We start from the raw sequence: 72,089 nt of genomic DNA, 5'->3' as shown, positions 1-72,089 counted from the left end.
TTCCAGACCAAAGACTCTTTGTCCCCAGTGCTATAGCAGTCCAGCTGGTGAAGCAGCACCATGAGACAACTCACTTAGGGAAAACTGCACTAGAAAGTCTACTGAGCTGCTCCCAATTCGTCCCTAAGCTTCCAACCCTGTGTGCCCAGATCAGTGCTAGGTGTGTGACTTGGGCATGAAACCAGCCAAAGACCAAGACCCAGACCAGGGGTGCAGACATTTGGGACATTGCCCTTTGAAGATTTAGAAGTGGACTGCACTGAAGTCAAGCCTTACCTAAGCTATAAGTATTTGCTTGTGATAGTGTGCACCTACTCGGGATGGGCTGAGGCTTACCCCATGTACACTGAACAGGCATGAGAGGTGGCCGAGGCTCTACTATAAGACATAACCCCAAGATATGGGCTACCTCTCTCCATAGGGTCTGACAATGGGCCAGCCTTTGTGTCTGAGATAGTTCAGATTTTGTCCAACACAATGGGAGTCAAATGGAAGCTCCACACCACTTACAGACCACGAAGCTCAGGGAATGTGGAGTGCATGAATCGGACCCTCAAGACTATGTTTGCTAATCTCTGTCAGGAGACCCAATTACCTTGGGTTGACATGCTACCCCTAACCTTACTGTGAGCCTGATGCACCAAGAGGTCCTCAGGCTATTCTCCCTTTGAGATCTTATACGGGAGACCTCCTCCAGTGATAGGGAAGGCCCTGGGGAAGGTCTTCTGCTACATTACTTGAGAAATCTTAGAAAGAACTCCCATTCCCTTGGGCAATTGGGTTCATCCCTATCAGCCAGGAGATGAGGTATGGGTAAAAGATTGGAGGAAGGAACCACTTCAGCCAGTTTGGGCTGGCCCTCATATGGTCGTCCTGGCAACCCCTACTGCTGTTAAAGTCACAGGAGTCACCCCTTGGATCCACCACACCCGGGTGAAGAGAGCAGCACCTCTAGAAGGGTGAGGGACCTGGACAGACAAATCTCACCCGAACCAGCTGCCTTGGGTCTTCCTATGGAGACAATCGAGTCCTGTCTGTAATCTCCAGCCCTGCTCCAGTCACTCCAGGACTGACTGGTCGAGGCACGGTAAAAGCTTGAGGAATTCAACAAGGGACATCTGAGAGTCAGAGTTATGATGACACCCTGCCTTGAAGGGACTGGTTGCACCACTGGCCTTGATGTTTTCTATAGGCTAAACACAAGGGGTCATGTTGGCTATAATCTACCCAAAGGGAATGGAATCCCAGAGAACTATTTGGGGGTTGGTTTTCTTACCTAGGGGGATTCAGAACACTTGTGGGAATGGTCCTACTCCTCCTTGGGATCTGTCTCCTTTTACCTTGCCTTTTGCCCTTATTCATGAGGGTAGTTTCCAGCCTAGCTGAGGCCACTGCGGATAGGAGGGCCACCGCACATCTCCTAGCCCTAAAAGGTTATCATTCCCTGGGCTTAGAAGATCAAGAAATTGATGCCTTATAAGATTTCAGGGGCATCAAGAGGGGGGATTGAAGAGGAAAGTTAGAAACTTACACTCAGCTAAAAACAACTCCATGCTTCTTTTGCTTTTGTGAAATATGCTTGCTATGCAGAGAAAAACAGAAAAACAGTATGACATAACAATTCAATGTAACTTTAAGATGTTTTGCTGAAAAATGGAATGTTCTGCACCTGCTCTTGTAAGTTTCTGTATGGAAACGTCCATACTCTGTAAACATGTGCACTAGAAAAGTATAACTCACCCTGATTTCGGGGCCCAGAACTTTGGAGCGTTAGCTCATCTGGTGCCACCGGCTTAATAAAGCTGAGTTCTCCAACCCTCCGAGTGTGGTGCTTGGTTTCTTGATGGACCGACTTCTGCAACACCTAGATGTGGGCTAAATATAAAGCCTGGTCCACAGGCAGCAGTTTTTGATGTATGAAAATAGGCCTATTTGGGGGAAAGACCGGGAGATGAGCATTCTGCTTGCTCCTTCTGTGCTGTGTCTTGGGATGTTAGCTGATTAAACAGTGCTTCTTTGCCACAATCTTATGGGACCTGAAACTCAAAGTTCTGCTAAGCACCAGACTTAGGTTAATAAGCTGTGCATCCCCTGGGTGGCGGCTGCACAATAAGGGTAACAGATATGCACATAAGCTCCTTTCAGGGAGACAACAGCAACCTGGAGTGGAGTGTGAAGATGGCCACTGCCAGCCTCCCTGGTTTCTGGAGAGGATTTCAGCTGGGCTTTAGATACTTGCTAAATTAGAAGCCTGAGCCTCAGGCTGCAGCTTCATAGGAGATACAAACTAAACCACTGGCAAGCTAGTTTCTCAGAGAAAAACACAGCCAAGAAGGTCCTTACTGGGGTCAGAACAAGCCAGAAACACTGACTTCAAAAAGTATTCCTGCAAAACAGCCCGAATTTTATTGTGGAGCAATTTATGCCCATGCACACCATCTTGGACTGGAACATGTCTTTCTCCAGACTCTCTTATTTCTTAAGATATAAGTTTAGGTTATTGATTTGAAATATTTATTTTTTAATGTAGGCATTTAGAGTTGTAAATGTCCCTCTTAATAGTGCATTCTGTTAAATTTTTATGTGTTGTTTTTCTTTCCATTTTCTTAAATCATTGTTTTTTCTTTTTAAGCTCTTTATTGGAATATAATTGTTTTACACTCTTGTACCAGCTTATGTGATACACCAAAGTGAATCAGCTATATTTATACATATATCCCCATAACCCCTCCCATCCATGAATCCCTTCCCCCCTCCCTGTCCTGGCCCTCTAAGGCATCACCCATCATCGAGTTGATCTCCCTTTGTTACACAGCAACTTCCCACTAGCTATCTATTTTACAGTTGGTAGTGTATCTATGTCTATGCTACTCTCTCACTTCATCCCAGGTTCCCTTTCGCACGACCCCCGCCCCAACATGGTGTCCTCCAGTCCATTCTCTGCATCTGCATCCTTATTCTTGCCCTGCCAGTGGGTCCATTAGGACCATTCTTTTAGATTCCATATATATGAGACAGCATATGGTAATTGTTTTTCTCCTTCTGGCTTACTTTGCTCTGTATGACTGTTTACAGGTCTATCTACCTCATTACAGGTAGCTCAATTGCATTCCTTTTTATGGTTGAATAATATTCCATTGTATATATGTGCCACATCTTCTTTATCCATTCATCTGTTGATGGGCATTTAGGTTGCTTTCATGTCTTGGCTATTGTAAATAGTGCTGCAGTAAACATTATGGTACATGTTTCTTTTTGGATTATGGTTTTCTCTGGGTATGTGCCCATAGTAGGATTACTGGATCATATGGTAGTTCTATTTTCAGTTTTTTAAGGAGCCTCCAAGCTGTTTTCCATTGTGGCTGTACCAATTTACATTCCCAACAACAGTGCACGAGAGTTCCTTTTTCTCCACACCTTCTCCAGCATTTATTGCTTCTAGATGTTTTAGTGATGGCCATTCTGACTGGTGTGAGGTTATACCTCATTGTGGCTTTGATTTGCATTTCTCTGAGGATTAGTGATGTTGAGCATCTTTTCATGTGTTTGTTGGCCATCTGTATGTCTTTTTTGGAGAAATGTCTATTTAGGTCCTCTGCCCATTTGTGGAATTATTTTCTAATTTTTCTTTTATTATCACCTGTGATCCCTTTCTTTTGGAATATAACGTACAATCTGCATATATTTGTGAATTTCTCAATTTCCTTGGTTATTCTTTATTGTTATTCTATTGTGGCCAGAGACCATATGTTCCATGATTTGAATTTTTTTAATTTATTAAGACTTTTAAAGTTCCCTAGTGATAGTCTATCTTGGGAATCTATGTGCACTTGAATAGACTGCACATTTTGCTGTTTTGGAATGCAGTAGTCTATAGATGTCTCTTAGATCTAGTTAGTTTATAGTGTTACTGAAGTGTTCCACTTCCATGTGGTTTTTTCTGCCTAGTTTTTCAATATTATTAAATGTAAGGTAATAAAGTGTCCAACTACTAATGTTGGGTTGTCTATTTCTCCTTTAATTTCTGCCTACTTTTATCTCATGTGTTCTGGTCTCTGATAGTAGATGCATATATCTTTATATTGATGCATATTCCTGATAGATTGATGCTTCTATAATTATAAAATGTGCTGCTTCATTTCTAGTAACATTTTTGGTTTTAAAGTTTATGTGGCTGACACTATTATAGTCAATTAAGCTTTCTTATGGATGCTCTTTAAGCAGCATAGGTGAATATTTTTATACAGTCTCTAATATATATCGTTTGGTTGAATTTTTACCTTGGAAGTTAAGCTGCAACATTTGTGAGACAGCAACAAGACTTACTAAAGTTCAAGAGAGATGAAATTACTTGATGGGAGAGCTGTCAAAGTATTTGTAGTCACGTCTCAAAAACACTACAAATGTAAGTATTAATACTTGAAATAAGTCAGCAGAGGTCCCCAAGGTATTGTACAATTCATTACATATTGACATGAAAGCCACAGTAAAGTCAAAATTTTGTGAGTTAAGATTCTTAAAGCTATTGAAATTACAGATACATATTATATTTATTTATAATATTTAAAACATGAAGTAGGTGTCCTAGGAAAAGGCCCTAATTTGATATATAGCATAGGATGCCTGATTTCCAGTCAACTCAAGTGTTCTGAATGAAACTAATACATTGATTACATGGTATGAAAATCTTTGAACTTAATATCTTGAATCAATAAGTTTATTTCATTATTTTGAAGCCACATAATAAATAAATGAAAACACTGTTGTGAAATGTCAAATAAGTAAGATATATATAGACAAAAAATTTAAATTCTCTTCATTGGAAATTCAATTTATTCTTTAAGATCGTTTCTTCTGTGGTGTATAAATTTACATATATTTACATACTTTAAATTTTATTTCCATAGAAGAGAGTCATGCTTATTTTTTGCAGTTTCTGCAACTTGTTCTTAATTTAGTAATATGACATGGAAAGTATTCAACAATAGTGTCCATAATCAATTTGTCTTTTCTCAAGGCTGTATGACACATACCTATGTTGTAGGTAGTTTATTCACAAACTGAGAGTCATTTTAAGTGTTAGTGGAAATATTTAGAATATAATTATGAACATGTGCGAGTCTTCCTGCATGAAAGATAACTAGATGTAGAGTTGTGATTTCAAAAAGTATTTAAATTTTATTTTAAAAGGGTATTTCCACATTTTGCATCCAGAAAAAGACTCCTACCAGAGTGTTTGCTCTGCAAATCTTTATAAGAAAATAATTTATTGACCTAATTTCCATTTCCCAAAACGTCAGTGACCTTTGTCACTTTTTATATGTCATTGGCCATTTCACGTCTGGGAATTTCCTGTTCATATCCTTCATCTATTTTCATATTGGACTGTTTGACTTTTTTGTCAGAGATTATTGTAGTTCTCACTGAACAATAACGACCAATCCTTTTTCTGTTATCAATCTTGCAGGATAGATTTGTGGGTAATTATTTAGGACTATATTCATGTTTAACAATATTATCTACCATGACACCACATTAGTTCCATTTTTCTTTAAACATGTTTCAATTATGTAGAGAGGTTGTATGGAAAATTTATGGTAAATTTTTCCTGTAATTCCTTGTGTCAATTTATTTTTAAAATAAATTGTGCCTCAGACTCATAAATGTTTTTCATAAGATTTAGTTCTTTCCTGATGTGCAGTTTTCAAAAGTGACTTCAGATTTCTTTCATTTGATTTACCACATTCTGCTCACTGTTACTGATTATGACAGTCAGAGTGGGCCTAAGTTTAAAGAAAATAATGTTTTTATTATTTTATGTCCTGAGAAAGGATTGAATATTTACATAAAAGTATTGTGGAGGGATGAGGCAACAGTCTCTGAGGAAAGAGACAAAAGAACGAGAAATACTCATCTCAAGTGTGGTTATATTGAATAATAGTCATTATTTCAATCTGTTTTCAATAACCACTTGGAACTTCACACCGTATCTGCAAGTAGTTAAGTGATGGTGCACCTTGTTTTCAGAGAAGGAGATAGAGATAGAGATGATAGAGATAGAGATAGACATATATTCAGGTACATTTGAAGAGAATGAAAATTCAGTAAGTCTCTTTAGGGTACATGTTATATATTTCCTTAATATACAATTGAGAATGTACATCCATTATCAAAGGCTGATGGTAGTGGAAGTGATCAGGTGAATATTTTTAAAGGTGATGAGAAAAAGAGAGTTAGGTCATGAAATAAAATGTTTTCACAAATAGTTAATTTTGTAATAGGAAGCAGGTAGCTGTTGCTATATTTCTAATTCCACAAACGTTCCACTGGGAAATGAGTTAATCTGGATGAAGGGAAATGATTTGCCATGGTTTTAGGTAAGAAGTGATGCTGAGGCAGGATGCACAGTAAAGACCAAGAAGTGTGAAGGGTCTCACAAATGAGAAGGAAGGGTGAAACTTTTAACACAATTCCGATTATTGAACAGTTTCTATAGCAAGATAAAGCTACAAAATTCTGCACCTAAATGAAGTTAAATTATTCTGAATATCTGCAGAGTAATATGGATATTATTAATAGATTTCTTATTATTCTTGTATTTATGCACAACATATGAAACACTGTTATACTCAATTTTATTATAACTTTTGAATTAAAATAACAATGTCTAATATATATGCATATAGTTTTATTTATATTTAACTTTCACCAGTTCCCCTCTTGGCATAACATAGTTCTAACCCTTAAACAGTTAGAACATCCCTTGAAAACACATTTTGATCTGAGGTGCTGAATTGTGTAAAGTCATTTTGTCACAGAAAGATGGGAGCCTTTTCATAACTCCTTCCTACCTGATGGAAGAATTCCATCTATGGGGCCTTCCTGCTTCAGAACCTAGATACAGCTACTCCCTTTTCCCCTTCTTTCCTGTTTTAGCAAACTTCTGGCAACAAAACAGACAACTTTAACCTTGCAGACTACATTGTGTAACACATTCTTCAAAAGTATAATTTCACCCTGATATCAGTCTCAATATTAAGGTCACTGAACTTTCCTGTGATTCACATGGTGTATCCAGGTATTGTGTGTATTTTCAGTAACGTGTAGCAGCATCTAAAGTTACCAGTCTTCAGCATTTGTCTCATTGCCTAGCTACTCAAAGCTGAGTCATCCCTGCTGTGGAAGATGTATCCCTTTCGTATTATGGTAATACATACTTTCTTTAATAATTAATCACTAATGTGGATTGGTTACTCTCATTCCCTGACACCTTTATGAAAATGATGTGACCTCATGGCAAAAATGTATGCAAAATATGAAAAATTTTAAAACTGAAATGATACACTCTCTGTCTAGGGATTTCCTTAGTTTAAATCCATATACTTTTTTGAAGAATGAAATATTAATACATTTGACATAAAACATTATGTAATTTAAGGCCTATAAAGTATTTATTTGATACACTTAAATATTGTAATTGGATTGCCATTTTAATGATCGTTTGAACCTCTATTATGTCACATAATTATCATTTCTTTTTTGTGGTTGGAATAATTAAGATCTAGTCTTATATAAGACTAGAATAATTAAGATCTAGTCTAATATAATATTATTATCTATATTCACTATTCTGTACGTTAGATCTCTAAGACTTCTTACTATGAGATGCAGGTTTGTACTCTTAGAAAGCATCTCTTTTATTTTCCCAGGTCTCAGCCTCTGGTAAGCAACATATTTTTATTTTTACAAGTTTGACTTTTTTGGATTCCACATACAAAGGATATCACACAGTATTTGTCTTCTTTGTCTTTTCAAAAATTTAAACAAAAGTGACACACTTTAGCTAGACTAGCTAAGGAAAGAAAACTCATATAAATAAAATTAGAAATGAAAGGGAGACATTACAACTGATACACTAGAAATACACAGCGTGATAAGAAACTACTGTGCAGAATTAAATGCCAACAAATGACATGCCGAGAGGAATAGATAAAGTCCAAGAAACACACAATCTCTCAAGACTGAATCAGGAAGAATTAGAAAATCTGAACGGTCATAATTAGTACAGATATTGAATCAGTAATCAAAAATCTCCCAACTCAGAAAATCCCAGGATCAGAAGTCTTCACTGACAAATTCAGTGAAATATTTAAATAATAATTAATGCCAATCCTTCAGGAAGTATTCCAACAAATTATAGAGGAGAGAGGAAACACTTCCAAACCCATTCTGCAAGGTTGGTATTACCTTGATATCAAATAGATAAGGACATTACAAGTAAAGAAAGCTATAAACCAATAACCAGGATGAATATAGAGGGAAAAATTCTCTTCCAAATATCAGGAAGCCAAATTCAACAACACATTAAAAGAATTATATACCATGACAAAGTGGAATTTATCCTTGGGATGCAAGGATGGTTCAACGTACCCAAATCAATAAATGTAATACATTGCATTAATAGAATGAAAGATAAAATAACTTGACCATCTCAATAGCTGTAGAATAACATTTGACAAAACATAACACCCTTTCCTGATAAAAACCCTCAACATGCTGGGTATAGAAAGAACATACTTCAACCTAATAAAGACTACATATGATGAGCCTAAAGCTAACATGCTCAACAGTAAAGATTTGAAAGTTTTTTCTCTAAGACCAGGAACAAGACAAGGATGCCCACTCTCACACTCTTTCAACATAGTACTAGAGGTCCTAGCTAGAGCAGCTAGGCAAAGACAAAGAAATTAATGGCCTTCTAATCAGAAAGGAAGAAATAAAATTGTTTCTTTTTACAGATGACATGATTTTCTATACAGATAATTGCAGAGATTCAACCAAAAGCCTGAACCAATCAACAAATTCAATAAAGTTGTATGATACAGAATTAATTTACAGAAATTAGTTGCATTTCTCTATACTAATAATAAAACATCTCAAAAAATTGTCACATTTACAATAGTATCAAAAGTAAATTGACTACAACTATAAAACTCCTAGAGGAAAACATAGGCAGAACTCTCTATGACACACATCAAAGCAAGATCCTTTTTGACCCACCTCCTAGAATCATGGAAATAAAATCAAGAATAAACAAAAGGGACCTAATGAAACTTAAAAGGTTTTGCATAGAGAAAGAAACCATAAATAAGACAAGAAGGCAATGTTCAGAACGGGAGAAAATACTTGCCAACAAAGCAACGGACAAAGGATTAATCTCCAAAATATACAAGCAGCTCATGCAGCTGAATACCAAAAAAGCAAATAACCCAATCCACAAATGGGCAGAAGACCTAAATAGACATTTCTCCAAAGAAGACATACAGATGGCCAACAAACACATGAAAAAATGCTCAACATCACTCATCATTAGAGAAACAGAAGTCAAAGCCGCAATGAGGTATCACCTCACACCAATCAGAATGGCCATCATCACAAAATCTAGAAACAACAAATGTTGGAGAGGACGTAGAGACAAGGGAACTCTCCTGCACTGTTGGTGGGAATGTAAGTTGGTACAGCCACAATGGAAAACAGTTTGGAGGTTCCTTAAAAAACTGAAAATAGAACTACCATATGATCCTGTAATCCCACTATGGGCACATACCCAGAGAACACCATAATCCCAAAAGCAACATGTACCATAATGTTTATTGCAGCACTATTTACAATAGCCAGGACATGGAAGCAACCTAAATGCCCATCAACAAATGAATGGATACAGAAGATGTGGCATATATATACAATGGAATATTACTCAGCTATAAAAAGGGATGAGATGGAGCTATATGTAATGAGGTGGATAGAACTACCATCTGTCATACAGAGTGAAGTAAGTCAGAAAGAGAAGGACAAATATTGTATGCTAACTCACGTATACGGAATCTAAAAATGGTACTGATGAACTCAGTGAAAAGAATAAGGATGCAGATACAGAGAATGGACTGGAGAACTCCAGGTATGGGAGGGGGTGGGGGGTGAAGGGGAAGCTGAGATGAAGCGAGAGAGTAGCACAGACATATATATACTACCAACTGTAAAATAGTCAGTGGGAAGTTGTTGTATAACAAAGGGAGTCCAACTCGAGGATGGAAGATGCCTTAGAGGACTGGGGCAGGGAGGGTGGTGGGGACTCGAGGGGGGGCAGTCAAGGAAGGGAGGGAATACAGGGATATATGTATAAAAACAGATGATTGAACCTGATGTACCCCCCCAAAAAAAATAAAATAAAATAAAATTAAAAAAAAAAAAACTGAAAATAGAACTACCATATGATCCAGTAATCCACTATGGGCACATACCCAGAGAACACCATAATCCCAAAAGCAACATGTACCATAATGTTTATTGCAGCACTATTTACAATAGCCAAGACATGGAAGCAACCTAAATGCCCATCAACAGATGAATGGATACAGAAGATGTGGCACAAATATACAATGGAATATTACTCAGCCATAAAAAGGAATGAAATGGAGCTATATGTAATGAAGTGGATAGAGCTCATGTCTTTCATACAGAGTGAAGTAAGCCAGAAAGAGAAAAACAAATATTGTCTGCTATCACATATATATGGAATCTAAAAAGGAAAAAAAAAGGTACTGATGAACCCAGTGAGAAGAGAAAAAATAAGCATGCAGATGCAGAGAACGGACTGGAGATCATGAGATTGGGGAGGCAGGGGGCAAAGGGGAAGCTCAGACGAAGTGAGAGAGTAGCATAGACATATATATACTACCAGCTGTAAAATAGATAGCCAGTGAGAAACTGCAGTATAACAAAGGGAGATCAACTCGATGATGGATGATGTCTTAGAAGCCCGGGACGGGGAGGGTGGGGGGGAGTCACAGGAGGGAGGGAATATGGGGATATATGTATAAATACAGCTGATAGACTTTGGTGTACCTCAAAAACTGATACAAGAGTGTAAAACAGTTATATTCCAATAAAGAGCTAACAAAATAAAATAAAATTAAATGACTACAAATAAATTTAACCAATGAAGTGAAAAATCTATACAGTTATAACTACAAGATGTTGTTGAAAGAAACAGAAGAAGACACAAATAAAATGGGAAAATATCCTGTGTTCAGGGATCACAAGAGTTAATATTGTTAAGATATCCATAGTAGCCAAAGCCAACCTCAAATTATAATACAAAGCTATAGTATTTAAAACAATATGGCATTGGCCTAACTATAGACAAATAGAACAGTAGAACAGAATGCAGGATCCAGAATTAAAACCCTGCATTTATAGTCAACCAATATTCGACAATGAAGGCAAAACACCCAATGTGGAAATGTTACTTTGTTCTTTCTCTTCTGAGAAAACTAGTTACACACACGCAAAAAAGTGAAATGAGACCCATATCCTACGCCTTTCACAAAAATTAACTCAAAATGTATCCAAGACTTAAGCATAAGACCAGATACCATAACACTCTTAAGAAAAAAAAGTGGGGAGAAGCTCCTTGACATTGGTCTTGAAAATAAGTTTCTTAGATATAAGGCACAAATCACAGCAGAAGAAAAACTCAACAGTAGGACCACATTAAACTTAAAAGCTTCTGCACAGCAAGAGAAACAATAAACAAGATGAAAATAAAATCTACAGAATGGGAGACAAGTTTTGCAAACGACATATTAAATGAGGTGTTGCTATCCAAAATATTGAGGCATTTTGTAAAAAGTCTTAATTCTTCAAAAAGTACTGAAATTTTCTAGAAACCTAATAATTAATGGAAAAGTTAATTGTTTGAAAGAATGGTTTCTTTATATAATGAAATCTTCACAATCATTGACTTGGATTCAATTCTTGTTCTGCAATGCAGTAACAGCATTTACTATTATGAATTATTATAATTATACTACTATTCATCTGTTCTTTGTCATTCTCCCTCTCCTCCTAACTTCCCCTCCTACCAACACTCTCACTTTCCTGAAACGAGAATGGGGAAATCTTTCAAAATATAGTTAGATAGCAAAGAACTTTCACTAATTTTATTTCAGCCTTTGGACACTGTGAAAATTACCATAGATAACCCAAACAATTTGCAATCCAATGAGATATTGAGTTTTACTCGTGAAAAAGATATCAGTTATATTTTTCCACCAATAAAGGAGGCGACAAAAGGATCTCCTAAGAGATCACAAAATAGTTCACTAAAGATTGTTTACTTCCTATTTATGTCTTACGTAAATGTAAAACAGATCATATTAGTTTAAAACAGATTACATTCTAGCATCCTGTAAACTGAAGAGAATTCTTTACAATTTTAAACAATGAGCAGTTTTCAGATTCCAGTGGTACAAATTATTTGGTCTTTAGTATATGCGCAGAATTGATGATTCTTATATATTTAGCGTACATTTTCTCTGTGCTCATTGTGTTTGGCAGCTATGCTGTTGAGACCTATGTTCCTTAAGGGAGCTTTCTCTACTGAGGTTTTTGTATAGGGTTGGTGTAGGCAGAAAACATCTGTTCTAATACACTAAGTTCTCTCTTTCATGCTGTAAGATGTAAAACCTTGGGATTTCAAATGAGGTCTGATTTAAATGCTGATGGGAAAGCAAGGAAATGTTGAATTAGGCTGCAGAACTTGTTAGGGGATACGCTTGTATTATTGAAGAATGGTCTTTTTTTTAGCTGGAGCACTGGTGAAGAGTTTCAATCTTCAGAAAATAATTTTAGCATTTTATCTTGTTCATCTGATTGCTAAAACCTTAAAAAATTCTTAACATTAAAAAATTTTAATTGTGTATTAAGTTATATTTTATTTGCATTAAACTTTATTAAGTTACTTTTATTAACTTAAAGTTTTAATTAAAAATTTTCTAAATTTACCTATAAATCATTCCATGCAATATCAACTCTCTAGGACTTTGCTAGAGGATATAATCTTGATGTGTTGGAAAGCCAGTTCAAATTCAAGTAGGAATTTAATCCAGGTGGTTGGCACATATTGTGTCATTGATAGTATGTAATAGCAACAAAATGACAGTAATGACAATAGTTAACATACCTTCTGGATCACCAAGTCTGTGCCAAGGACATTTTGGATGTTTCATATGTACTAATAATTTTTTCCCCACAAGAACAAAATGAGGTTGATACTAATATAACATTATGAGTTAATGCTGTCATATAAATTGTGTTGGTATAGAAGTATATGTTTCTAAGGTTACTTTATCTAATTTCTCACATCTCTCTCACTGTAGCTAAACATTCTAAATAAGGAACGCAGGATTATTCCTAATGAAAATGCAAAGTAAACAAAGCAAAATAAGCAGGAATAGGTTACCTAAGGCAGGGCTTTGGCGGGTTTGCAATGGAAGCCTCCAAAAAATTCAAAAGTTGGTAGCAGTAGGTGAGGAAATTCAAACTCCCGATAGGTTCGAATGAACCACATTTCAGCTTTCCCCATTGTCTCTAATAATTTAGTGTGTCTTGCTGAAAGCTAAAACAAAAGCAACAGCAACAAAAGTTAGATCAAAAGAGAATATTGCCATGTGTATATACTAGGTAAATTTTGGAATGTAGTTTGGAATGACGTAGTCAAAGATGTTTAAATGTTTCTGCCTTTTGTTAAACAAACATATATGTATGTGTGTTAAATATAATATTATATAATGCAATATAAGATGGAAACTGAGCTACACTAGTAGAAACAATTTCTAAATGCTACCCAGATACTTATGCTACAAATATGTGTGTCACTCTTCAATCTATATGTTCATTTATTAAGACATTTTATGAAGTTTCTAGTGACATTTTTTAAGTTAAAAAAAGAAGATTAGTCAGATGGATATACAATTGCTTGGAAAAGTCCTAAGTGTTTCAATGTGTGGTTTATGACTTCCTGGAGTGTCCTGTACTAGCAGTGGGCCACAGGATTATATCGTACACCATAATTTAATGTTTCCATAATATTTATGGGATTGATGGAACATTTTATATTTTCATTTCATCATTTCATTTATAAGAGATGAATTATTGTGACTTTATACAAACACACCTTCCAAGGCACTAGGATAGTTAGGACATCATGCTACCAACTGAAGACATGATTTACCTAGTACTTCGCTGTAAAACTGAATCCAGTTTTCATTATATGCCTGGAACCAAAAGTGAAAATAAAGTACATATATCATATTTTTTACCCTTTCCATGAATGTCATGTGATCTCTTAATTCTGACCAGAAAACAGGTACGTAGGATGGTGGGAATGGAAGTCTTCCACTGTACTTTTCAAGTGAATAGCCAGGGAAGAAGCAAAGACTGTACAGTAAAGGCACTTTAAGTATCTCAGGCAGCAGCTCACCACAGGGTCCAATGGCATCTGTAAGAATGACATCAAACCTTGATTCCTGCAGTTTTATCAGAAGTTTCTTGCTCGAAACAACATCTTTACAGTTCTTCATAAGAACAACAGAATATTCCCATAATAAATTATTCACTGTTGAAAAATATGTCCAGAAAGAATCTTCTGCCAGATTAGTCCATTTCTCAATAAAATGCTTGACAAAATTCTCAAAATCATCTTTAGTTAAAGATGAAGGGAAAGTCTCCATGTCATAGCAGATGGTTTGTTGGAATCAATAATGGCAGCTGGAACATGTTAGAACAGTCACCTCAGAACCCCTCGTGACAAGTTCTTCCAGAATTGTCTTCATATTCATCCAATGACTATATTCCACTGGCCACACCAGCACCTTCTCACAACTCCCAGAGCTAAAGTAGCAAGTCAGCTGTAGTAGCGGCAGAAGTGAGAGCCATTTCATACACATCTTGCTCACATGTAATATTTAAAAAAAATACTCTGTCCTTTTGCTATTGCTCATGCTTATATTTAAGGAGAAATCAATCAGGAAGTTAAAATTTAACTCCTACACCTCAAATAACTAAATTTTATGAATAGTCAGCAGCTGTGGACATCAAATGAAAGGGCAAGGTGATTATACAGTGTGTTTAATATTGTTTTGTCAATGTTATCACTGATCTAAAAGTCAATGAGCTTGCACGTGCATGTCAACTATATATTACATGACAGTAGACTAGCGTAACAACACTGGCAAGTGAGAGGCTCTTGTGTCTGCAGTCTCCTTGACACAGAGTTAGAGATAAGGTGACATCAGAAAGATGGAGGGTTGGGAGCTCCAAACACTTTTATCCCCCATAAAAACAATAAAAAGAATAAACAAGCAAGTACAAACCCATGTAAATTACATTGGGAAAGCGCTGGACTACAACACAGAAGGAGCAGAAACCCTGCAGAATGCCAAAACTGAGGATGGCCACGTAGGAAGGCTTGGGAAAGATTTTACCTCGATTACTGCATCCTCCAGTTCAGAGCAGCCTGGCACCAGCAGGGATCCCCTCAGAGGGATTTCATCCCATGGGGAAAAGGAGAACAGAACTCCAGCAAGCCTTACCACCACCTCACCACCTCACCTCCTTGCAGACTTTGCTACTGAGGACTTGCACAGTCTTCACCGGCACTGATTCCATTTGACAGAGCTGCCCAGAGTCCCTGCTTCTGTGTCTTTCCTGAGGCTGGGCGTGTCTCTGTGGTGAGCCCTGATGCTTGGGGCCCCATCACTCCTGTACCTTGCATTCCCTGGTTAAGTTGCCACAATGCCTTAGCATCTATGAGACTAGAGCTGCTGCTCTGTGCCCTTCCCCCAGACTCTAAGTGAGTGCTTTGTCTTGCCATAATGGGGGCAATGCTGCTATGCCTTTGGATCTCATCCTGTATCCCTAGTTGTGGCTTTGATGGCCATTACCTAGGCTGAGCTGCTGCTGTTCTACACACCATCGCTGTGCCCTAAGCCACGGTTTTAACCTATCATTGTTGGGGCTATAATCCTGCTACTTTGTACCTTACCCTGGGTCCCAGTTCAGCACTCGGACCCATCGTTACCAGGGCCACACCAGTGCTGCTCTGCTTCACCCCACCATGACTTCTGGCTTTAATAGGTCCTCAGTAGGAGCATGCTGCTGCTACTCTGATTTCCCCTGGGGCCTGATTTGAAACCTGACCCACCATCCCCAGGCTGTACTGCTTCAGAACCCTTCACCTCTAGGCCCAGGCCATTGGTGGACCCTGTCATCTCAGGGCCTATACCACTGCTGCAACACCCCCCACCCCACTTAACATATTAATTGTATGTTGTGTCTAACAACTATATACATGTTTTACATGCTTGCTTTTTTTATTTGTTAAGGGAAGAAAGAAGAAGAAATATGTGTTTATGCAGTCTTCTATAATTAATTATCTTCACCAGTGTTCTTTGGTTTACCATGGTGATTAGAATTGTAGTCTGGGTTTACTTTCTTCAGCCTGAAGACCTCCCTTCAGGTTTTCCTGCAAGGCAGATTTGCTAGCAATGAATTCTTAGTGGGGGTTGAGGGAATGAGGAATATCTGTACCTTGCCCTAATTTTTTGTGCCCATGAAGGTGGAGTTTTTCCAGCACAACGTTTAAATTAATCCAATAACTAAAATCTGCAGGCCATACACGTACTTTCCCAGTCATTTCAGGGTCAAAGTGATGTAGATGCAACATGAAAAGGACACAGAGACTTGCACAGTCTTCATGATTAACTCTTGCTCAAACTATACCAGGGCTTAAGCTAAGTGCATGAAACTCACAATCCAAGGATCTGTCATGGACATTCCTAATCAATTTATAGTAGGTTGGGCTGAACTTTGAATTGTCTACTTTGTATTAAAGTTTAAAATGAAATGCAACTGCAGTGATGGGGGAAAAAAGATTAATAATGTCAATAAAATAAGTTAGGGAAAAAACTCAGAAAAAGAGTTTCCAAACTTCTTTTAGAGGATATCAAAGCAAAGGGACAAAGTTAAACACACATCCATAACAACGTTTAATAAAGTTAAGAAAATCCATCATCATGTTATGCATATTCAATTAAGACTAGATTCTTTAGATATTTTCTCTCGTTTTATTTAAATATTCATTTCAACAGGATGGTCTCTCTAGTATTTTTCTTTCTTTTTTTTTATTTATGTATTGTTTATTTTATTGGCTGTGTTGGGTCTCCTTTTTGATGTGCGCAGGCTTTCTTTAGATGCAGTGAGTAGGAGCTACTCTTTATTGTGGTGTGCTGGCTCCTCGTTGCCGGGGCTTCTGTTGTTGCGGAGTATGGGCTCTAGGCACATGGGCTTCAATAGTTGCAGCACATGGGCTCGGTAGTTGTAGCTCAAGGCTCTAAAGCACAGGTTCAAAAGCTATGGCACACGGGCTTAGTTGCTCCATGGCATGTGGGATCTTCCTGGAGCAGGGATCGAACCCATGTCTCCCGCATTGGCAGGTGGATTCTCAACCACTGCGCCACCTAGGTAGCCCTCTCTAGTATTTTTCTAAATGATAATTATTGTAGATATTCTATATAGGAAAGAGACCATTACTTACCAACAGAAGGAGAGAATTTGTCCACAAAAAGAAGTGTTAAGGTAGGGAGATTTAAATATAAATATTCTGATGCTAAAGTGCCCTTTTTGCTAAAGCACATCTATCTTTTAGAAAAAAGGAAAATATACCTTTTTACTATTACTGCAGACGAGTTCAAGTTTGGATTTGAGGTCAGATCATTATGTTGTGAGGAGATATCTTAGAATGGAAAAGGTTAGTCATGAAGAACATAACTTGATAATCTTATCCTTCCTTCAGAGTAGCCATTTCTACTTTGCTTTCTTGTTCTAAGATACTTCTTATAATGTAAAATTCCATCTTTTTGCTAGGATCGTCACACATGGAAGCCATGACCCCGTGTAGAAATGGATCCAATGATATTTAGAACAATAACTTCACTTATAATCCTTTCACTTAAAAAGTTAATTTTCTTCAAGCAATTAATCAATAGGGGTATATTATGCTAATAACATCGTCATAGGAATAATTGGCTAATAAAGAAATTATAATTCATAATTATTCAAGGAGAAAATTACAAAAGCACCATGAGAGAAGTAAATTAAACAATCAGTTAATTTACCATGTAAAATTGCTGTAAATGATACATGTACAGATTTTCTGTTCAAATATTCAATTGTAAACTTCTTGTTAAGACTGTTATGTTTCTATTGCTTTTGTATGGAATGACATTGCAAAAATCAATAGGACCTTCTTTAACTGAAAAAAAAAAAGGAATCCTTCGATAGATATCATTGGATTTCTCAGAAGAAACTGGAGGCCTGTTCACAGTTGATTTGTATATTCAAAGTTCTGAAAGAAAAAAAACTGCAACCCCAAAATATTTTACCTGAAAATGACATCCTTTGGAAATAAAGGAGAGATAAATACTGTCGCAGATGAACAAAATCTTAGTCAGTACAAAATTTCAGACCAATGTCTTTGATGAGTGTGGATGTAAAAAATTTTCAAGAAGACATTAGCATATTGAATGAAATAACAAAAAAAAAAAACTGACCATACACCATGAGCAAATGGAATTTATCTCTAGGATTGGAGGACAGGTCAGCATACATAAATAAATAATGTGATTCACAATTCTAAGAAAATGAAAAACAACAATGATACAATCATCTCAATAGATGCCAAAAAAGTTTAAAAACATAACATCCTTTCATGCTAAAATTACTTAACAAGTTGGGTATACAAAAAACTTGATTCAACATAATGAAGACCATCTATGACAAGCCTACAGGTAGCATCATAGAAAACTATGAAAAAGTTTTTCCTCTGAAATCTATTAGGAATAACTTATGTGCCCTATTCTATAGAGCACTCGAAGTTCTGGCTAAAGCAATCAGGCAAGAAAAGGAAATAAAAGATATACAAATTGTAAAGGAAGAAGTAAAATTGTCTTCCTCTACAGATGAATGATCTTACAATCTTATGTATGGGACGTTCTAAGATTCCACCAAAAAACTGTTAAAAGCAATTAGTGGGTTCAGGGTATTTTCAGGATAAAAATCAACATATGGAAATGAGTTGTATTTCTGTACACTAACAACAAAACTTCTAAAAATGTGATAAAGAAAACAATCCTATTCAAAATAGCACAGATGAGGAGAATTAAATTGTTAAAATGCCCATACTAAACAAAGGCTACTTTATTCAATGCGATGAGTGTAAAAATTCCTAGGCCTCTTTACGTAAATAGGAGAAACAATCCTAATATGTGTATGGGCCATAGAACACCCTGAATTGCCAAAGCAAGCCTGAGAAAGGACAAAATTGAAGGCATCACACTTCTTGATTTCAAATTATGTTACAGAGCTATAGAAATCAAAACAATATGGCACTGGCATAAAAGAAAAGGTATTTATTTGTTCTCTTAATCTTAGTAAGTCTGGAAAAATAAGAGGATGTTCTATTACATGTGAGTTTAGTGAGTCACGAAATTTCTGCCTTACAAAAATTCCCTCTTTGTTAGAAAGCTTCTTCAGTTTATACTTCAATTTTTCCACTCAAAGACTACTCCAAGTTGTTTAAACTGCTTAGTAATTAAGTTTTTTAAGTTATTGACTCAATTTCGGTCCATGATTGTGTAAAAGTGGAACCAGACTAAACCTCTGCCATAAACAACTAGAAAACTGACAAAGTATATGTAACAACTGTTTTCAGTTATCAACATGAGGCATCAAGAAACATGACAACTAAAAGGGAAACTAATTAGGTGAACCCTAAGATCACTATAGCTTTCTGACTACAGGCACTTTTGAGATTACATTGCCCAGAACAGAATCAACAGCAGAAACTGGGGTATCAATGAGTGAAGAAAAAGAAACTGGAGTTTGAAGAGAGTTGACATCTGGAATAGGAACAGCACAATTTGGAAATTCAAATTGTCCCACACTGTTTTCTACTGAAAAATTAAGTTGCTGAGGTAAGATTTTGTATTGACATGCTAAAGTGAAATTTCACTGATGGCCCTAAAATATCTCAATTTTTATATGACTTTTATATATCCCAGCCTTATAAACTCTTAAAATTGCTAAAATTTCAGCTTAATGGAATGTGACCTTTTTGCAGAGTTTCTGCAGATAATAAGATAAAGGCATTCCCAGTATAGGTGGCTATTCCTGTCAGGGTAAATAGCCAATGTGGAGGAGATCCAAGTTAGGAAATTAGCCCCAAGTATCCAGTTGGTCTACTCAAACAACGGTGCCTTATCAGGAACTCAGTGTTTAGACTCCTAGCAGATGTGATCCTCTTGCCACTCAGGGAGTAGTTACATGAGCCTTGGTAAACAGGAGCCCATACATTGGGGCCCATCTGCAACTTCACTCTCTGTCACCATAGTCTCTTTGTTAATTTGTTCTAGGGATTGGCCCTGGAGTGAATGATGATAAAGGCCATCTGATGTGACCTGGGTGGGTAATTTTGCCTACTTAATTGCTTAATGCCGATTCTATGATGGATGATCTTCGGTGGGAAATAACAAGGTGTCCCATGGTTGAATGCTACATCTCCAGCAAGGTCCCATAGCCTGCCAGGAGTTGTTTTCACAAATACATGTAAGTCTTCAGTCCAGATGACATTGTTTTGCTGTGCTGCCATTAAGCAGGGCAGAGATTCCACAGTTTTTTTTTTCTCACCACTGATGTATTTAATACTATACAGTTTACCTCATATTATAGACCATCACAAGTTGTGACCTACTGCAGAATTCTGTCCTGCTCTGGGTTCATAGCTGGCAGTCTGTTGAGTTACCTGGCATATGTCACAGAATGGAATACATATCTTTCCCCAGTTCCTGAAAAGGCCTACACATAATTATTGTATTATTGTCCTTTGTAGAAAGAAAGGAAAAGTGCAAAAATCTATTCTATTTTCGAAATGATGACCTCAAATACTCCTGGTCACTGGATCTCAATTAATGTTATTGATGTGGCAGACCACAATCAAATATTCATAGGGTTTATCTCCCACTCTCTAAGGCTCATGTGTCTTACACTGGTGTCCAACATACAAGCCACTTCTTGCTCACCTGTCTGATTTGCCTAATGTTACCAACACAGTCGGTTAGTACAGTTTTCTGAAGGATATCGAGATAATTCATATCTCACGGGCCTAATTTATGAAGGAAGAGAATACAGTTTAATTTATGTAGTCCTTAGAGAAAACTGTAAATGTCTGCTGCTGTCTGTTCCAAGTGAATGAGAACTCTGTCTGATCTTTTCAGATAAAGATGGCAGAGAACACAATCACCAAAGCAATAACCTCAAACTATGCACCTGAAAATGTGTTCATTTACTCTAGCAGACATTCCCACATGTGATACAGAGGCTGAGAGTAGAGTGAATTTTTGGATGAGTTTACAGGATTTCACTACCATTTTCCAGGATCTGTTGGTTTTGAAGGGCCCAGATATACCACCCTGCATTTTTAAACTCTTTAAGATCTTTACTTTCCATAGAAATGTGACCTTATTTTCTGTTTGTGTTTGAATTGGGGTAAGGGTGGTGGTGAGAGGAAGCTGTTTCAAAGCTATCGTGAGTTGAATAGTGGACATCCCAAAATATGTTGGTTTTGTTAACTCCCAGCATCTATGAAATTGATCTTATATGGAAAGTGTTTGAAATGTACAAGTACACTTTGTTTTGTTGTACTTTGCTTTACTCTGCTCCACAGTTATTGGCGTTTTACAGATTGAAAGTTTGTGGCTATGCTGAGTCAAGCAAGACAATCTGTGCTGTTTACCAACAGCCTTTACTCACTTCATATGTCTTGGTAATATTTGGGTAATCTTGCAATATTTCAAACTTTTCCATTATTATTGTATTTGTTGTGGTGATCTATGATCAGTTATCTTTTATGTTACTATTACAATTTTTAGCGGGCTCCACAAAACCTCACCCATATAAGATGATGAAGTTTATCAATTATATACGTGTTCTCATGTATATGAGTTCTCTGCTCCATCAACTGGCTGTTCCCATCTCTCTTCCTCCTCTCAGATCTCCTTAGTCTCTGAGACACAACAATATTGAAATTTAGCCGTGTATAACTGCAATGGCCTCTAAAAGTCAAGTAAAGAGTTGAATGTCTCTTCTTTTGAATCAAAAGCTAGAAATAATGAAGCTTAATATGAATGCATGTTAAGAGCTAAGATAGGCCAAGCGCTAAGCCTCTTCCACCAAACAGAGAAATTTTTCAAAGGGAAAGCTCTTAAGGAAAGTAAAAGTGCTGCTCCCGTGAACACACAAATGATAAGAAACTGAAGCAGTGTTGTTGCTGACATGAAGGAAGTTTCTGTGGTCTAGGTAGAAGATCAAATCAGCTACAACATTTCCTTAAGCCAAAGCCTAAACCAGAACATGGCCCTAACTTTCTCCAATTCTAAGAAAGCTGAGAATAGTGATGATGCTGCCAAAGAAAATTTGAAACTAGCAGAGGGTGGTTCATTTGGTTGGAGGAAAAAGCCAGCTCCATAACATAAAAGTGCAAGGTGAAGCAGCAGGTGCTGATGTAGAAGCTGCAGCAAGTTTTCCAGAATATCTAGCTAAGGCAATTCATGAAAGTGGCTACAATAAACAACAGATTTTCAGTGTAGACAAAAGAGCCTTATCTTGGAAGATGTTGCCATTTAGGACTTTCAAAGCTAGAGACGAGAAGTCAATGCCTGGTTACAAAGTTTCAGAGGCAGGCTGACTCTCTTTGCTTAGGCAGGCTAAATTAGCTGGTGACTTGAGTTTGAGGCCAGTGTTTATTTACCATTTCAAAAATCCTAGGTCTCTTGAGAATTATGGTAAATCAACTCTGCCTGTGCTCTATAAATGGAACAAAAAAGGCTGGATGGCAAGACATCTCTGTGCAATGTGGTTTATTGACTATTTTCAGCCCATGTTTCAGAACTACTTATTCCGAAAAAAGATTCCTTTCAAAATATTGCTGCTCATGGCCCAATTGAAGATGGCAGAGGAGTAAGACATGGAGATCATCTTCTTCCCAAAGATACATCATAAATACATCTATGTGTGGAACACTTCCTATAGAATATCTGCGAAATCCTGGCAGAAGACCCCAGACTTTCCAAAAGGCAAGAAAATCTCCATATAACACAGCAGGGCAAAAGAAAAAAGAAAAAAAAAAAAGAGAAAGAGAAAAAGATTCATGACAAGACCTGAGCTTCTAGGAGGGAGTTGTGAAGGAAGAAAAGTTTCAGTGCACTAGGAAGTCCCCTCACTGGTGGGGATGGGGAGCAGGGAGCTTCGGTACCTCAAAGGAGAGCACAGCAGAAGGCTTCTGGAGGGCAAAGTGGAAAGACCCTGCACAGAGGGCCAGTGTCAACCAGAACTCCCCAACCAGAGACACTTGTCTGCTCACCCACTGGGGCAGGTGGGAAATAGGTGCTGAGGCTTGAGCTTCGAAGCTCAGACCCCAGGGAGAAGACTGAAGTTGGCTGCATGCAGACAGCCTGAGGGGGTTAATGCACCACAGCTCAGGAAGTCCAGGAAGGAACCGGCACCTGCCAGAGAGGCAAGGGACCATTGTTGGGTGGGGGTGCACAAGGGGGCAGGCCACACAGGTGCCATAGGATCTTCTTTATCCGTGTACTCACAGATGGCAGGCCACTGCCTACATGCGCCTCATGGGCCAGCGCAAGCCGTGCCTGCTATCTTGGATGACAAAGTCAGGTCCTCTACTGCTGCTGTCACTGCCACCAAGGGTTATGAGCAAGCACAGGTCACTGCCCACAACTTCCCAGGAGCCTGTGCAGCCTGCTCCAGCCGAAGGTCCCACAATCGGAGACCAGCTTCCCTGGGAGAGTAAACGACACTGTTGCAACTTCCTGCTGGCCTCTGCTGCTGCAGGCACTCCCTGCACATCCCAATTGTGACTGCTGTATCCCTCCCTCTCCCCATCCTGAGTGTGCAAGTGAGCCCTAATAGCCACTGTATTCTTCCCCTCAGCTGGGTGGGAAAAAGATGCCTGAGGCTGGCCCATATGCAGAGGCAGGGGCAAAACCAAAGCTGGACCCCATGGGTGGTGCAACCAAAGAAGAGGAAGAGAAATCACTCAGTGCAGCTGCAGGAGCAGCAGATTAAATCTCCTGCAGTCACCTTGATAAAGCCTGCATCTGGAATATCTGAATTCATTAGTATTCCCAAAATTGAGGCTGCGGACTGCCAGGGCAACTGTGGACTTTGGGGGAAAGTGCATGAGGGAATAAGGCCAGGTCAGAGTCTCAGCTGGCCCCATAATGCCCACAGCAGGTCCAGAGACTTAACTAGAGGTATTGGAGACCTTCCTGGGTAGGTAGGGTTTGGCTGCGGCTCATCATGGGGTCAAAAACACTAACAGCTAAGGCCCCAGGACAGTATCATTATTATCACTATTATTCTTTATTTGTTCTGTTAGTATTCTTTTTTATTATTCTTTTCATTTTTATTTTTTTATTTATTCTTTTCCTTTTAATGCTTTCATTTTTAATATGTTTTTTCTATTTCTACATTTTTATGTTTTTTCCTTGCTTTTGGTTTTTCCATTGTTTTCCTTTCTTTTTAATTTTTAAACTATATATAATATTTTTCTATTTTTACTTTACTTTTTTCATCTTCTGTGATTTTTTCCCTTTCTTTTCTTCTTTCTTTAGTTTTTATCTCTTTTATTGATCATTTTCATATGTTTGTTTTCTGCATTCTTTGCCTTTTCCTAGTTTGCTCTCTGTTATTGATTTGTTTTCAGTTTTTTGATTTTGTTAGTTTAGTATTTAGTGTTTGTTCTCATTTTGGGATTCATTTATGTGTTTCCTTGCTCTATTTTGTTTTTGCATGTGTATGCACCCATGCATGAGTGTGTGTTGCTTTGTGTATTTGGTTTTGCTTTTAGCATTTGTCCTGGGGTTCTGTTTTTCTATTCATTTTTTAAATTTTCTTCCATGCTGTGCAGCTTGGAGGGTGTGGGTGCTCTGGCTAGGGGTGGAGCCTGAGCCTCTGAGGTGGGAGAGCTGTGTCCAGGATGTTGGACTACCAGAGAACTCCTAGACCCAGGGAATGTTAACCAAAGTGATCTTTCTCAGAGGTCGCCAGCTAAAACCAAAGACCCAGTTCCACCCAAGAGCCAGCAAACTCTAGTGCTGGATGCCTCATGCCAAACAACGAGCAAGACAGGAACACAACCCACCCATTAGCAAACAGGCTGCCTAAAGTCATAATAAGCTCACAGATACCCCAAAAACACACCACAGGACAAAGTCCTGCCCATCACAGGGACAAAATCCAGCTTCATCAACCAGAAGGCAGGCACCATTTCCCTCCACCAGGAAGCCTACACAAGCCAGTGGATCAACCTCATCCACTGGAAATAGACACCAGAGGTAAGAGGAACTACAACCCTGAAGGCTACAGAAAGGAGACCACAAACACAGTGAGGTAAAAAAATGAGAAGGCAGAGAAATATACTGTGGATTAAGGAGCAAAGTAAAACAACACAAGGCCAAACAAATGAAGAGGAAATAGGCAATTTACCTGAAAAAGAATTCAGAGTAATGATAGTAAAGATGATCTAAAATCTTGAAAATAGAATGGAGAAAATACAAGTAATGGTTAAAAAAGGAACTAGAAGAAATAAAGAATAAACAAACAGTGAAGAACAACACAATAACTGAAATGAAAAATACACTAGAAGAGGTCAGTAGCAGAATAACTGAGGCAGAAGAATGGATAAGTGAGCTGGAAAATGGAATGATGGAAATAACGACTGAGAAGCACAATAAAGAAAAGAGAATGAAAAAAATTGAGCACAATCTCAGAGACCTCTGGGACAACATTAAATGCACCAACATTCGCATTATGGGAGTCCTAGAAGATGAAGAGAAAGAGAAAGTGTCTGAGAAAATATTTTAAGAGATTATAGTGAAAAACTTCCCTAACACGGGAAAGGAAATAGACACTCAAGTCCAGAAAGCACAGAGTGCCATATAGGATAAACCCAAGGAGAAATATGTTGAGACACATATTAATCAAACCAATGAAAATTAAATACAAAGAATAATATTAAAAGAAAATATGGAAAAGCAACAAATAACATACAAGGGAATCCCCATAAGGTTATCAGCTGACTTTTCAGCAGAAAACCTGCAGGCCAAATGGGAGTGGCCAGATATATTTAAAGTGATGAAGGGGAAAATTTTACAACCAAGATTAGTCTACCCAGAAAGGATCTCATTCAGATTTGATGGAGAAATCTAAAGCTTTACAGACAAGCAAAAGCTAAGAGAGTTCAGCACCACCAAATCAGCTTTATGAAAAATGCTAAAGGAGCTTCTCTAGGTGGTAAACACAAGAGAAGAAGAAGACCTACAAAAACAAACTCAAAACAATTAAGAAAATGGTGATAGGAACATACATATTGATAATTACCTTAAATATAAATGGATTAAATGCTCCAACCAAAAGACACAGCCTGGCTGAATGGATACAAAAATTAGACCTCTATATGTACTGTCTACAAGAGACCCATGTCAGACCTAGGGACACATATAGACTGAAAGTGAGGGGATGAAAAGGATATTCCATCCAAAGTGAGATCAAAAGAAAGCTGGAGTAGTAATACTCATATCAGACAAGATAGACTTTAAAATAAAGACTGTTACAAGAGACAAGGAAGGACACTACATAATGATCAAGGAATCCATCCAAGAAGAAGATATAACAATTATAAACATATATTCACCCAACATAGGAACACCTGAATATATAAGGTAAATGCTAGCAGCCATAAAAGGGGAAATCAGCAGTAACACAATAATAGTGGGTGAATTTAACACCCCACTGACACCAATGGACATCATCCAGCCAGAAAATAAATAAGCACACACAAGCTTTAAATGACACAATGCACCAAATAGATTTAATTGATATTTAGAGGGCATTCCATCTGAAAGCAGAAGAATACAATGCCTTCTCAAGTGCACGTGGAACATTCTCCAGGATAGATCACATCTTGTGTCAGAAATCAAGCCTTCGTAAATTTTAGAGAACTGAAATCACTTCAAGCAACTTTTCTGACCACAACACTGTGAGATTAGCAACCAATTAAAGAAAAAAAATGTAAAACACACAAACACATGGAGGCTGAACAATACATTACTAAATAACTAACAGATCACTGATGGAAGCAAAGAGGAAATCAAAAAAATACCTAGAGACAAACCACAATGAAAACACAAGAAGCCAGAACCTATAGGATGCAGCAAAAGCAGTTCTATGAAGGAAGTTTGTAGCAATACACTCTTACCTCATGAAATAAAAAAATCTCAAATAAACAACCTAAACCTATACCTAAAAGAGCTAGAGAAAGAAGAAGAAGGAGAAGAAGAATGAAACCCCAAAGTTAGTAGAAGGGAAGAAATCATAAAGATCAGAGAAAAAATAAATGAAATAGAAGCAAAGGAAAAAATACCAAAGATCAATGAAACTGAAAGCAAGTGTTGATCTTTGAGAAGATAAACAAAATTGATAAACTTTTAGCAAGACTCATCAAGAAAAAAGAGGGAGAGGACTCAAGTCAATGAAATTAGAAACGAAAAAAGGAGAAGTTACAATGGACACTGCAGAAATACAAAAGATCATAAGAGAATACTACCAGCAACTATATGCCAATAAAATGGACAACCTAGAAGAAATGGACAAATTCTTAGAAATGTGCAATCTCCCAAGACTGTACCAGGAAGAAATAGAAAATATGAGCAGACAAATCACGAGCAATGAAATTGAAAGTGTGATTAAAAATCTTCCGACAAACAACAGTGCAGGACAAGATGGCTTCACAGATGAATTCTATCAAACATTTAGAGAAGAGTGAACACCCATCCTTCTCAAACTTCCAAAAAATTGCAGAGGAAGGAACTCTCCCAAGCCCATTCTATGAGGCCACCCTCACCCCGATACCAAAACCAGACAAAGATATCACACACACACACACACACACACAAAAGATAACTAAAGAGAAATATCATTGATGAATATAGAAGCAAAAATTCTCAACAAAATAGTAGCGAACAGAATCCAACAACACATTAAAAGGATCATGAACAATGTTCAAGTGGGATTTATCCCAGGGGGGCAAGGATTCTTCAATATACACACATCAATGAATGTGATACACCATGTTAACAAATTGAAGAATAAAACCATATGATCATCTCAATGGATGCAGAAAAAGCTTTTGACCAAATTCAACACCCATTTATGATAACTCTCCAGAAAGTGTGCATGGAGGAAATCTACCTTAACATAATAAAGGCCATATATGAAAATCCCACAGCAAACCTCATTCTCAATGGTGAAAACCAAAAGCATCTCTTCTAAGATCAGATACAAGAGAAATATGTTCACTTTGCCACTATTATTCAACACAGTTTTGAAGTCCTAGCCATGGCAATAAGAGAAGAAAAAGAAAGAAAAGGAATCCAAATTGGAAAAGAAGTAAAACTGGCACTGTTTGCAGAGGACATGATACTATACATAGAAAATTGTAAAGATGCCACCACAAAAATACAACAGCTCCTCAGTGAATTTGGTAATGTTGCATGATACAAAATTAACACACAGAAATCTCTTGCATTCCTATACACTAACAACAGAACATCAGAAAGAGAAATTTAGGAAAGAATCCCATGCACCATCACAACAAAAAGAATAAAATACCAAGGAACAAACCCACCTAAGGAGGTAAAAGTCCTATATTCAGAAAACTATAAGACACTGCAAGAAATCAAAAATGACACAAACAGAGGAAGAGATATACCATGTTCTTGGATTGGAAGAATCAATATTGTGAAAATGACTGTATTATCCAAAGCAATCTACAGATTCAGTTCAATCCCTATCAAATTACCAATGGCATTTTTCACACAACTACAACAAAAATTTTTACATTTTGTATGGAAACACAAAAGACTCCAAATAGCAAAAGCATCTAGGGAAAGAAAAATGAAGCTGGAGGAATCAGGCTCCTTAACTTCAGACTATACTACAAAGCTACCATTGATGCCATAAAATCCATCTAGGGGTGTGGATGCGTGATCTCCAGAGGAAAAGAATTTCTCCTGGGATCAATATCAAGCTGCTGCTCAGGTTTAAGTAGCAGAGTGACAGTTTATTAAGGAGAGAAAGTGCAATAGCTGATGGCACAGACACCAGGAGGGGGTGGAGAGACCCACAATGGAGTCGTACATGTGTCTTATATAACTAAAAAATAGAGGAGTTAATCATAACCCACACCTAGTTACCTCTAACAATAGGAATTTACAACAGCAATGGATTGATTACTAAAAAAAATGACATTAGCCGAAGGATTAAGGATTGATCGTTCCCTGGAAGGGTCGTGATATTCATCAGAGTTTCGGAATTTCTTAACCTAGTGATCTGGGACGTCCCAAGTAATCATTGCCCTAGCTTACAGTTAAGATTATAAAGGGGTGTTGTAAGAATCAATCTTAAAGAAAGAAGGAGCTTTAAATCACATTGTCAAGTTTTTCCGCCCTTCCCTGGCTGGTCAGGCCCTGAAGCTCTCACAGTCATCAAGACAACATAGTACTGGCACCACAACAGAAACATACATCAATGGAACAGGATAGAAATCCCAGAAATAAACGCACAAACCTATGGTCACCTAATCTATGACAAAAGAGGAAAGAATATACAATTGAGAAAAGACAGTCTCTTGAATAAGTGGTGCTGGGAAAACTGGACAGCTACATGTCAAAGAATGAAAGCAGAACATTATTTAACACCATACACAAAACTAAACTCAAAATAGATTAATGACCTAACTGTATGACCAGACACAATAAAACTCTTAGAGGAAAACATAGGAAGAACAGTCTTTTACACAAATGACAGCAAGATCTTTTTTGATCTACCTCTTAGAGTAATGAAAATAAAAATGAAAGTAAACAAATGGGACCCAATGAAACTTAAAATCTTTTGGGCAGAAACGGAAACCATAAATGAGATAAAAAGACAACCCTCAGAATGGGAGAAACTTTGTGCAAACGAAGCAACTGACAAAGGATTAATTTCCAAAATACACATGAGCTGTCTGTAGAGCTCATGTAGCTCAATATCAAAACAAACAAAGAAACAAAAAAAAACAACCCAATGGAGGAAGACCTAAAGAGACATTCCTCCAAAGAAGACATACAGATGGCTAACCAACACAAACAATAGATGCTGGAGAGGGTGTGAAGAAGAAGGAACTTTCCTGCGCAGTTTGTGGGAATGTAAATTGATATAGCCACTATGGAGAACAGTATGGAGGCTCCTTAAAATACAAAACTAGAACTACCATATGATCCAGCAAACCCACACTGGGCATATACCCTGAGAAAACCATAATTCAAAAAGACACATGTACCCCAATGTTTATTGCATCACTATTTACAATAGCCAGGACATGGAAGCACACTAAATGTTCACTGAGGAATGAAAGAGGAACATGTGTAACATATATGCAATGGAATATTGCTCAGCCATAAAAAGACGCATAATTGGGTCATTTGTAGAAACATGGATGGAATTAAAGTCTGTCATACAGAGTGAAGTAATTCAAAATGAGAAAAGCAAATATTGTATATTAAGGCATATATGTGGAAACTAGGAAAATGATACAGGTAAACCTATTTGCAGTGCAGGAATAAAGATGAAGATATAGAGAATGGATGTGAGGACACAAGGGGAAATGGGGGTGGAATGAATTGGGAGATTGGAATTAACATATATACACTACCATGGGTAAAACAGATAGCTAGTGGGAACCTGCTGTATAGTACAGGGAGCTAGCTCTGAGCTCTGTGATTTCCTAGATTCATGGGATGGGGTAGGGGTTGGAGGATGGCCCGGAAGGGAGGGTACAAATGTATACATATAGATGATTCACTTTGTTGTACAGCAGAAACTAACAACACAATGTAAAGCAACTATATCCCAATTTTAAAAAAAAAAAAATTGGAAAAGAAGTAAAACCATAACTGTTTGCAGATAACATGTTGCTATACATAGAAAATCCTAAAGATGCTACCAGAAAACTACTAAAGCTCACCATTGAATTTGGTAAATATGCAGGATACGAAATTAATGCAGAGAAATTTGTTGCATTTCTATTCGCTAAAAATGAAAGGTCAGAAAGAGAAATTAAGGAAAAATCTCAATTACCATTGCATCAAAAAGAATAAAATACCTAGGAATAATCCTACCTAAGGAAGCAAATGACCTGTATTCTGAAAAGTTTAAGGCCCTGATGAAAGAAATCGAAGATGACATAATCAGAAAGAAAGACATAACAAACTGGATTGGAAGAATGAGTACTGTCAAAATGACTCTACTACCCAAGGCAATCTATAGATTCAGTGTAGTCCCTATCAAATTACTAATGGCATTTTTCATAGAACTAGAACAAAATTTCTTTAAATGTGTATGGATACATGAAAGACCCCGAATAGCCAAATCGATCATGAGAAAAGAAAAACAGAGGTGGAGGAATAAAGCTCCCTGACTTCAGACTATACTACAAACCTTCAGTAATCAAGACAGTATGGTACTGGCACAAAAACAGAGACATAGATCAATGGAACAGGAGAGAAAGGCCAGAAATAAACCCACAGACCTATGGTCAATTAATCTATGACAAAGGAGGCAAGCCTATACAATGGAGAAAAGACAGTCTCTTCAAGAAGTAGTGCTGGGAAAACTAGACAGCTACATGTAAAACAATGAAAGTAGAAGATTATGTAACATCATACACAAAAATAAACTCAAAATGGATCAAAGACCTACATGTAAGAGCAAACACTATAAAATTCTTAGAGGAAAACATAAGTAGAACATTCTCTGATGTAAATCGCAGCAATATATTTTTTCATCCATCTCCTAGAATAATGGAAATACAAACAAAAATAAACAAATGGAACCTAATTAAACTCCAAAGGTTTTGCACAGCAAAGGAAACCATAAACAAAATGGGAAGACAACCTTCAGAGTGGGAGGAAATATTTGCAAATGAAGCAATTGACAAGGGATTAATCTCCAAAATATACACACAGCTCATGCAGCTCCAGATCAGAAAAACAAACAACCCAGTCAAAAAATGCATAAGATCTAAACAGACATTTCTCCAAAGAGACATCCAGATGGCCAAGAAGCCCATGAAAAGTTCCTCCACATCACTAATTATTAGAGAAATGCAAATTAAATGCATAATGAAATATCACCTCACACCTATCAATATGGCCATCATCAAAAAGTCTACAAATGATAAATGCTGGAGAGGGTGTGGAGAAAAGGGGACTCTCCTGCACTGTTGGTAGGAATGTAAGTTGATACAGCCACTGTGGAGAACAATATGGAGGTTCCTTAAAAAACTAAAAATAGAGCTACCATATGATCCAGCAATCCCACTCCTGGGCATATATCTGGAGAAAACCGTGGTTTGAATAGATACGTGTACCCCAATGTTCATTGCAGCACTGTTTATAAGAGCCAAGACATGTAAGCAACCTAAATGCCCACTGACAGATGAATGGATAGAGAAGATGTGGTACATATACACAGCGGCATACTACTCAACCAATAAAAAATGAAATAATGCCATTTGCAGCAACATGGATGGATCTGGAGGTTATGATACTAAGTGAAGTAAGTCAGACAGAGGAAAACAAATATCATATTGCTTATATGTGTAATCTAAAAAATGATGCAAATGAACTTATTAATAAAACAAAAACAGACTCATAGTCTTAGAGAATAAACTTATGGTTACCAAAGGGGAAAGGTGATGGGGAGAGATAAACTGGGAGTTTGGGATTAGCAGATACACACTACTATATTTAAAATAGATAACCAGCAAGGATCTACTATATAGCACAGAGAACTCTGCTCAATATTCTGTAGCAACCTAAATCGGAAAAGAATGTTTAAAAAAATAGATACATGTATATATATAACTGACTCACTTTGTCATACACCTGAAACTAACACAACATTGTTAATCAGCTATACTCCAATATAAAATAAAAATTAAAACTAAAATAAAATAAATCTTCTTGACTTAACATCTTTTAAAGTGTGCATATTCTCTACTTCTGGCAGTAAGCAATGGCCTCTTTCATATCTAGACTATCCAGAAGTGTTATCAGTAAGAGAAACGCTACAGAGTTCATCCCTGTTCAAATAAACCAGAAAAAAATCTGAAAAATCTAGCCTTAATTGACTATGCAGTCACATGATGTTGGATTTTCTAATATTATTTAGAAATTATTCTGGATTTGTGTTTAAGCCTGAGTACTTTTTCCTATCTCAGTGTATTGAGTTTATCAAGCTTTTATTCCCATCAAAGTAGTTGTATTTCATTTTAATCCATAATACAAAGTACACATTTCAAAGTCCAGCCCAACCTACTATAAATTGATTGGGAGAGTCAAAGAGAGATGTTTGGATTGTGAGTTTCATGCACTTGGTTTAAGCCCAGTTTTAGTTTGAGCAAGAATTAACTATGAGGACTGTGACAGTTTTCTGTGTCCTTTTCATGTTGCATCTATGTCTCTTGGACTCTGGAAGAACTGGGAAAGTTCTTGTATGGCCTATGGATTTTAGTCATTGGATTAATTTAAAAGTTATTCTGGAAGAACTTCACCTTCGTGGGCATGAGATAACTATTCTGGTACATTCAGCGAATCTTCTGCTGGATCATACCAAGACGCCTTTTAATGTGGAGATCCTCCAACTTTCGATAACTAAAGAAAATTTTATGGAAGAGCTCAATACCATACTCTATGTAGCTTCTTTTAAACTGCCAAAACTCTCATGGTGGGACATGCAAATAGAACTGGCAAAAATTACCAAAGAATTTTTATCAACAGCCAAAAGAGTGTGTGACAGTGCTATCACAAATAAGGGATTACTCAGCAGGCTACAGGCAACTAAGTTTGATATCTGTATTGCTGACCCTTTAAGTTTTTGTGGGGAGTTGGTGGCCGAAATCCTGAATATTCCATTCATATACTCTTTTCGGTTTTCCTTTGGGAATGTCCTTGAAAGATTGTGTGCTGGGCTCCCTATGCCTTCTTCATATGTTCCTGGCAGCACATCAAGACTGACAGATAACATGACTTTTCTACAGAGGCTGAAGAACTGGTTATTGTATACAGTGAGTGACATGATATATTTATATTATGTATTTCCGGAATGGGATGAGTATTACAGCAACGTTTTAGGTAAGAGAAATGTGTATATAATAAGTATTCTTATATCCTTCAAAAAACTGTAAATATTTATCTGACTGTATGAAAACTTACAAAAGGAATTTTTAAGTGAAGATCCAAGCTCCTGTGGCTACACTGCTTTCAATTTAAAAGAAAATATTAATGCTCTTTTTTTTTTGATTTTTATTTCATGAGTGAGTACTGATAATATATGAGAGAAGGAATATTCTCTATATTTATGCATAAATCCTTCTTGATGCTACTAATTTTTTTTGAGTGTCTTGAAAACCCAAATCTGACAGTGTGCTTAAGTTCCATACCCTTGGCCTACTTCCCTACTGTTTACTTCTCCTCTTATACGTCCTGTTTTCTTTCTGACTAACTTGCTGTTTCTCAGGCTTTATATTTGTATACTACAAAGGCTTGGTTGATTGGTGGCCAGGTTTGGCATGTGGTGAGCATGAAACTAGAAAATAAATAATGTAGCTTGGTTTCATCTGCTCTTGTCTTCCAAAAGGGGAAAAGGGAAGATTTTTTTCTAAAGGACCATATTTCTAGATTTTTAACATCACCTCATTGTTTTGTTCTTGTTATTCTATTTTAAATTGCATCAGAGGTCAACTAGTGAGCTTTGACCCTGAGCACAAAGTTTTTCTCTGTTTTAGCAAGTCCACTTACCCCCTCTTCTTTCCTCTTGCATAATGTATTTTTTATTAAAAATTTTTTCATATGATTGTATTAAGGAAATTTCACATGAGGTCAATTAGAGAAAGCAGTACCCTTCTTACATTATTAAGTTAGATTTTTATTAAGATACTCTTAACCTGTAACATTGAATTAGTTTCACATAGTGACAAAAAATTAATCAATGGTCAACCTAAGAAAGAAATGGAAAATATTATTTGAGCCAACCTGAGGATTCATAACCCTGGAGAGAGTCTGTTGGGAAGATCTGAGGAATGTTCTGCCCATTAGAAGTCAAAGCACAGTCATATAAGTTTTTGAGGGAAAGGGTTATACATCAAAGAGTTATATATCAAAGCAATATATTGCCAGTTTACGTAGTCCTAAAAGGTGAGCAGTGGGTCACTGTGACCCCTTATGGGATTAAGGAAGGAGTGTTATCTCTCAAGGAATTACCTTGCTGGTGCCAAGAGGAAATTACTTTTTTTTTTTTTCAAATATGCTTTTCTATGTCTCTAAGGGGAATCTAGTTAATGTATAATGCAGAAGCACATTGCACAGTAAAGCACATTGCCCTTTTGAACTGGGCAGTGCCTCAAATGGAAGAGAATATTTTTATGTAAAAATTGCCTTGTCCTGCCTTTAAATCATTTTGTTTCACCACAGGTATGCAACAAAATGATTAGATATTTGTGCATATTGTAAAATAATCACCACCATAACTCTAGATTATATCCATTACTACACATAGCTACAAAAGGTTTTTATTTGAGAACTCAAGATCTACCCTCTTAGCACCTTTCAAATATACAATACAGTATTGTTAACTATAGGCTCCATGCTGTAAATTACATCCCCTGGATTACTTATTTTAGAAGGGGAAGTTTGTACCATTTGACCACCTTCATTTACCTATTGTGCCCACTCCCCAACCCCCGTATCTGGCAACCACCAATCTTCTCTGTTTCTATGAGTTCATTTAAGTTTTTGATTTGTTTTCTTTTTAGATTCCACATAAAAGTGATACATTTCTCTGTCTTACTTCACTTAAGATAACATCCTCAAGGTCCATCTATGTTGAGGCCAATGGCAACTTTTCCTTCTTTCTCATGACAATAATATTCCATTGTATATATAACAATCTTTTCTTTATCCATTCACTTATCCATAAACACTTAGGTTGTTTCCATGCTTTTGGCTATTGTAAATAATGCTGCAGTAAGCATAGGAGGGCAGTGATTTGTTTTCCTTTAGATATATAGCCAGAAGTAGAATTACTGGATCTTATGGTACTTTTTTTTTTAAATTTTGAGCAACGTCCATACTATTTTCCATAATGGCTACACCAATCTACATTCCCACCAACAATGTACAAGCCCTCTCTTTTTGCTACATCCTTACCAGCATTTGTTGTCTCTTACTCTTTTGATGACAGCCCTCATAACAGGTGTGAAATGATAATTCAGGCTTTGCTTTGAATTTCCTTGATGATTAGTAATGTTGAGCACCATTTCATATTCGTATTGACCATTTGAATATTTTCTTTGGAAAAAATGTTTGTTAAGGTCCTTAGCTAATTTTTTATTGAATTATTTGCTTTTGTGCTATTGCATTGTGTGAGTTCCTTCTATATTTTAGATTGTAATACTTACTCAGACATATGGTTTGCAAATATTTTCTCTCATTTCATAGGTTGCCTTCTTATTTTGTTGATCGTTTATTTTTCTGTGCAGTGTGCAGAAGGTATTAGTTGGAAGTAGTCCCACTTGTTTATTTTTAATTTTGTTACATATGTTTTAGGTGTCACATTTTAAATTCATTGCAAAGACCCACATCAAGAGTCATTTCCCCTTTGTTTTCTTTCAGGAATGTTATGGTTTTAGGTCTTATATTTAAGTCTTTAATCCATCTCAATACAATATTTGAAGTGGAGTAAAATCAAGGTCTAGTTTTTTCTTTTGCATGTGAATATCCATTTTTTCAGCAAGGATTATTTAAAACACTGTTTTGCTCCATTGAGTATTTTTGGCTCCTTGAGAAATATTAGTTGACTATAGAGGCATGGGTTTATTTTGGGGCTCTTGATTCTCTTCCATTGGACCACATGCCTGTATTTATGCCTGTACCATATGTGTTGATTACTATAGCTTTTATAATATTGCTTAAAATCAGAAAAGTGTGATGCCTCCAGGTTTCTTTTTCTTTCTCAGGATGGATTTGACTATTTGGGAACTTTTTCACTTTATATGAATTTTAAAATTATTTTCCTTCTTACAAATTTTTAACAGATATATCTCTAATACCCTACTATTATTAAAAATTGTTTTTATTCCTAAAAATTTTTTAAAGTTATTTATAGTTGTGATATCTTGTTTTATATAGCCACTTTTGTTTTCCTTTTTTTTTTTTTTTTTTGAGTATCTGTTCAAAATTTCCTCTGAGAAATTATTCAACAACTCACAAACAACATGAGTGCTTGAAATGATCTACGCTGCCCAGGAATATGGAATATGTTCAAAAGGCATATCACCTAATCAAGGTTGACATGTTGCACTGAGATTTTTCTGGACATTTTGTGACAGAAACAGGTGCCTGTATCTCTAGACATGATCCTAAAAAAAAGTGGGTAGAAATTGCTGTACCCATCGAGCATCCATGTTCAGAGTCCAAGCTACAAAAGGCAAAACTGAGAAGAGATAACTTAAAATCTCATCCTAGTGACATTTTCTGAGTCATGGATCAGGCATTGATTGATCTACAGCTGCATTGAAGTTGTTTGTTTACTTCTGGTTCCAGCAGCTTAACACTCAGTTTAGAAACATCTTTTCGAGTGAAGCATTAGTGATAGGATGTTACTCTGTCCCTGATTCTTTCCTAGTTCTTAGCAACTTAGAATATTCTTTGGGGGAATATATCAATAATCTGAGAAAGAAGAATAAAAGTTTGGCAAATAGAAGAAACACATTTTGTCTACTCTCATAAATGTTAAAATGCTATAAGATATAGATGTGATTTGGCTATTTAGAATTTAGGATCTTCATTATATAATGCATTCCAAGTATGTTTTCCAAATTTAAGAAATATGACTCATAACTTATGAAATTATTAATTGAAATGTCATAGATATATTCAAATAATTGATGAGGAAACTAGTAAGAATTCATTTCAAAAAGTTATTTGAGGAACTATTTATAAACCTTTTGGGGAATAAAGGAATGTTAGGAAAATAGTACTAGATTAGACATAAAAAAGCTCAAAATCCTTTAGGGCAGGGCTTCCCTGGTAGCACAGTGGTTAAGAATCTGCCTGACAATGCAGGGGCCACAAATTCAAGCCCTGGGCCAGGAAGATCCCACATGCCGCAGAGCAACTAAGCCCGTGTGCCACAATTATTGAGCCTGTGCTCTAGAGCCTGTGAGCCACAACTAATGAGCGCATGTGATGCAACTATGGAAGCCTGTGTGCTTAAAGCCTGTGCTCCACATCAAGAGAAGCCACCACACTGAGAAGCCCACACACCACAATGAACTCACCACAACTAGAAAAAGCCCGTGTGCAGTGATGAGGTCTCAACACAGCCAATAAATAAAAACAAAATAAATAAATTTTTAAAAAATCCTATAGGGCAATAAAATCATACTTTGGGGGATGATCTTTTCTACCGGACAGAAGTATGCCAGTTAACACTTAATTTCAATGTATTTTATAAATTTATTTACTTACATATTTTTATTTATTGGCTGTGTTGAGTCTTCATTGCTGCATGCAGGCTTTCTCTATTTGCAGTGAGTGGGGGCTACTGTTCGTTGTGGTGTGCAGGCTCCTCATTGCCGTGGCTTCACTTGTTGCGGAGCACGGGCTCTAGGTGTGTGGGCTTCAGTAGTTGCGCCCACGGGCTCAGTAGTTGTGGCTCACGGGCTGTAGAGTGCAGGCTCATTAGCTGTGGCGCACCGGCTTAGTTGCTACATGGCATGTGGGATCTTCCTGGGGCAGGGATCAAACCCACGTCCCTGATTTGGCAGGCAGATTGTTAACCACTGAGCCACCTAGGAAGGCTCAGCTTCAATGTATTTTAACTCAAAAGTCCATAGTAAATCAAAAATAAATGACAAAGTAAAACACATACACTTTGCCCTAAAGTTGAAAAACATCCTTCAATCATTCATTCTTCAACAAATGCCCCAGCATAATATAAAAGTGATATGTGCTTTTGGAAATGTGGGAAATGTCTTTCCAAGTTTGGGACATTTTCTCAAAATCTCTTTATCCATATCAATTCTTTTTTTTACTTCTTACACTATATCATCTTCAGTTCAATAAGGTGCATTAAGCACACTAGATTACTAAATTAGGAGTGGAGATTTAACAGGTAAAAGTTATTTTCTTGATATGAAAGAGAGAGAACCAACCATAGGACCCCACGATTCTACTCCTGTGTCTGTAACCAAGAAAAATGAACACATATGTCCACACAAAACATATATATGAATGCTCAGAGCAGCATTATTCATAGTAGCTTAACATGAAAACAACTCAAATTCATCAACTGATGAATGGATAAACAAAATGAAGCATATCCATACAAAATATTATTCAGCAACAAAATGTAATGAAGTACTGATACACATGACCACAGGGATGAACCTTGAAAACATTATGCTAAGTGAAAGAAGGCAGCATAAAAGATCACATAGTGTATGATTTCATTTATATTAAGGGAAATAAGATTAGTCTGGAATAGACAAAGAAAAGTAGATTAGTGGTTGTCAGGGGCTGCGAAGAGGGAGAAATGGAGAATGGCTGCCTATGGATACAGAATTTCTTTTGGGGTAATGGCATTTTCTAAAATTTAATAGTGGAGATGGTTTCACACCTTTTTGAATATACTAAAAACTAATCACTTGTGTATTTAAAAGGAAGGATTGTATGGTATATATGAATTATATCTCAATTAAACTACCATAAAAAGAATGAGGGAGTGAAGCATCATAGAAAAAAATAATAATAATATTATACCCATGGCTGACACCAATAAGTCTCCAAAATGGGATATGTGCTGAGTATGGATTTTGTCATGACCAGAATCAAACCCGTAATTTACTGAGATTTGCTTGTGATCGCTTATGCAGATAGGTTTTCCTAGCAGTTCAAAATGCATTGTATTTTCTAATCAAAACTTTAGCACACTTAGAACATCAAGGAGAATATTCAAAAAGCCCTGTGGTGAGAAACTAGATAGCTATGAATTCCTCATAGCAGTGATATGGAGTACATATTTCAAAAGGACACCAAAACTCTGGGTAAGGTTCCGTATATCACAGTAATCGACTAGAATTCGGAAATGAAGCTCTGGTTCCAAACTAAGGAAGATGATTCAATTCAGAGTCACTAATCTGAGTTCTCATTCTGTAAATGTTCACTTGGTTTCCACTTCAGTTCAAAGAAACTTTTTGTAGTGTTTGTCAACTGAATATGTCAAAACAGCAAATATTTCACCACCAGATTATCATGCAGTGCAAGATCCTTTACCAAAGAGGATAAAATCTTATAAAATAGGAACTTTCATTTTCTATAGCAAAGGAGATAATCACTTAAAATTTTATTAAAAGTATTCAGTTTGTAATTAGTTGTGACAGCACACTTGAAAACACTAGAAAAAAAAAAAAAGATGGATAAAGCACAAGTTGTTTTTTAAAGTAACCAGAGGCTTTTGGAGCAATGAGGATGAGATAAATTGGAATTCCAGAAGCAGAGGTGACTCTACCATAGCAGGCCGAGGATCACTGGCTGAGTTTCTTGTACTTGCTAGAAACATATGCTGATTCTGAACAAGGTGTAGGGCTCAGGCTTAGCTCAGGCTTAGCTCAAGCTGAAACATTCCATTGGCAGAGAGAAAGCAGCAGGCTTTTGACTTTGCTCCATACTTAAATCTGTGTTTAATTATTCATAATCTGACTATTGTGTACTCTTGGGAGGAAAAGGCCAATTGATTCAATCTAGGTTACATAGGCCTAGTATTGGTCTTTAATGATTTTTCCTAGAAAAATAGGAGGAGAAATGTCTTACATTTAACCTATCAGTTTGTTTTCCCTCTGTTATCCTTCATTTTTATTCAGGAAAACCTACCACACTATGTGAGATGTTGGGGAAAGCTGAAATGTGGTTGTTGCGAACTAACTGGGATTTTGAATTTCCTCAACCTTATTTACCTAATTTTGAATTTGTTGGAGGACTGCACTGTAAGCCTGCAAAGCCCCTACCTCAGGTAATTAAATGTGCTTATTATTTTCCTATTTGAGTATTTATCTCTTAGAATGATTTCTAGTATATCATTGATAGTATTTGATCTGCAAACTGAGAACACAGACACCGAAATTAATGGTCATTATTCCCTTAAACTATTACACTGCAATAAGTAGGTCAGTAGCCTATATTTTGTACTACATATTGTTATCTGACAGAAGTAGCCCCCATATATTTCCTTTTCCTTTTCACAGTTCATTCATTATTGATGAAGATGTATTTTTATACAAATTTTAAAATATTTCCCAGTATCTCAAGTATACTATGCTATAATTGAACATAAATGTAAAGATAGCCTTACATATTAAGTTAAAGCATCTATACACACAGTGTAATGGTTAATTTTACCTTTCAAGTTGCCTGGGCCAGGTACCCAGCTATTAGTAGACAAACATTATTGTATTAAAGAAACATTATTCTGGAAGTTTCGGAGAGGGTATTTTTGGATGTCATTAACTTTTAAATATGTGGACCTTGAATAAACTAATTGCTCTCCATTATGTGGGGGAGCCTCATCCACTTAGTTGAAGACCTGAATAGAACAAAAGACTGAAGTCTAGCAGTAGACAGCCTTCAGATCTGAACTACAGCAGTGGCTCTTCTCTGAGTCTCCAGCCTGCAGGCTTGTTCTGCAGATTAAACTTGCCAGCCTCCATAATCATGTGACTCAATCCTTTAATATAAATCGTTTCCTTGTCTTTCCATTTCAAGCCTCACACCTTCTTTTCTTGTGTTATTTGACTTAGTTTTGTTCGTAGTTCGACCTAGGATGAAAAGATTTATTTTTATTTCAGTCGCATTAAATATGCTGTTTTTATTTTGAATCCAAAGATATTATATTCCTATCATCCTCAGAGCATGCTTTATAGGTTTTTCTGCATTACCTATCTGGTCAGGTGTTATATGGCTGCCTCAGTCCTAATTGTGTTTGTGGAAGCTTATGTAAAGAACCAATATAACCAAAATAAAAGAGACTTGAAATGTAGAAAAGAGAAAAAAGTAAATATACCAAGATTATGTCATTGTATTGACCATGATTCAGCAGAAAAATGAAAGATAATCTTATTAGCATCCAAGGCTAAACATAAAGTGAAGCACCAGAACTATTTAACTTTAAGCTAGAAATTTGGCTCTGTCAGCTACGGCTGTGTAGACTTGGACAAATTTCTTAACCTTACTGAGATAGCTTTCTCATCTGTAAATGTATGCATATGTCTTAAGATTACTGTATATCTAAGTCAAATGATACATGTAAAGAGCTCAGCAAATGGCAGAAGATAATGTGTAGTCAATAATTTGTGAACACAAACAACATGCACACAGACACACACATACATCAAATAAGGTACCCCAGATGAACCTTTAGTATAAATAATTTTTAATTTGCCTAATAACCCATGATTTCAGGTCATATTTGATACTCTGAAATGATTAACCTATGAAAGTACAGAATTGTTCTAATAATTCAGACACACTGAGAAAAGTGTGCGACTCATTCGTGTAACTGTAAACTTTCATATTTCAAAGACTGTTTTCTTTACAGGAGTTTGAAGAGTTTGTTCAAAGCTCTGGAGAAGATGGAGTTGTGGTGTTTACTCTGGGGTCAATGATCAAAAACCTCACAGAAGAAAAGTCTAATGTGATTGCATCAGCCCTGGCCCAGATTCCACAGAAGGTCAGATAATTGTATTTTTTGAGGGGCAGTTATTTTAACATCCGTGAAGATCTCCTTAAAAGTGTACTTTTAAAATGTAGGAAAAGCTATTGTAATTGTTAGTGTCAACTTAACTGAACTCTGAAGAAAAAGTATAAATGTTAAAAAGAGATATTTGATTGCTACGTTGCTTTAAACCTGGCATTACTAGCAGGAAAATATATTGCAGTATTTTCTTTAAATAATGAGCTAAAACTTAATCATCTGCTACTGTTAAACAGTCAGTCAGATTTGTCACTAGGTTTTAAGGCATCCACGTAACCTAACCTTGTTTTATTGCTTTTTTTTCCCAATCTGAAGGCATGTGAACAGTTCACCTAATGTGACAAAGAATAAAAGAGAGTCAAAATGATAGCCTTGATTCACAGGATGACTTGGGACTATATTTTGTTTTAATTAATGATTTTGAATGTGGCCCTACCTGAACATGGAACTGAGAACTTAGATTCTGAAAATAATCCTAGATAATGATTCTTCTGTTTAAATAGTTAAAACTTCAATAATATATTAAAATATTTATGCAGTATACTCCACGATATTAGAGCAAACTATAATTTGTTTACTGATAGCATTCTAGGTTATAAGTGAGTGATGTTGTTCTTAAAATACCAGAGACACTTTTTTTCTACCTTTAATTAAAATAGACCATTACAGTAGTTTAAGTTCCAATTGATTATGACAATTCTTATATTTATATGGAAATTGCTTTCAAAAATTGTTTTGTGGAAGTCATACCCATTTAAACATTTAATCTAAAAAACATCTTCATAAAAACATTGAATATTCAATTGCATTAATATACAGTGCTTAAGGGTGGCATCAAGGAAGGGCTAGAAGCACCAAGAACTGTCTCTCCAAAATTATGTTGGATAAAAGTGGCAAGAGAGGACATCCTTGTATTGTTCCAGACCTTAGAGGAAATGCTTTCCATTTTTCACTGTTGAGAATGATGTTTGTAAGGTTTGTCATATATGGCCTTTATAATGTTAAGGTAGGTTCCCTCTATGCCCACTTTCTGGAGAGTTTTTGTCATAAAAGGATGTTGAATTTTGTCAAAAGCCTTTTCTGCATCTATTGAGATAAACATATGGTTTTATTGTTCAGTTTGCTAATGTGGTGTATCACATTGATTGATTTGGGTATATTGAAGAATCCTTGCATCCCTGGGATAAATCCCACTTGAACATGGTGTATGATCCTTTTAATGTGTTGTTGGATTCTGTTTGCTACTATTTTTTGAGAATTTTTGCCTCTATGTTCCTTAGTGATATTGCTCTGTAATTTTCTGTTTCTGTGATATCTTTGTCTGGTTTTAGTATCAGGGTGAGGCTGGCCTCATAGAATGAGCTTGGGAGAATTCCTTCCTCTGCAAGTTTTTGGAAGAGTTTAAGAAGGGTGGGTGTCAGCTCTTCTCTAAATGTTTGATAGAATTCACCTTTGAAGCCATCGTGTCCTGCACTTTTGTTTGTTGGACGTTTTTGAATCACAGCTTTAATTTCAGTACTTGTAATTGGTCTGTTCACATTTTCTATTTCTTCCTGGTTCAGTCCTGGGAGAGTCTACATTTCTAAGAATTTGTCCATTTCTTCTAGGTTGTCCATTTTATTGGTATATAGTTGCTGGTAGTACTCTCGTATGATCCTTTGTAATTTTATAGTGTCCATTGTAACTTCTTTCTTATTTCTAATTTTATTCATTTGGAACTTCTCCCCTTTTTTCTTGATGAGTCTGGCTAAAGATTTGTCAATTTTATCCTCTCAAGGAACCAGCTTTTAGTTTCATTGATCTTTGCTATTCTTTTCTTTGTTTCTATTTCATTTATTTCTGCTCTGATCTTTATGATTTCTTTCTCTCTATTAACTTTGGGTTTGCTGTTGTTGTTGTTCTTTCCTTAGTTCTTTTTGATGTAAGGCTAGACTTGTTGGGGGGATTTTTCTTGTTTTGTGAGGTAGGATTGTATTGCTATAAACATCCCTCTTAGAACTGCTTTTGCTGCATTCCATAGGTTTTGGATCATCATGTTTTCATTGTCATTTGTTTCTAGGTATTTTTTGATTTCCTCTTTGGTTTCTTGAGTGATCCATTGGTTGTTTAGTAACATAATGTTTAGCCTCCATGTGTTTGTGTTTTTTCCAGCTTTTTTTCTGCAATTGATTTCTAATATTATAGCATTGTGCCTGGAAAAGATGTTTGATATGATTTTAATTTTGTTAAATTTACCAAGGCTTGATTTGTGACCCAAGATGTAATCTATCCTGCAGAATGTTCCATGTGCACTAGAGGAGAAAGTGTATTCTGCTGCTTTCAGATAGAATGTCCTGTAAATATTAATTACATCTATCTGATCTAATGTGTCATTTAAGACTTGTATTTCCTTACTGATTTTCTGTTTGAATGATCTGTCCATTGGCCTAGGTGTGGTGTTAAAGTCCCCCACTATTATTGTGTTGTTGCTTTCTCCTTTTATCACTCTTCTCCTACTATGGGTGCACATATTTACAATTGTTATATCTTCTTTTGGGATTGATCCCTTGGTCATTGTGTAGTGTCCTTCTTTGTCTCTTGTTACAGTCTTTATTTTAAAGTCTATTTTGTCTGATATGAGTATTACTACTCCAGCTTTCTTTTAATCTCCATCTGCATGGAATATCCTTTTCCATCCCCTCACTTTTAGTCTGTATGTGTCTATAGGTCTGAAGTGGGCCTCTTGTAGACAGCATATATATGGGCCTTGCTTTCTTTATCAATTAAACCAGTCTGTGTCTTTTGCTTAGAACATGTAACCATTTACATTTAAGCTAATTATCAATATGTATGTTCTTATTGCCATTTTTGTAATTGTTTTCATAGTTTTTTTCTTCCCTCCTTCTTTTGTTCTTTCCTCTTGTGGTTGCATGACCATCTTTACAGTTGTGTTTGGAATACTTTTTCTTTCTTGTGTGTATCTATTGTAGTTTTATGGCTTGCATTTCCCATGAAGTTTTGATATAACAGTCTATATATATGTAAAAGTTTGCTTTAAGATGCTGGTCTTTTAATTTCCAATGCCTTATCTTACATTTGTAATCTCCTCTTCTTATGATTGCTGGTTTTGATATCATATTTGTGTGTGGATGCTATCCTACATTTACTATATGTTTGCCTTTATCAGTGAACTTTACCATTTGTGATTTTCTTATTTCCAGTTGTGGCCTCAATGCTTATCCACTGCCCACAGAAATTCCTTTAGGAAGTCCTAGTTATGACAATCAGAGAGAAAAAAAAAAAGGAATCCAAATTGGAAAGGAAGAAGTAAAACTGTCACTGTTTGCAGGTGACATGATACTGTAAATAGAAAATCCTAAATATGCTACTAGAAAACTACTAGAGCTCACCAATGAATTTGGTAAAGTTGCAGTATACAAAGTTAATACACAGAAATCTCTTGCATTCCTATACACTAACAACAAAAGATCAGAAAGAGACATTAAGAAAACATAACCATTTACCATCACATCAAAAAGAATAAAATACCTACGATTGAATTGAATCTATAGATGGCTTTGGGTAGTACAGTCATTTTCACAATATTGATTCTTCCAATCCAAGAATGTAGTAATCTCTCCATCTGTTTTTGTCATTTTGATTTCTTTCATCAGTATCTTATAGTTTTCTGGGTATAGGTCTTTTGCCTCCTTAGGCAGGTTTATTCCTAGGTATTTTATTCTTTTTGTTGCAATGATAAAAGAGAGTGTTTCTTTAATTTCTCTTTCTGCTCTTTTGTTGTTAGTGTATAGGAATGCAAGAGACTTTTGTGCAATAATTTTGTATCCTGAGACTTTACTAAATTCATTGATTAGTGCTAGTAGGTTTCTGGTAGCAACTTTAGGGTTTTCTATGTATAATATCATGTCATCTGCAAAGAGTGACAATTTTACTTCTTTTCCAATTTGGATTCCTTTCATTTCACTTTCTTCTCTGATTGCTGTGGCTGAAACTTCCAAAACTATGATAAAAAATAATGGTGAGACTGGGCACCCTTGTCTTATTCCTGTCCTTAGAGGGAATGCTTTTGTTTTTCCTTATTGAGAATGATGTTGGCTCTTGGTTTGTCATACATGGCTTTTATTATGTTGAGGTACTTTCCTTCTATGTGCTAGCCAGGACATGGAAGCAACCTAAATGCCCATCAACTGATGAATGCATAAAGATGATGTGGCACATATATACAATGGAATATTACTCAGCCATAAAAAGGAATGAAATTGAGTTATCTGTGGTGAGGTGGATGGACCTAGAGACTGTCATACAGAGCAAAGTAAGCCAGAAAGAGAAAAACAAATACTGTATGGAAACTCATATGAATATAATCTAAAAAAAATGATACTGATGAGCCCAGTGACAGGGCAGGAATAAAGATACAGATGTAGTGAATGGACTTGAGGACACAGGGAGGGGGGCAAAAGGGAAGCTAGGATGAAGTGAGAGTAGCATTGCCATATATACACTACCAAATGTAAAATAGATAGCTAGTGGGAAGCTCAACATCACTAATTATTAGAGAAATACAAGTCAAAAGTATCATGTGGTATCACCTCACACCAGTAGGCATGGCCATCACCAAAAAGTCTTCAAACGATAAATGCTGGAGAGGGTGAAGAGAAAAGGGAAGCCTCCTACACTGTTGGTGGGAATGTAAATTGGTACAGCCACTATGCAGAATAGTATGGAGGTTCCATAAAAAACTAAAAATGGAGCTACCATATGATCCAACAATCCTGCTGTTGGGCATATATCTGGAAAAAACCATAATTCAAAAACATACATGCACCCCATTGTACACAGCAGCACTATTTACAATAGCCAGGACATAGAAGCAACATAAATGTCCATCAACAGAAGAATAGATAAAGAAAATGTGGTACAAATATGCAATAGAATACTATTCAGCCACAAAAAAAGAATGAAATAATGCCATTTGCAGCAATGTGGATGGACCTAGAGTTTGTCATACTCAGTGAAGTAAGTCAGACAGAAAAAAACAAATGGCATATCATACCAATTATATGTAGAATCTAAGAAAAGGCTACAAATGAACTTACCTACAAAATAGACATAGAGTTTCAGATGGAGAAAACAAACTAACGGTTACCTGGGGGTGGGGGGAATGGGGAGGGTAATTTGGGAGATTGGGATTAACACATAAATACTACTATATGTAAAATCGATAGCTAGTAAGAACCTACTGTATAGCACAGGGAACTCTACTCAAAACTCTGTAATGAGCTATATGGGAAAAGAATGTAATAAATGGTGGATATATGTATATGCCTAATTGAATCATTTTGCTGTACACCTGAAACTAACATGACATTATAAATCAAATATACTCCAATAAAAATTAAAAAAAGAAAAAGAAACTGTCTCACCACCTACGCAAAATTGTACTAGCAGAAACTTTCTGAAGTAACCATATTGGAACTCTGAATTCTATCTGAGCAGTTGCAACAAGCAGGGGAAAGCCAGACTGGTAAATTGTGGTTAATTTTGGTCAATTTCAGCCTTTAACATAGCAGCAGATTCAGAACCTCCATTACCCAACCTGGTGGCAGTCAACATGCCTATGTTCCTGGTATAATTTACTGACATCATGATGAGCAGCAAAGACATTCTTCTCCACATACTGGGGTTCTTCATTCTATTGCCGATTACTGCCCTTGGTCACTGACTTGTAGGCACAGAAGCTGGCCACAGCTGTTTCAAACCTTGTTATCAGAAGCTTCCAGAGGTTGTAAAGGACAGCACTATTTTTTTCTTTTTTCATTTTCTTTTTTTCTTCATTGGAGAAACAGACATTAAAGAATTAGGCCATTAAAAACAACAACATAGCAACTCACATACAGTGGAAATTAGAGAGCTGTGCTCATGACCAGGGAAAGACACAGGCTCAGAAAAGAACTGAACAGATCTAACATTAAAGACCTAAGTCTTTAACTGCAGCCTGATTCCTGGCAAAAATAAATTCTTCAATAAATAAAAGAAAAAAAATCAAACCCCAAGGAAAAGGGGAATCTGATTTCTGGAATTAGTACATTATAAAAATCAAATGTATACTTCTCAACAAATATAAAAGGGCCAAAACACTAGTTAAAATACAGTCCAATCAAAGGAACAAAATTAACTGAGAAAAACCATTCCTGAGGAAGCCTGGGTGTTGGAATTATTGGAAAAAGCCTTTAAAACCACTGTCTTAAAGATGCACAAAGAACTAAAGGAAGGCAATAATAAAGAGAAGAAAATGATGTAGAAACAAAGTGAAATACTGATAAAGGGGAAAAATTATTTTAAAAGAACCAAAAAAAAATTCTGGATCTAAAACATTACAATAACTAAAATGAAAAATTTACATCAGGGAAATGAAAAATTTCCAAATGAAAAATTTCCAGCAAATCATTGAAATTATCAAATTAGAGGAACAGAAAGAAAAACCAATGAAGAAAAATGAACAGACCCTACGGCACTTGTGGGACACCACCTTGCAAATGAGCACAGAGACTGTGGGAGTTCCAGAAAAAGAGTAATGGATGGAAAGGATATTTAAGAAATAATGACATAAATTAATCCAAATTTAATGAAAGACATGAATCTACAAATCCAAGAAACTTATTGAACTTCAGGTAGGATAAAAATCAAAGAGACCTATACAAGGACCTATTAAAATCAAGCTGTTGAAAGCCAGAGACAATGAGGAAATCTTGAGAGGAGCAAGAGAGAAGGAATTCATCACATAAAAGGTAACTTCACTAAGATGATAAGCCAATTTCTCATCAGAAATCTTGAAGGCCAGAAGGCAATGGATTGATAAATTCCAAGTGCTGAAAGAAAAAAATGTTACCCAAGCATTTTTTCAGGCAAAATTTCCTTCAAAGATGAGGTAGAAATTATGACATTACCAGATAAACAAAAGCTGGGGAACATCATTACCAGTAGACTTTGCCTGTAAAAAATGCAAAAGGGAGTCTTTCTGGCTGAAATGAAAAGCTGCTAGACAGCAACACAAACCACATGAAGAAATAAATATCTTCAGTAAAGGCGAAAAACAAAGGTAATTTAAAAAGCTAGCATCATTCTAATTTTGGTTGTAACTCCAATTTATTTTAATTTCCTCCATAATGTGAAAGAAAATACATACAAACACTTATTAATCTATGTAGCTAGGAACACAGTGATTAATATGTAATTTATGACATCAATTAGAAAGATTTGGATGGAGATATAAAGGAGCAGAGTTTTTGTATGCTTTGAAGGTACCAAGAAATAGGTCAAAGAATAAATCCCAAGAAAATTTAAAAATACTTTTTAAATTAATGAAAACACAAGAGACTGAAACAAGAGAGGCAGAGGAAGCAAGGATCAGAGGGAAATTTATAGCTAAATTTGCCTATTGGGAAGGAAGGAAGATATAAAATCAATAACCACACATTATACCTTAAAGAACTATAGAAAGAAGGCAAAGAGCACTCAAAGCTGGCAAAAGGAAAGAAACAATGAAGATTAGAGCAAAGATAAACAAAACAAAGTTTTTGAAAAAAGAGCGAGAATCAATAAAACCAAAAGCTGGTTCTTTGAAAAGATCACAAAAATTATCAAAGCATTAGCTAATGTGGCAAAGAGTCGATGCAAATAATTAAAACCAGAAATGAACCTAGGGGGATTACTAATGGCTTTACAGATATGAAAGGGATTATAGGAAAATATGATGGAGGCGCAGCCAAGATGGCAGAGAAGGAAGATGCTGAGCTCACTTCCTCCCTCTGGCATACCTAAATAGCAGCATTTTATAGAACAACTATTAATGAGAAAAACCAGAAGACTAGAAGAAAAGACCTTGATATCCACGTGCAAAAGAAAAAAAATTGGACCTTCACCTTATAATGTATACAAAATCAACTCAAAATCTATCAGAGACTTAAAGTTTGAAGTAAAACTAGAACACTTTTACAAGAAAATCCTAAGGGAAAACTATCACATTGGATTTTCCTATGATTTCATAGGTAAGACACCAAAAGCAAAAGCAGAAAGAAAAAATATATAAATTGGACTTCTTCAAATGAAGAACTTTGCACATCAAAAGATACTATCAAGAGAGTGAAATAAAATGTACAGATTTTGAGAAAATCTTTTCAAATCATGTATCTGATAAGGAATTACTGTGCACAATACATAAAGAAATGCTACAACTCAACAACAACATCAAAAACCCAATTGAAAAATGGGAACATACTTGAATAGACTTCTCCAAAGAAGATATATGAATGGTCAAAAAGCATAGAAAAAGAAGCTCAATATCATTAATCATTAAGGAACTGCACATTAAAAGCACAAAAAGATATCACTCCACTCATTCAGAAAGCTATTATCAGAACAGAAAAAGAAGGAAAATAAGTGTTAGTGAGAATGTAGAAAAATGGGACTTGGTGTACTGCTGCTAGGAGTGTAAAATAATGCATCTACTGTGGAAAACTTTTCTGTGGTTACTCAGAAAGTTAAATGTAGAGCTATCATGTGACCCAGACATTCTAATCTGGGCTATATATCGAAAGGAATTGAAATCAGGGATTAAAACATATATTTGTACAACAATGGTCATAGCAACAAAATTCACGATTGCAAAATGAATGGATAAGGAAATTTTTTTATATTTTATATTTTATTTTGGGGGGTTTAATATTTACTTTTATTTTTTGTAATTTTTATTGTTGGAGTGTAGTTGCTTTATAATATTATGTTAGTTTTTACTGTATAGCAAAGTGAATCAGCTATACGAATACACATATCCCCTCTTTTTGGATTTCCTTCCCACTTAGGTTAGTGCAGATCATTCAGAAGAGCTCCCTGTGCCATACAGTAGGTCCTCATTAGTTTTCTATTTTAGACATAGTATCAATAGTGTATATATGTCAATCCCCATCTCTCAGTTCATCCCACCCCCTCTTCCCCCTTGGTATCCATACATTTGTTGTCTACACCTGTGTCTCTATTTCTGCTTTACAATTGTTTATATATATATATATATATATATGAAATATTATTCAACCTTAAAAGAAAGGAAATTCTGATATGTTACAACATGCAAGAAGCTTGAAGACATACTGCTAAGAAAAATACTGCTAGGTCAGAAGAAGACAAATACTGCGTGATTTGTATGTATACAAATACTGTGTGATTCTGCTTATACTTGTTTCCTAGAATAGTCAAATTTATGGAGACAGAAAGTAAAAGAGAGGTTATCAGGGCCTAAGGAATGAGAGCAATAGGGAGGTCTTAATGATACAGAGTTGACATTAGGGATGATGAAAGCATTTGGAATATAGATAGTGTTGATGGTTACACAATGTTGTGGATATTTTTTATGCCACCAAACTCTATACTTACAATACTTGAAAATGATAAATATCATTGTGAATGTTTTACTATAATAAAAAAGGCAATGCTAGAGTCTTTGTTACTGCCAAGTATATAAGAAAGATCAAAGCACTAACACTTTCTTACTGAGGTAAATGACATGCCTCCCCTTTGCCTCTGAAAACTTTGTTTCAAAAATCCCCTTTACCAGAATGGCCTGGTAACACTAATATACAATTGTTTCAGATACAGATTAGAATTAACCCAATGATGATAGCCTATCGACTAGGATTATTGCAAGCCTTTGTAAACATGGTTGTAGCGTCAGTGATTTAAAAACATTGATTACTTAATCACTTAGGGCTTCAGTTTGCTTCTGTATTACCTGGAGGCATTGAACCAGATTAATTATAGGTTAACTGCCTGCATTTGACCGGATATGATTCTAAAAGTGTTCTAGTAAAGACATTTATCTTAGGTTCTGTGGGGGTACACAGGAAAGAAACCAGAAACATTAGGAGCCAACACCCGACTATATGAATGGATTCCACAGAATGATATTCTTGGTAAGACCAAAGAGAAGCAAAAGTAAACAGAACTGAATGAGGGATAATCTGAGTGACTACTCAGTAACAAATAAATCCAACAAATTTGTATTTTAAATAATCAAAACTATGCTTTAATGTTTTCTTCACATTTCCTCTGGAGCTTCTTAAACAAAATCTATTCATGATACTTGTTAAAGACTAAGGCACACTTTATTCAAGACCATCATGGTAAGTATAGTTGACTTGGTTATAAAAATTCCTTGGTTATAAGGAAAAGTGGGAAGTTAATCCCAAAAGAGCAGAGTGAAAAGCCACTGGGTGGAAAATTACAAAGAGGAAACATCAGGGGCGAAGGAGCAGTCTGGCAAATCCAACATAATTAGATTCTTACTGAAGGCACACTAGGGTCATCAGATATCACTTGGGGGATGGTGAAAGATGAAGTGACAGCTATAAAAAGTGATCCGATATCAAGGCTGCGAGAATCTAGTTAAACTGATTTAATAGAATGCTTGCTAATATTGGGCAATGCAGAGATAAAGCTGCCCCCAACTCATGTTCTATTTGAGAAGAGAGTTCAGAGGAGCCTGACTAGACTTTGGTCAAGGATAGAATCTTTGTCAAGCTCTAACATAACTGTGGAATTGTAATTCTCCTATTTTTGATAGTCTCTCCCTCCTCAGAATCAGAGTCAAGGAATATACCTTTAGATCAGGCTTTCATTAACTTTTGATTAGAATATTGTAGAACTCTCCTGACTTTCTACATTCATTTTCTCCCACCTCTCTTCTCGTTTCCCCACTATAATAATTTGAAAAAAAAATCAGGCAAACCATTTCACCATCCTTAATATTATGAATGTCTCCATATTACTATAAAGTCAAGTGCAAATTCCTTTTTTCTTAAATGGAGTACTTCACGAACTTGCCTTAGCCCATCTGTCTAGCCTGTTATGCCAACTTTCCCATATAGAAACCTTGCACATCTCACTTTCCCTTCGCCATGTACAAAAACATTTGGTTTCCTCAATTCCTCCATTCCTTTTTAGTAATGTATTCTCACCCTCAATAACTTGTCAAATGACAAGTACTCTTCATCATATATTTTGCAGGAATCTTCTCAGTTGTTTGTGGAATGACTTAACTGCTAGAATCACTAATTGCTACTCAGCCTGGAATAATTAATTGCTGCTTTCTTTGGAGCCTATAAGAATTTATACATGGCCTCATGGCACAGAATTATAAGGAAGATGCTGCCCATTGAATTATTCATTTATACAGGTGACATGATTTTGTGTTTCTGAAACTCTTACAACTTAGAATAATGATATATATATATATATTTATTTTTAGGCCATCCCAAAACCAGAGCTTTTATCACTCACTGTGGAACTAATGGGATCTATGAAGCTATTTACCACGGGGTCCCTATGGTGGGAATTCCCATGTTTGGTGATCAGCATGATAACGTTGTTCGTGTAAAAGCCAAAGGGGCAGCTGTTGAAGTAGACTTGCAGACAATGACAAGTTCCGATCTGCTGAATGCTTTGAAGGCAGTCATCAACAACTCTTCGTGAGTATAGAATATATTCTTTTGTAAGAAGCATCTTGTTTTTTAAAAGGAATAATCAGTTTCATAAATTTTAAGTTGATTACTGTTACATAATCACCGGCACATGGCTAATATCAAATAAGATTGTTTTATACTTCCTAAACTTTATGAAGTTATTTTGTCACCTACCATTACTGGGCAATAGATTACAACCTCAAAGAAATGTCTCATTTATTTAAAGAAAATAAGCTATTGTTTACATGACACAAATCTTTTCATTAATAACAGTAACTTTTTATTTCTCAATAATTACAGCTATTACTACTGTAAAGAATGTAGGCAATGTAACAAAAACATAGGAAAATAAACATGAAAAATCACTTAGCTCTCTTCATGTAACTATAACCAATTACCAGTAAAGAAATATTACTTCAGATATTTCTTTGTGCTAATTTATAAAGAGAAAAAAAATAGAAATAATTTTATAAAAATAGGACTATGATACTGGTTAGCTAAAAATATTCTATATTGGTATATTTTAACTTAAAACAAGAGAAAGAGAATGAAGTAAAACTGAGAGATCCAAATGGAGGCATAGAAGAACCCAGCCTTCTTGTTCCCTGACAGAGAACAACAATGACATTATCCATGAACAAAATCATCTCCAGCAGTGCTCTAAAGTGTGGGTAAGAAATTTTAGCAACCCAGTGGAACAAAAATCATGAGAATAATCGCACAAGAACAAAATGAAGACAATTTTATTTTGCCTGAAACATCCCCAAGACAGCATTCCTCAGCACCAAGAGAGAATTTCCCAGCTAGAAAGAGTTCCTCACCAGGAAAGGAAGAATGGGTTGAGTGACCAACTTCTAAGGCCTTTTGGGGCACAAAAATAGAAAAACCAATCCCAAATTGGTGAAAAGCCACAAGAGGTCTAAAATAGCCAAAGCAGTGCCACGAAAAATGAAGGAAGTTGGAGGCATTCCGCTTCCTATTTCAAGCTGTACTACAAAGGTATAGCAATCTTTAAAAGATGGTATTGGCATAAAAAAAAAACCATATAGACAAATGGACAGGAGTGAGAGCCCTTAAACAAACCCTCACATGGAAAGTTGAATAATAGTTGACAAAAAGCAAAGAATACTCAATAGGCAAAGTTTTATCTCTTCAATAGATGGTACTGAGGAACCTAGATAATCATATGAAAGAAAAGGAAATTTGATACTACATCACTTACAAAAATTGACTAGAAATGAATTAAAGACTTAAACATAAGACCCGAAATGATAAAACTCCTAGGACAAAACAGGGTAAAAACTCCTTGATAAGGATCTTAGCAACATTTTTTTGGATATGACGCCAACAGTACAAGGAACAGATGCAAAAATCAACAGGTGGGACTACATCAAACTTAAAAGCTTCTGCACAGCAAAAGAAATGATCTACAAAATCAAAGGCAACCTACAAAATTGGAGAGCATTTTGAAAAGTACTTATCTGATGAGAGGTTAATACATAAAATATATAAAGAACTCATATAACTCAATAGCAAAAAAATCTTTTTTTAATGACCAGAGTTACTGAATAGATATTTGTGCAAAGAAGACATACAAATGGCCAACAGGTACATGAAAAAGGGCTTGACATCACTAAGCATCAGGAAATGCAAATCAAAATCCCAGTGAGATATCACTTCACACCTGTTAGAATGGCCAGCATCAGAGAGGAAGTATAACAAGTATTGGTGAGGATGTGGAAAAAGGGGAACTTTGGGGCACTCTTGGTGGGAATGTAAATTGGTGCAGCCACTATGGAAAATAGTATGGAAGCTCCTCAAAAGAGTAAAACTAGAACTACAACACTAAGCAGTAATCTCACTTCAGGGTATATATCTAAAGGAAATGAAAACAGTATGGGAGAGATATCTGCACTCCCATGTTCGTTGCAGCATTATTCACAATAACCAAGATACAAATACAACCTAAGTGTCTGTCAATGGATGAATGGATAAAGAAGCTGTGGTATATGTATGTAAAGGAATAGTATTCCACAAAGAGAAAGAAGGAAACCTTGCCATTTATGAAAACATGGCATTATGCTACGTAAGTCAGACAGAGAACGACAAATTTACTTAATATCACTTATATGTATAATCTAAAAAGTCAAACTCATAGAAACAGAGAGTAAAGTGGTGGTTACCAGGGGCTGGGAGTTGGGGGAATGGAGAGACTTTGGTTAAAGGGTACAAATTTTGAGTCATAAAATGAATAAGTTCTGAGGAACTTTGTACAGCATGGTGATTAGCTGTGATCATAAACAAATAAATAAATCCTCAACAATGCATGATAACATTTTAATGTTATATTTCATATAAATAAAATAAGTATATTCTTGGGGAAAAAAAAACTATATTAAAATGAAAGGAATTGCCAGGGTTGGATAACTGTTTCTTCAATATCAGATAAATTCTTACTAAAAATTTCATATAAATCTATAAATAAACATTGACATTAGAGATTAAAATAATTTTTAAAATATTTATAATCTTTTCAATCTTTTCAATATTGAATGGCTTTTCACTATGAAGTCACTTCTCAGCTTCCCATCAGTGTCTCATAAACATCACATCTTATATTTGTTTGCTATATTATCATTACAACATTATCAAAGCTTACAATGTATACATCTTGTCCATGACCACAATTTCCAATATCGTTCAGCCTCAGTTTTTTGTATCTATATGGATTTAATGATGCGATTTGTGTTTTACTATAGTCTTTCTATTTGTTTTTATTGATATTTTATCCAATAAATATTTTGTTTCTGTGTCTTGGAACATTTTTTGCTATAGTTTCCTTGTTTTCCTGAGATATATCCAGAGGTACTTATTCCATAAATTATTGTGTATTAAGGCCTGCCTTATTTTCTTAAAACCAAAGAGCAACAGGGCTTTGTTTAATTTCTTTCTGGTTCACAGTTCTCTTCCTCAGAACTTTCTATATGCTGTTTCTCTATTTTCTACAATTTAATGTTCTGGTATTCTCCATCAATGATGACTGCAGTCCAGTGTGGGAGAAAAACCTCCCTCCTTCATCTCCTTCACAAACCCAAGGAAATCCTTCTTCTACGTTAGCCATTCAAAACCTTAAACCAAAACCCTGGCCTGGTCTTCTGTTCCTTGACAGAGTTAGAAGGGTTCGTGTTCTAGCTATTGCCACTGTTCCATCTCAGCGCTGGCACTTGCATCCCTCTGTAGCTTGAAGCAAAGTTCCCAGCATCTACTCACTCCCAGCCCTTACTTCTTGCCCACAGGATCACATTAAGATTTTTATTTTCAGCTGGAATGTCAGGGCCATGAAGCTTATAGACTGAAATCATTTCCTGTTACTGTTGAAGATTAGCTTCTTGTTATCACTGACTCTGCAGAGTGAACCTAGGCATAGCTGAAGGGGAGAGGGGAAGGATTCCTTTCTCATAGACTTGCCTGTCAGTGCTGCTTCTTGTCACTATCTTGTTCCCAATACCACATTCAGCAAGTGAGATCAAAATTCTATATTCTCAACCTACATATGCTACATTCCTATTTCTGAAATTTTAGAACACTATTTCCTATTAGAAATTATTTTCTCTCCTACCTCCAATAATTACTGAGATTATAAAACATCCAACAAATCCCAGCTGATAGGCCACCATATTTAGAAATATCTCAAGAGGAAACAATCTTTCATATGCATTTTGTACTCTTGGTGATATAATTTATGACATAATTTATATAATGATGTAATATACTTTTAATAATATGTAACAGTTTTAGGTAGATCATGTCCTGTACACATTTTTCAACTTGCTATTTATGTATCCAATTTTAGCTATAAAGAGAATGCTATGAGGTTATCAAGAATTCACCATGATCAGCCTATGAAGCCCCTGGACCGAGCAGTCTTCTGGATCGAGTTTATCATGCACCACAAAGGAGCCAAACACCTTTGGCCAGCGGCCCACGACCTCACCTGGTACCAGTACCATTCTTAGGATGTGATTGGCTTCCTGCTAGCATGCGTGGCAACCATTATATTCCTGGTCACTAAATGTTGCCTATTTTGTTGGTGGAAGTTTGGTAAGACTGCGAAGAAGAAAAAGAGAGAGTAGTATTTGTTTTAACAGTTGGGCTGGAAGCCTTCGTAAGGTCCATCTGAATTCACTCAGCCACCACTTAAAATAGATTCCTCTCCTACTCCCCCAGGTTCTTGTGCATTCCTCAGCTTATCAAGTCAAAATCAAAGACTCACCCTAAAAATATGCCACATGATTCCAAATTAAGGTTTAAAATAATCTATTCTTTTAAAAGAGAATGTAAACAATTAAACACATGGAAGTTACTACCATTAAAGTGTCAGTGCTTTATTTATTTGTTTCAGTTCAATTGAGATGCTGTTTGAGCCCTTAGGAACAGAATGATTCATTCCATTTTCAGTACTAATCATGTAGAATATTTCCTAAGTAATATCATTTTGGGTCCAGTGTGTAAGAATTACTGCATATTCTCTAAAGGAACTAGACAAGAAGTCATGTAAAGCACACTCTAGCCAGAGTTTCCTTTCCAGTCAGGAAGATCAGGAGACTGTTAGGGTTTTTACTCTGCTGTAAAGCACATTTTATCTGTGCTGTAAAGCACAATTGCCTTTCATACGATACATCAGACTTTTCCCCCTTGGAATACAAAACACTAGTTTTTGTCTTTCATTTGAAGATTACCCTTCATTTGGATATTAATGATGATAGGACATGATTTGTATTGTAACACTTCCTGGCTTCAGAGAACTAGCTAGTTTTCATATGTTAGCATGGTTGCTGGTTTGATGGAGCAAAACTAAATGACTGGAATTTAATACTTACCCTTTTAAATTAACTTTAAAAAGTATTTAATTCTTTCCTACATTAATTTACTTACAATGTACATATTTGAAAAGACAAAACAAACTACTTAAGAGCTACACTGCAAATACTTTGGGAAGAAAATGTGTTTCTCAGAAATGCTATTTGCTATGGGGATGATTTCTCCACCTGAACAGAAACTTAGGAGTTTGCCCATTTCCTCCTTTTCCCTTCTCCAATCACTTCCCCTGGTCCTCTCATGAACTGTGCTGTGACCACTATGCTAAGCACAAGTACTGAGGCTTCTTATTAACTAGCATCAGCCAAAAATCCACAGTGAACATGAAGACACAAGTTGAATTTTAATAAAAATAAAGATGTATTTTACTTCTTTTTCTAAAAAGTCTATTTTCCATTATGTTTGTTAGTGTTTTCCCCTTGAGGTCAAAAAATTATTCAATCTAACTGTGAAGGCATTACATGGTAGTAACCAAGTTCATTAAATGATTTACCACAGAGTTCAAAATTTATAACCCAAGCCTATGAGGCCTAAAACTACAGCTTCATCTTAGAATAGTTATAAATCATTTGGGCAATCATCTGTTTTTTACAGGAATGGTGGCACAAATAAGTACAAGATAAAAATAAATTTATTCTTAGACATGGAATTAACTAAAGAGATATAGGAAAAAAGATATTTTCTCAGTGTCATGAGGTTTGCAGACAATTAACTAATTATAATGCTCTAAGGCATATATTTTTTAAAATGTAGACATCATGCTGCCTTGCTTATGATCTCACTAATGTAGTCAAAGCAACAGTTTGCCACAGTGTGAAATCATTTATTTTGGCAATAAGATAATGTTCTTTCCTAAAATATTCTTTAAAATCATAGTTTAATCTTTGGCTATTTTATATCAACATCAAGATATCCCTTCACTTTTTTTCATTGTTATCCAATGATGTAACATAAAGGCGTTTAAGTATACACTAGATTTGGATACCTTGCTAGCAATTTCTGAGTGTGTTCAAAAGAACTACCCTGGCAAATAAGTGAATATATTCTATCTTGTAGAGACCAAAGCTTTTCTTAAACACACAAGTATTTACCTATTTAAATCATGTATGCATTACTGTACTAAATATATTAATGATCTGATAATAATTTTAGGTGTTCAGAAGATAAACCTTTGTAACATGTCATATTTTTTCCAGTTTAAGTTTTGATAGGAACATATTTTTCAGGAATTTTATGATCTCTGGTTTTCTAGTCAGTTAAAATAACGTCTTAAATATTTCATTTTTAAACTACTTACGATTCACATATGACTATATTATGAAATCCTGCTCAAGTTTCCTCTGGATCATGATGACTGAAAATGCTACTAGGTAGATGCAAATATTTTGTACATGTGTACATGCATACATATGTGAACACAAAGTCATGTTCTATGTATTATTAAAAAAATAAGTGATTCATATTGTAGTTTTGATTTTCAAACTTGCTTGCTTTTTACAAGGGAAGTATTTGTTTCTGTAACGTTCTACATATTCTATGAAAAATAATGATTCACCTGTATCTCAGATTTACCATACTCCCTAATTTATGAGAATATCAACTGTATTTTAAACAGTAATACAGTTAGGACTTAGAAGGGTCTGCTGCCTATAAAACAGAGAACCGTAAGTTCTGCAATGCACATTGAATTGCTACCAACCTTCTGCTTCTCATTTCCTCCCCAGGTTCTTTGATTCTGAATCCTACTCCAGTTCTACCATGGTTCTAGATTCGGGCTCTAAACTTAGCCAAAAAGGCTGAGATTCTAACAGCTCATTATCAGTCTCTGCCATTCATTTCCCCCAGAGACAGTCTTCAATATACTCAGGTGAAATCTTATATGATGTCAGCAATCCACATGTCACCATGAAATGAAAGCACCTTTCACCCTTAAAGGAATTGTCAGATGCTAAAACTATGATTTTGCATGGAGGGAAGCCACCCCACCATCCTAGAGATCCTTTGGCCTGATTAGCATGCTTCAGTTTAGTTCTTGCCTCCTTTCCAGCACTCTGAGACATAAATTCACATCAGGCAGGTGATGATAGGGGAAATCCTGAAACTTATGGAAAGTTTGGAATAAACTAGATCTTTCTTCCTTTGTTGAGATAAAACTGCTATTTTATCAGTCATTACTAGGAACTGAGGGAGGAATCACTGTCCAGGTGTCATGATAGTATCATCTTAACTGTGTAAGAGGTAGAGGAAACCACTTCTGGTCCTATTATTTCTACATCATCCCTTTGCAATTAGCAGCCAGTTTCTATTTCAGTCTTCACAAAACCCAATGTGATACCTCTGGAGAATCTTAAAATTAGACATGTGAATCCATCCGTTACTTTCATATGTTTACAAAGCCAGATGATGAGGATGCTCTTCCCAATTAGTTGTTACTCTTAGAAGCTCAAAAAGTCAAATATGGAGAATATTATCTGCCAATGTTTATTACAGAACAATGGCTCTGCTACCCAGTCATGCTCATTTCAGAAGAACTATGAATGTGGACTTGATCATGGACCAGTCCCTCATTCCTGGGTGCATAAAGTAGCTTGTTATTAGGTGCTATTCAGTTTTCTTTTTCTTACTGGAAAGTATAAAGCAATCTTGACCTGCATGTTCCATGTTCTTCCTCTGAGCATTTCTTAGGACCTCTCTCCTCTAACTATTTATCTCCTTTGTGATGCAGAAATTTATCTCAACCTAAATTAGAAATTGACTCCAATTATAATTCCAGATGAGATCTCCTTTTAGGAGTAAATTACAGAGTCTATTTATCCTGGTGATTGCATTCTGGAAAAAGAGAAATATTTAAATCTCTAATGTATATTAGACACTGAATTGACACTAATCTCTGGGGACACCAAATATCACTATAGTACAAAGGAAGAGTGGGAGTCCATTACGGTCAAATGATAGGAAAAGATTTGCCCTCGGTTAGTCTTACAATGGATTCAGTTATATCATGGAGTCATCTTTTGTTAGTTCTCTCATGCAAAATGCAAATACACTTGGTCATTGACAGAATCTCCATTTGAGTCACCTCACCTTGATTCTGGCAGCTCCATGGTTACCTTCATGGAGGCCTAGTAGTCTGTTATGAACTCTCGGCCATGTTAAGGATGAGTAGCTAACTGATTTATGATTTGGTTTTTAGTATGAAGGTCGCTCCCTTAGCCCTCTTCCCTTCAGCATCCAAGGCCAGTTTGTTTATGGATGGTTTGGTGTAATACATGAGATAGCTTGGCTTGGTTAATGACTAGACAGGTACAAAGGAACACAGCTTTTTTTGTCTTGTACAACTAAATTTCATCATACAAATCCTGTGGTTTGTATCCAGAGATAAATTGTGTCCTGTACAAATAAGAAAGGACCCTGGAGATCTGTGTCTGGAAGTCTCTTGAACCCTCGATGCTCACCTTACTCTCTTTCTCCTACTGCTACTTCGGAGCTCTGTCTATTTTTTTTTTTTTAATTAAAAGTATTACATTCAGTATTCTCTGTGGTGGCCTGTGAGTCTTACTAATCACCCAAGCTAGAGATCATCACAAAACGCCAAGTGGAAGCCACTGAGATTGTCTGCTTCTCACTCCCCATCAAAATAATAAATCACAAGCACTACCATATCTCTGGGGGATTTTCAGGTATTATTGCTACCATCAAAAACTTGGGAGACAGCTTCCTCCACAAGAGGGCAGACAGCAGTATCAAGCAGTATCAGCAGTATTTCGTCTTGTGGAACTGAAAACCACAGCCACAGAAAGATAGAATAAAAAAGCAGAGGACTTTGTACCAGATGAAGGGACAGCATAAAGCCCCAGAAAAACAACTAAATGAAGAGGAAATAGGCATCCTTACAGAAAAAGAATTCAGAATAATGATAGTGAAGATGATCCAGGATTTTGAAAAAAGACTGGAGGCAAAGATCAAAAACTTTACCAAAGACCTAGAAGAATTAAAGAGCAAACAAACAGAGATATGCAACACAATAATGGAAATGAAAAATACACTAAAAGGAACCAATAGCAGATTAACTGAGGCAGAAGGATGAAAAAGTGACCTGGAAGACAGAATGGTGATCATCACTGATGCAGAAAAGAATAAAGAAAAAAGAATGAAAAGAGCTGAAGACAGCCTAAGATACCTCTGGGACAATGTTAAATGCACCAACATTCACATTATAGGGGTCCCAGAAGGAGATGGGAGAGAGAAAGGACCTGAGAAAATATTGGAAGAAATTATAGTTGAAAACTTCCCTAACATGGGAAAAGAAATAGCTACCCAAGTCCAGGAAGTGCAGAGAGTCCCAGGCAGGATAAATCCAAGGAGAAACACGCCAAGACATATATTAGTCAAGTTGACAAAAATTAAAGACAGAGAAATGTTATTAAAAGCAACAAGGGAAAAACAACAAATAACATACAAGGGAACTCCCATCAGGTTAACAGCTGATTTCTCAGTAGAAACTCTGCAAGCCAGAAAGGAGTGACATGATATATTTCAAGTGATGAAAGGGAAGAACCTCCAACCAAGAATACTCTACCCAGCAAGGATCTCATTCAGATTCGATGGAGAAATCAAAAGCTTTACAGACAAGCAACAGCTTAGAGAATTCAGCACCACCAAACTAGCCCTACAACAAATGCTAAAGGAACTTCTCGAAGCGGGAAACATAAGAGAAGAAAAGGACCTACAAAAACAACAACAAAACAATTAAGAAAATGGTAATAGGAACATACATATTGACAATTACCTTGAATGTAAATGGACTAAATGCACCAACCAGAAGACACAGACTGGCTGAATGGATACAAAAACAAGACCCATATATATGCTGTCTCCAAGAGACCCACTTCAGACCTAGGGACACATACAGACTGAAAGTGAGGGGATGGAAAAAGATATTCCATGCAAATGGAAATCAAAAGAAAGCTGGAGTAGCAATACTCATATCAGATAAAATAGACTTTAAAATAAAAAATGTTACAAGAGACAGGAAAGGACATTACATAAAGATCAAGGGATCAATCCAAGAAGAGGAGATAACAATTATAAATATATATGCACCCAATATAGGAGCACCTAAATACATAAGGCAAATGCTAACAACTATGAAAGAGGAAATGCAAGGCAGAAATAGAGACACAAGTGTAGAGAACAAACACATGGACACCAAGTGGGGAAAGCGGGGAGGGTTCGGGGGGGAATGAATTGGGAGATTGGGACACCAAATTGTACACTCTAAATACATGCTGTTTATTGTCTGTTAACTGTATCTCAATAAAAGTTCTTAAAAAAAAAAAAAACTTGGAAGATACAAGGTCCCTACCACAACGTCATTTGACACACATGTTTGGAGTACTATATTTAGATGGGTCATATAAATGACTATAATTTATCAAAAACTTGATTAGTTAGTGTTGCCCAGCAAAGGTACAAGTTCAGATGTGATATACTTAATGAAACAAATCAACACAGCCCCTGTACTCCTCAGGTACTCAGCTATTTATCTGAAAAATGCTTTTCTCCCTTATCCTTAGCAACAAAGATAATAAGTGTCTGGCTTTGATGTGGCAATATATACCAATATACAATATTTGGAGTGTGAAAATATTGTTACCCATATAAATGCTTACCAGAGGGCATCCACTGCAAAAAGGGAAAAGCAAAGAAACAAAACAAAACAAAAACCAATGACTAGATGGACATGACAATCCATCTTGTGAATTTTAGTTGGCTTCTTTTCCCAGCCTCCCTGTTTCCTTCAGAATAGGACCACTTACAAAATGACCATGGGATCATGGGCTACATAACATGTACTTCATCTTCTCACAACTGAACTAGCTGCTGCCATTGTATATGTCTAATATTCTAATAGCTAAAACCAATATTAGACCCCCAATATTGAGCACCATTCCCTGAAGGGACTAACCATCTAATGAGTGTTAAAACAATAAAATGGACTCCTTCCAGCATGGAAGCATCATGATTGGTCCTTATAGGGTGATACACATATTCAGAGTTCATTTTTGCCCTTCCCTACCTTCAGCTTTTCTTCTAGGACCACTAGTCATGAATTTAGCAAATGCCTTTTCCATTGTGATGGTATACCACACATTACCTCTGAATACGTACCATATTTTACAAAAAAGGAAGATGAAAATGAACTAAGTGTGCTTAACATATGCATTACATTGAGTCTTCAATTTTAAACTTAATCAGGTTGTTGCAAAAACACAATTAATTGAGAGGTATCATGAAGCAGTAGAAACAAGAAGTTCCATAGTAAGGTCTTACAATTGAAATTTTATTTCCTTAAAAAGTTAAGTGGCTAAAGGAACAAAAAAGAAAGGACAGGGGTATAAGACTCAAATCTCTGAATTGTTCTCTCTACCTTGACTAACACCAAGTGTCTTCTGCTTACTAGTGTTTCTTAAGGAGGCACAGGGAGCTGAGTACATGGATTCCTCAGTGAGAATATATTGGTGACCGTGTGCCAAGTTAGGCTCCTATACTAGCTAAGCACTAAATGTTTTTGTGACATCTCACCATCTTTACCTCAAAAATATTTAATTGTGTTCCATCAGTAGAGTTGTATCATTACTCTTAAAGGCATCTGTGTTCATCATATTCTTGACTGTCCATTGAGAAGTGGTCATCCATTTATCAGGATAGTCAAAATTCACTTGGGGTGATATAAATCAGTAATCGAGCTTACAGCCAAATAATTTCACTTCTAAGCCATTTTTCACACACAGCAATTGTAAGTAAATGGTAATAAGCAAACAGGATGAGCCATAATTTATAACATTTTGAAACACACATACCACAATTTGCCTAATCACTTGAAGCAATTGACTTGACATATTGGTGAAATGGTCAACTAAAAGCTGAAAGATGGCATCTTCTGGAGGCCCGTTCTAACTATAGGGGTCAGTATAGGATGTCATTGCCTCCACAACCAGAATACATAAGTCTGGAAACAAGAGGTAGCCTCTAATACTAGTACAAGGAATAAATTCTGCAATAATTTTTGCTTCCAGTCTTCAAGACATTAGTGCTCAGTGGATCTGAAGGTCTTATTGCATAAAAAAGGAGTGTATTCATTAAGAAACAATTCTGTGAAATTGGAAGCTGAGCCTATTCTCTGTCCTTTGCCTGAACCTGCAGGCAGAGAAGGAAAATAAGCAACAGGGAAAATAGAATATTGCTGAAAAATGAACGAAGAGCACTATTTCGAGAATCCACGAGATTCACTGAGATGCCTCTTAGTGCTCCAAGGCCCAATAATTATTCCCAGTGGGAAGCCACAGCAACCTAATACAGGCAGTACTACTAAGAACTTGGCTCTATAACCACACCCTTTTCTTGACCTAAAAGTTTGAATTGATAATAGCTCTGACATTTGCTAGCCCCAGAATTCTGTAGTATACCTTGATCATTCCCCTAAAACCTGATTACAGGTCTAGAAATAGTTACATATTTAACATTAAAGTTTTAACTAAGTACATTTACAACCGAAGTACTAAAAAGAAGCAAATACTGGAGAAGATATTAGCATACTATGTGGGCTTGTGTCCTTTACACAGAATGTGTTTCTATAGTAAAAGGCTTTACAATAGATAACCATTTGTCTAGCGCTCTGTTCAATGATAATTGGACTTAATTGTGGCTAGTAGGTGTAAAAGTCCCCAATCCTACCCTGAGCCATAAATATCTCCCTGTGAGAATAGAAGATGTCAAGGAAACATGGACAAGAAAAAGTAGTAAAATGAGAAAGAAAAAAGCTGTGTTTTTGCTTATAAACCAAATGCATAGCTCTCTGGGAAAATTATGAGTGCCTTTGGTCTAGATCTAACTGCTTCTCACACTCCCTAACATACATCCAACTACCAGAGACAGAGGTGCTGAAGACATCTGTGGTGGTAGTAACATCAATGTATGTGTTTGTCAGTAGTCATTTAACTGTACACATAAAATGAGTATGTTGTATTGTTTAAAAATTATACCTCAATAAAAATAGTATGAAAAGTAAAAATGCGTACATTAAAAATTATTACAAAGTATACTATTATAAAACCCATAATGGTATTTTAACCTTTAAATTATATAATCTCACCTACCAAACTTGGAAACATATAATGCCTGCAGTCTTTGCGGAGGAAATATCTAACTGAATATTGTCTATAAAAGTGGACTCTAAGTGAGAAATAAGGGAGCAAGTTTTCTTTAGCTTTGTTTCATAAACTCATATTAGTCCAGAGATAAAGTTAACTAGATGATTTACCCAGTAGTTCATACCAAAGGAGTAAAAGCCACCATCTTGATGATCAATGGACAAAAATCTGCCAATCATTAACAATCATAGTGTTCTGGTCCCATAAAATAATAAGGCCAATCATCAGATATATGGTCAAATCATTATCTCATTAGTGACCTTAATGAAACAAACTGCTGAGCTGTTGAAAATGTTTGTCCGATGTTAGGTGGTTATTAAATGGCATGCCCAATTTTAACCCTTCCACCTATATAAAAATCATTTTTCAAATCTTATGTATCTCTAAGGAATTAATGTACTGTAAAAAAAAGTTAGTGAACTGAACTATTAAGGCAAATTCAGGATGCTTAATGTACTAGTGATGTGGGAAGTTGAAACAACAGGAAGAGCATTGTCAACAAGTTCTTATGAGCATCAGAGTGACTTAATGAAGTTACTTATCTTCTTAAAACAAAGCATAGAGATGTAAAGACTCTGGCTTTCATTATTCAGAGAGATGTGAAAGAACTACTCACTAAAAGGGAATCCTGAGAGCCTACCCAGAAGAAAAGTAAACCAATCCAATAATTTTATCAGACATAGAAGGGCATACACATAATCCTAAGGACCAAGTTATGGACCATCACTTTTTTCCTCTTTGAGGAACAAGAACTCAACTTTATCATAAATTTCTGGTCATTTCCATTACTTGTGTAGTAGCCTTTTTGGTCTATAATTTAAGGGATATAGATTTTATATCAACTATCTCAAGTGAAGAGATTTAATTATTTGTCTATAAGAAAGTAGCATTATATTAACAATTTATTTCTATTTACAAGTTTATGCATCCATTTCTTTTTGAAAAATCCTTACGATGCCTTTCTTCATGAATGAGCAAATTCTTCCTTTACGACAAATGGAAAAATTTGTCCAGAGCTTTGGAGCAGATGGTGTTATGGTATTTCTATTGGAATCAATAATGAAAAATCTCACCAAAGAAAACACAAACATGATCATAGCAATCTTTGCCCAGATCCCACAGAAGGTCAAATAAACTTTAAACTCTTTGTCATATCCATAAACTGCTTTCTACAAAAGGACATAAAATTTCAAAATGCATGTGTAGTCAAATATCTCCCTACTTCCATATTTTTAAATAAAATTCCTTAAATTTTACAAATTTTGCTTTGCTTTCAGAAAGTTACATGAATATAAATTAAGGAGGAGGTTTTGGTATTATGACCAGAAACAAATGAATGCTTACATTCTTCCATCAACCAGACTTCATCCCAATGGGTTTCTAAATAAAATGTAAGACCTGCAAGCAGCACCAGAGAGAGTCATGCTATCATTCCAACCACCTGTTACCCAGTGTAAAGTTTAGTAAAAGGCTGAGTTGACAAGCTCTGATTCCAATTACAAAATGATCTCCAACTCCTTCCCCTGCTCATATTCCCTTTTTCCAACTGAGTACCATACAAAGCCAGGGAATAGCACACTTGGTGTTTCACCTAAGACAGATGGCATGAGCCACTCTGAGTCCATTTACACTGTTTGTGGAATAGAGGTGACAGACCAAAAGCCAGTCTAAAAATGGCTAGTTCTTTCTCTGCTTTCAAGTGGGAAATTGCAACAGAATTATTGAGCCATAGTTTCCTGAATTCAACGTCTCCTCACTTCCCCATGCAGAATGTGACTTCATTAATCTAATTGCTTCTGAATAATCAGATGAACAATTGCATCTTTCTCAGCTAGGGTAGGAGTGGACAGGTATAAACTTGGAAAAAAAGTGGCAGAGTCAGGTCTATCCTAGAAAAAAGTAAATACGTCCCCTTTCTTTAAAAACCTTACTGTTTTTCTAAAATTGTAAGATCAATCTGAGTTCTCTCATTGCTTTTGAGCTACAGGCTAGGTTCATTCTTGATCGGAACCCCTTCCAAGCAACCTACACACAGTGTTATTTTGGAACTGACCTGGCAGGCAATACATAGCAATTTGTCCTTAAAATATATGCATTCCAGTAATTTCAGATTCCCTTGGATTTTATTCCATGGGTTTGGTTGCATAATCAGGCTCTAGTTAGATTCATGATATATTCAATCTTTTATAGATAATAAAGTGTGATTAGATTGCTTAAGAGAACACGCTGGTAATTTTCACATTTTCACTGATGATGGTAAATTGACTATAAAGTGGAATAATCATTCTGTGGATATACCAGTAATAACATTATTATTATTTCTGTCATTCCTATGGGATTTTTTATTTCTACATCAAAACGAATGACTAGGCCCTTCCTCAGTGACAAAAAACATTAGATGCAGGTCAATGATTTCTGTCCACAATATTTTAGGAAACAAGGTTTCCCACTACTATATGATAAAAAATTAGTTATACTGCCTCTCTAAGAAGAATAAGTTATACTCTTACTCCCAAGTCAATGGCAATAGTATCATTGAGTACGTAACATAGAAAGATATAAATCTTTTGTGAAATATCTTATGGGTAAGAAATATAAGCAAATCACTCCATATTTCCTAAATTTAAAAAAAATGTAACAAGGATCATAGTAAAGAGACTAAATTCGTTAGCTAATATCTAAATCATAAAAAATAAACTGTCAGTGTATATATTGGCATTAAATTCGCTGCCAGTGAGTGCTCAAAAGGAAATGAGAAGCATATGATTGGAAACTAGAGGAAAGGGAATCCTCGTTACGTGGTATCCAAAAGTTAAAGAAATTGTGTCCTATGACAACATGGAATGAAGGTTTTGTACATAAACTTGTATGTCTCACTGAGGTGATTTTCAAGCAACGTTTCAAAACACTGACTGGTTTCTTCTGCTGCTTATAGTAAAATGTGAGAGGAGAGACAGTAAAGTCATGGAAGAACTGTTAAAAAGTAATCTGGACTTGATGATTTGTGAAATTCACAGTCTGTCTAGATTGCAAAAGAAGCTAATATTAAGAATCACCTTACAGCGTCAGAAAGAGAAAGACAAATATTGTATGCTAACTCATAAATACGGAATCTAAAAATGGTACTGATGAACTCAGTGACAAGAAAAGAACAAGGTCGCAGATGCAGAGAATGGACTGGAGAACTCGAGGTTTTGGGGGGTGGGGGGTGAAGGGGAAGCTGAGACGAAGTGAGAGAGTAGCACAGACATATATATACTACCAACTGTAAAATAGATAGCCAGTGGGAAGTTGCTGTATAACAAAGGCAGTTCAACTCGAGGATGGATGATGCCTTAGAGGACGGGGATGGGGAGGGTGGGGGGGAGTTGAGGGAGGAAGGGAATACGGGGATATGTGTATAAAAACAGATGATTGAACTTGGTGTACCCCCCCAAAAAATAAATTAATTAATTAATTAAATTAAAAAAAAAAAGAATCACCTTACAGCAACTCCCACCAGCTATCTATTTTACAGTTGGTAGTGTAAGTTGCTGTATAACAAAGGGAGATAAACTCAATGATGGCTCATGCATTAGAGGGCCAGGACAGGGAGGGGGGGAGGGAGTCAGGGAGGGAGGGGATATGGGGATATATGTATAAATACAGCTGATTCACTTTTGTGTACCTCATAAGCTGGTACAAGAGTGTAAAGCAATTATTTTCCAATAAAGAGGTTAAAAAAATCACTGTAAAACAAAACAAACAAAACAAAACAAAAATACTCTAGAGAAAAATCCAAGGATGTAGCTATAGAATCTTTTGCTAATACCTCAGAAAAATCAAAAGATCAGAGTATTCAGTCACACAAAAGACTCTTTGGAGACATTAAGGGTGTGAATCAATCAAACCAGAGAGCATAGTGGAAGTTATCATTTTTTCTCCGTTTCCTCCACTTTTGAACCACAGTGTCTATAATTGTTATGCTAGATCTGTCACCATTATATTTGGGGAGCAGATAACTTGTCCTTTAGTTTCACAGGAGAGGATTCGTGCTCTGTAATGAACCATATGCAGAGCGTCTCCCGTACCTGACAGAGGTGACACGCAGAATAAAATGTGGGACTTCAAGATCAAGTTGTGAAGTGTTGAGACCTTTAGAAACCTTAGGATGAAGCGAATATACTTTGCACATGTGATAAATGTGAATCTTTGGGGCCCAGAGGATAGACTGTGGTGAGCAGAATAGTGGCTGATAAAGATATCTATGCCGTAGTCCTCAGAATCTATGAGTATGTGAGCACCCATGATGAAAGGAACTTTGCAGATGTTATTATAATTAAAAATTTTAAGATGAGAAGAATATCTTGGCTTATCCAGGGAGAGACCATCTAATCACATCCAAGATTCCTTAAAAGTAGAGAACTTTACCTCACTTCAGAGAACCAGAGAGATGGCAAGATGAGAACTCAACCTGCTGATGCTGAATTTGGAGATGGAGGAAGGGGTTGGAACGCAGGTACTAAGGGGAGAAATGCACCAGGGAATGCACTGAAAAGAAAAGAAAATGGATTTCCCCCTAAGCCTCCAGAAAGAAATGCAGCTCTGCCAACATCTTGTGTTT

At 36.2% G+C, this 72,089-nt stretch overlaps 1 protein-coding gene and 1 pseudogene across 2 annotated transcripts; one reads left to right on the top strand and one right to left on the bottom strand.

Moving 5' to 3' along the window:
• Positions 1-13,303: 13,303 nt before the first annotated feature.
• Positions 13,304-14,792, bottom strand: LOC130849710 (UDP-glucuronosyltransferase 2B4-like; annotated as a pseudogene).
• Positions 14,793-33,443: 18,651 nt separating this feature from the next.
• On the top strand, positions 33,444-58,758 carry LOC130848899 (UDP-glucuronosyltransferase 2C1-like). 2 transcript variants are annotated; one of them, XM_057727289.1, is made up of 6 exons: positions 33,444-34,208; positions 40,997-41,145; positions 42,727-42,858; positions 52,760-52,847; positions 54,182-54,401; positions 58,249-58,758. In XM_057727289.1, exons 1-6 carry the CDS (start codon positions 33,488-33,490, stop codon positions 58,409-58,411), a joined length of 1,473 nt encoding a protein of 490 aa, XP_057583272.1. In that variant the 5' UTR covers positions 33,444-33,487; the 3' UTR covers positions 58,412-58,758. The 2 variants fall into 2 exon arrangements, with proteins under 2 accessions (XP_057583272.1, XP_057583273.1); XM_057727290.1 differs by lacking the exon at positions 42,727-42,858.
• Positions 58,759-72,089: the final 13,331 nt, after the last annotated feature.

Source organism: Hippopotamus amphibius, chromosome 3, assembly GCF_030028045.1.
Source record: "Hippopotamus amphibius kiboko isolate mHipAmp2 chromosome 3, mHipAmp2.hap2, whole genome shotgun sequence".
In the NCBI taxonomy this organism is placed as follows: domain Eukaryota; kingdom Metazoa; phylum Chordata; class Mammalia; order Artiodactyla; family Hippopotamidae; genus Hippopotamus; species Hippopotamus amphibius.
Note: the sequence above shows the minus strand (reverse complement) of the source record. Positions and strands in the feature narration are given on the sequence as shown.

Bases quoted from the DNA above. Each gene is read 5' to 3' on its own strand.
- LOC130848899 (XM_057727289.1), top strand. From the start codon at position 33,488: ATGAGGACTGTGACAGTTTTCTGTGTCCTTTTCATGTTGCATCTATGT. The intron at 42,859-52,759 runs GTCAGATAATTG...CATTTATCTTAG, and splicing joins TGGCCCAGATTCCACAGAAG to GTTCTGTGGGGGTACACAGG. The intron at 54,402-58,248 runs GTGAGTATAGAA...ATCCAATTTTAG, and splicing joins GCAGTCATCAACAACTCTTC to CTATAAAGAGAATGCTATGA.